Below are 72,089 nucleotides of genomic sequence, written 5' to 3'. Positions count from 1 at the left end.
TTTTTGCTAGAGAAGATTAACATGGCCTCAGATACATGTTGTAGAGCCAGCAATTTCTAGATCAGAAAAGAGGATCACAAACGTTCACCTTTATGTGACACAGGAAATAATTCCAGCACCCCCCACCACCCAGGGCTGTGTTAGTGCTTTCTCAAAATAGTGTCCAAAGAGATTTGGACTTTCTGTTTATCTCATAGATGATTGTATTGGCCCACTGCATTGATGACATTATGCTAAATGAGCCAGGTGAGCAAGAACTAGCTAACATCTGCTCGAGCAGTATGAGATAAATCTTATGAAGATTCAGGAGCTTAACACATGAGGAAAAATGCGAAATATCTGATAGTCAAAGGCATGCTAGTATATTCCATCCAAAATGAAAGACAAATTGTTACATCTTAAATATCCCACTAGGAAGAAGGAAGCCCAATGCCTCATAGATTTCTTTGGGTTCTGGAGGCAAAATATTCCACACTTGGGAATACTGCTGCAACATATGCAGTGGTTGTCTTGGAAGGCTGCCACCTCTGAGAGACACCCAGTGCAGGAAAGAATTCTGTAGCAGTTACAGCTTGTGGTGGAAGCAGCCTTGCTACTTGGGGGCCATAGGACCCATAAGACCCTGCGATATTTGAGAATCAGTTGTGAGAAAAGCTATCATGTGTAGTTTACACCATCTCCCAGGGGAAGAATCACTATGCAGATCCCAGGCTTCTGAAATGAAGGATTATTTGCCTTTTGAAAAACCAATGTACCCCTGTGCCTATGAAACACCAAGGATGATGGTTAATTTATGTGGTAACTTGCTTAGGCTATGGTGCTGGTCAAACACCAGTCTAAATGTTGCTGTAAAGGTACTTTTAGATGTGATTAACATTTAAATCAGTAGACTTTGAGTAAAGCAGATTACCCTCCATAAAAGGGTGGGCCTCATCCGATCAGTTGAAGGCCTTAAGGGGAAAGACTGAAGTACTTTAAAGAGAAATTCTGCCTCCAGACAGCTTTGGATTGCAACACTGACTTTATCTGGTATTTCCAGCTGACTGGCCTGCACCACAAAGATTTTGTTTTTCAAATTTTTAAAAATTTTTTTGACCAAGTCACCCAGCATGTGGGATCTTAGGTCCCTGACAGTGGATAAAACCCACATCCCCTGCAGTGGAAGCATAAGAGTTTTAACAACTGGACCACCAGGGAATTCCCTGCACTGCAGGTTTTGGACTTGCCAGCCCTCACAATCATGTGAGCCAATTCCTTAAATAAATCTCTCTCCATCTTCAAATGTATGTGTGTATATATGTATGTGTGTGCATGTATACATCTGTGTGTGAATGTGTGTGTATAAATAAATAAATAAATATATATATATATATACACACACACACACGTATGTTCTGTTGGTTCTCTGTCTTTGGAGAATCCTAATACTCCAAGTGACCATAATCCATAACATCCAACATCATCATGAGCTAGGTTTTGTCAGACCTACCACGTCATCACTTAGGTGGATCCACAATTCCTAAGATGGCAGTGGTCCCCTTGGAATCAAGCATGAGTTGGGCCAGAGGTCACAAAGCAGTTACAATAGCAGAGAGCTCAGGATTTTACCCATTTGCTGTTGCACAAGCACTTCTTTATTTCATACGACTGGTCACATGGTGAGTTCCTTAATCAGCTGACAGAGGAGGAAAAGCCTGGGCTTGATTTATGGGTGGTTAACTCAGCATGTGCTTACAAGCCAGAAACTTGCCACAAACTAAACTATATCCCCACCCAGGGGTGATCTAGAAAAACAGTAGTGAGGCAAAATGCTTCCAGGGAGGTGAGTGTCAGGCGATGAATCTGGTCACCCACCTTGCATGGACCAAAGAAGTGGCTCAAGGTTAAAATATACATAGACTCACTGGCAATGGCAAATGACCAGGCTGGCTGCTCATGTGTCTGGAAGCAGAAAGATTGGAAAACTGGGATTGAATTGGTCTGAGGTAGAATCATGAGTAGAGACCTATGACAACAGCACAAAGTATGAAGCTCTTTGAATCATATGTTGATGCCAACCGCAGAGCATGTACTGTAGAACTGGCATGAGACAATGAAGTGGACAGGCTGACTCAGTCAGTACATGCCATCCAGCCTCTAAGTCTCTCTGATAGCACCTCCCACAAGTCATCTGATTAATTATTTCAGACTAAACAAACCTGCAGTAGATCACATCCGTCATAACTAAGGACAGCCACCAACTCTGGCACTCACAGCCAAGTTTTACTGTAATATTTGAGGACTTATAGAACCAGGAGCCAACCAAGAGTCAGATCTGGAGGCCCTGATAGGATGACTATTCATGGCTATGAGCTCATTGTTCTTCCATGCCTGGACTGGACCTGGCATTAAGTCTCCTTGGGCACTCAACACAAAGATGCATTTATCCATTGAGTGTAGTGTTATCCTTAAATGACTACCAGTGGCCTCTACCAGCAATCTTTCTCCATCCATGTCTACTTAGAAAGGACTCCACCCAGTAGCTGCCTTGGGGTCCCCCCAAAGGAGCCCAAACCCACATCATTGAAAGGAACAAGCTTCTATTCTCCTCTGCAGAAAGTCTATAATCCACTACGGTAATACAGCTGCCTCCAATGGTAAACCATGAGAGAATCCAACTGATGTGACTGCCCCAGAAAATTGTTAAAACCCTCAATGATTCCACCAAACTCTTACTGCCATTTCACAGCAACTGCAGGAAACGGCCGAAAATATTCAGTAGGTAGCTGGAGATATGCATCTGAACATCGGGAAAGACAGTATCTGAGAATTTTCAGCAGATCAGTGAATTCTTACATCCATTCATCCATTCATTTATTCAATAGTATTTACTGAACATTTACTGTGTGTCAAGCACTCTGCAGTATGCTCAACATTTCCAGTGAATAAGACAGATCTGGCCTCTATTATACCTATATGTAGACTCTGATGGGATCCTGAAAGTATTCATTGAAGCCATGAGTATAGATGATCCTCCCAAGGGTGTGGAGAAATAGTTGACGACAGGGCACATTCTAGAGCATAAAAGAGAAAAGAGAAGCTAGCAAAGGAAATAGAAAAAGAGGAAGTAGATAGAAAACCAGAAGAGCATAGCATTTTGTTTAAGATATGAGGATGGCAAAGGGAGAGAAAAGGTCAAATATCTCCTGCTAAAAAAGTGTAGATGGCATTTAAAACATGGACTCTAGTCTCAAAATATGTAACTTTGAGTCCTACCTCCACCATGTATTGGTGATATGACTTTGATTGGGAGATATGAGATCAGTTATAATGAGTGTCAAGTATACTACTTAACAAACAGAAGTTTGGTTTTTTATTTTGCTTTTGGGGGGGGCACCTTTGAATTTCACAATAAGAAGAATTGGTGCATTCTAGGAAATTTGCCCAAAGTCCTTAAACTTCAAAATTCAGTACGCTCTCCCTCATAAACCCTTCCAGTGTCTATGTACTTCAGAGCATGAAGCTTCCACTATGGGCCCTTTTGATCAGACATAGGAAGAAGAGCAATAAAGAGGATACTTGTAATAACTATTTAGGGCCCCCATTCAGTGCTCAGATGCTTTTAACTTTGGGGATGTGCTCACACCACTGGAAATTTAAGCAAAGTATACCTCACAACTCAGAACTTGTGGCTGAATTGGACTCTTATAGTCAGTGTAGCATATGAATAAATCTAGCATCAGACTCACCTCAATTTAGAAGGCTGCAAGACATTCTTCTTTTGCCCTTACTTGGACATTGGAAGCAGGGATAGTAACAGGGAATCAAAAAGAGAAATATCAGAGGCAAGTGTAGAAAGCACCAACAAACTGGGATCCAAAAGAGGAGATGGCCAAGCTTGGGGAAAACTGAGAAATAGAAGGCAGATGTCAGAGGATCAAGGAGAAGACCTTGGAAGCAGGCGTAGACCATTAATTGGAGAAGTTTGGTGGTGAAAAGACAGAGACGGAGAATTCTGGTTGTGCTGCTGTCAAATGCAACCTGAACTTAGGTCAACTACTTAAACCAAGTTCTGTTTGATGAGTTGGCTTCTCAAGCAAGCAATCTGTCTGTTTCCCAGGGCTTGGCTTTCTCATGTTCCAGAAACAGAGAGGATCATAATCTCTGCTGAGATGTCAGTGGAAAAACTCTACTTTCTAGTATGCCCAGCCTGCAGATAATGATCTTGACTAGAAGATTACAAGGCAGTTAAAAGTAGTTAAAATGCCAGGTCAGAGTGTCCTCATCCCAACTGGGGAAAGATCATTCTTTTGATGTATTAGCTTAGGCAAATAAACAGTCAGTAAAAGTCTCTGCAGTGGCACCAGATGTCATGTCAGGTCCTACTTTGGGATGCAGGTACAGCAGCATCTAGGTCATTGGTGTGGATTTGGCTCCTAAATCACTGACAGGCTGTGGATTAACTCTAGGATAAGATCATTTTCTTGAGGAAGGGAGAGTCAGTAATGGAGGATAAAGACTGTGGTTTGGCTCCCACCCCAAATCTATTCCAGAGCATCTTCCACTACCCAGAAATTGGTCCTAACTCTGACTTTAATGAACTGGCAGAGAATGGACGTTCCATTTCTGCTCCTCTCACTTCCAGCTCCTGCCCTTTTTTTGCTGGAGTGGCTACCAGCCTATGTCTCCATGGCCGGATTTACCAAAGGGTCTGCCTTTGACCTGCTGTGTGTGCATGTGTGCCAGTCAGGGTGGTGACAGGAGCTGCCAGAATATTCGCCCCGGTGCTCAGAAAGCATGGTGACCAAATGTTTATGATGCTGTCTGGCTGATGGGCTTTAAAACCCTTTAAAGCTTGAGATCCAAATTTTAATCTACACACTAGCCTCATGGCCATACAAAGAAACTTCAAGGGGTGTCCTTTCCAAGGCTGCCTTCTGAGTATATTGATTCCTGACATAGGTCATTGGCTGGCATGGGAAAAAGGAGCCTCTCAAAGGTATAAGGTAGGATCCTCCTACAGATTTCCACTGTTGGATTTAATTTTTTTGCAGATTATTAAGATAATGTTTTATTTTATGGATAGTATTTTCTGCTCTGTATACAAACATGTAGGGAAAGTATGTCTTTCAGAATTCACCAGTTTTGGTTTTTTGTTTGCTTGTTTTTTATTTTTAATTGGAGGATAATTGCTTTACAATATTGCATTGATTTCTGCCAAACAGCATTGCAAATCAGCCATAGTATATATATGTGTGTGTATATATATATATATATATATATTAGTATATATATCCCCTTCCTCTCGATGCCCCCCTACTCCCTGCCCCCCATCCTGCCTCTCTAGGTCATCACAGAGTGCCAGGCTGGGCTCCGCATGTTACACGGCGCCTTCCTTCCAGCTCTCTGTTTTACACGTGGTGGTGTATGTATGTCAATGCTACTTTCTCCATTCGTCCCACCCTCTCCTTCCCCTTCTGTGTCCACAAGTCTGTTCCCGATGTCTGTGTCTCCATTCCTTTCCTACAAATAGGTTCATCTGTATTGTTTTCCATTTTCTAGATTCCATACATATACTTTAATATATTATATTTGTTGTTCCCTTTCTGACTGACTTCACTCTGTGTAACAGTCTCTAGGTTCATCCACCTCACTACGACTGACTCAACTCCATTCATTTTTATGGCTGAATAATATAACATGGTATGCATATACTTCAATTTGTTGGATTAAATTTAAGTAAAACCATTCTAACATTAGGTTGTTGGATGATGAGGACAGGAATTAAAACAAAGCAGTATGGCTTTATTTTTGTTTACTCATTTTTCAATGTGTATTTGTTGAGAACTTTCTATGTGCTGGGCACTGTACTAAATGCTGGAGGTGCAGAATGAGCAAAACCAGTGAGGTTCCTACCCGCATGGAGCTGGAAGGAATTAGTTAGATCATAGCACCAGGAGACAGAAGAGTACAGTGCTTCTAAAGAGGGCTATGGTCTGTGAGAATACACGATAAAGAAGCTTGATCTGGTTTGGTGGCCATGATGGTAGAGGGAAGGAAGATCTTAAAATTTAAATGCCAAGAAAGAATACAGAGACCATTAATAGCTCATCACATGTGGTAGCCTTGGCCGAGTCTTAGGTATGAGGATTTTCCTCTCTTCAAGGTGTTTCATGTTTCTTTCTGGATAGAAAAGAAAAACTAGAAAATATCCACATAGGTTTAGGTGATGCCATTAGACAAAGAAGTAAATTCAATAAGAGAACATGATTTCTTGATGTATTAAATTCAAGGCAGACTAGGCTAGTTGCTACTTCCTAAATGAAAAGCCATCAAGTAGAATCTTAATAAGTTGACTAAATTCAGTCTTTTCTAACTATAAAAGCAGGAAATTTATATGAACTGGGCTAACTATATAGAGATTTCAGATAAGGAACTTCAATGTGCAACACTGAGGAACACACTGCCTTTAAACCACACAATGAGGAACTGTGCCCATACATTATTTTTGTAGGACAAGAATCAGGAAACCTCTGTGAAAACAAAAAGATATGAAAGAAAGACCCCTAGGCTGAGTGTCACCAGACTTTGATTTTAACACCAGCAAGGCCATTGACATTTCTTCTGTGACTTGGTATACATTGCTTTCTGTCTCTGAAGCAATTGTTCCTCATTTGTGAAAGTGTGGTGTTTGACCTGTGATATTTAAGGTCCCATCCCTTTAAGACTCTTCTTATTCCTTGCTCCTGTAAGATGGCCAAACTCAGAATAACAAATTTCTATATTCCCCAGCTCAGCATACAGTTGTCTCCCATTTCTGATCCCTGTCTGCCCATTGCATGTGTTAGGTTCCATGTGGACCCAGACCAGAAGAGACTTACCTGTTTTTGTCACATGATTTGTGAGTTAAGAGCTCAGATCTGGATCTCAGTTAATTAGCACTAACCATTTACTACCCCTGTGACCTGGATAACTTATTTCAACTTTCTGAGACTCTATTTGCCCATCTGTAATATGGGGATGACAATCATCCCCTCTCAGAGTTGTCATGTGCCTGGCATAAAATAAATGGTGGTAGATAACTTTGTGGTTATGTGCTAAAATGCTAAACTCAGGACTTCAGGGTTCTAATTACACATCCACCACTTTCCAGCCTTGAGCACTTGCTCAGGTTACTTAACTGTCCCTGTATTTCACTTTCCAATCTATAAAATAGATTTAATAATCACAGTAGTGAGCATCAAACCAATAATCCAAGTATGCACATGGAACAGTACATGACTCTTAGAACTCAATACGAGTTAGCAATTATTATTAAGTGGTAGCTAATACTTTTTCTACTAGAGTGCATACTATATATCAAAAATGCAAACATCCAGCAGGAAATCATAAAACTGAGAGCATTACCCAAATAATCAGAAAAATAATTGACATCTCTACTAATTAACCCAAACACAAATTAATTACTGTGCATTTTGTTTTAACCCTTGATGAAAGTAGAGATAGTATGGCTTAGTCCTTAAACACTGAATCCAAAGGAATCAGAAAGGAAATGCTTTCTGAAGTCCACCTTGGCTGCTGGCACACCATCTCTGCCCCACTGATCAGCATGACCAAGAGCCAGAAGCCAAAGCCTCACAGCACTCAGTGGCTGGGCAAGTGATAACTACACAGGATTTATGCCTGTTGAGAGTGAGGTCGTGATTCAGGGGTTTGACTCTGTCAAACGGTGCTGACAAAGATACGCTGTTTTCCCTGAGAGTATAGAATCAGATTACTGCACATACAAGTGTTCCACACCTGGAAAAGATGAAATTACACTGAGCTTAATCCTCCGAAACCAGATCAACAAGAAGTCGCTTAAACATTTAGGAGATCAGTTGTCTCCTGGCAAAGAAAATAATGCAAGGCAGTTGGGCAGTCTTCACTAATTAGAAGGGCCTGGCCTTGTCAGTTGAAAAACCTCTCTGATCCTTTATTCTCTTTATTAATTATACCTTGAGACGTCTGAACACAGTCTCTGGGCACTTAGGTCTTGTGTACTCATTCGAGTTTGCTGAGGAAATCAGTCCTTTGGTGAGGTTACATAAGTGAAACAAAGCAGACTGATATCAGATACTTCACTAAAAATAGACAAATAAATTCATCCCTTTCAGCAAAAGTAAGCTTTGCTCCAATTAAGGTCAGTGAAGATTATATCCATGCCCAATGTGTCAGTGAACACATACCCAGGGTTGTAACCAAAACTGAAGCCAGACAGGAGTTTCATAACCTTTGTCTCTGGGTTTAACTAACCAGAAAGCCAGGGTTTGGAAAGGTGTTTAAACCGAAGACTCCTAGTGAATTCCGGTGCACACCATCCCCCTCAACACCTCTAAACACCTGGGCTCTCCCTGTGGCCCCACCTGCAGGGCAGCTCTGTCCTCGCACCAAGTGGACAGAAAACAGCCACCTCCCCACGCTATCTTCAACCTGCAGCCCCACCTTACTGCAGCCAATTTCTCCCCTCTGTTCCCTCCCGCAAGGAGACAACGTAGTTTGGAGTTTTAATGAAAATTAAACTACGGAACATATATCTCAATCTATTGTCCTACATTATGCAAAACAATGCAATGAGGAAGGATGAGAGTTGATCAACCAAAATTTTAAAATTTCATTTTAAAAACCAGATAATATATGCAAAAAACCCCACTGAAAACAAGAAACATATAACCAAAAAAATGCCAAAGACACTACAATTATACAAAAAAAGCAGGTGTTCATCTTTCCTCTCTCCCCAGCTACAGTTTCCTCTGGTGTTTTAGAATTGCTTTCAATTCTTCTGTAAGTATTTAATACATATTCAAGTCATATATATAGTCATATATATAGTAGGTACATATATATATAAAACCTTCAACATGCATGCACATACAAATGGTAAAAAACCTAACCCACTCCTCTGTACCTTATTTTGTTTTGTTTTTGTTTTATGCTGTATGTTGGAGATTCACATCAATACATACAGGACAGCCTCACTCTTTTTAAAGACATAAAAGAATTCTATGGTATGGATGCATCATAATGGACTTAACCAGTTCCTTAGTGAAGGATATTTAGGTTTTTTCCTCCCAATCTTTTGCTTTTATAGACAATATGGTAAGATATGTGCCTTGTATGCACAACATCATATCCATGTGTAAATATACCTGCAGAAGAAATTCCTTGGAGTAGAACAGTCAGGTGAAAAAACACACACGTGTAATTTGGGTAGATGCTGACCAATTATCATCATAGAAGTTGAGAAATTGTGCCAATTTATCTTCCTACCAACAATGAATAAGACAGGCTATTTCCCCAAAACCTGGAAGGGCCATGTGTTAACAAATTTTTTGATTTTTGCCAAATCAAAGTGACGATTATATCTTACTCAACTTCATTTGCCTTTTTCTTATTACTGGACAGAGCACCTTTACAAATGTTTAGATGTCTTTTCCTGAAACTGTCTAGGCATGTCCTTGTCTCTTGGGGCGTTGGTCTCTTTTTTCCTTATTTTTTTTCATTGAGGTATAATTGACACATAACATTATATTAGTTTCAGGTGTACAACATCATGACTCGATATTTGTGTATATTGCAAAATGATCACCACAATAAGTCTGGTTAACATCCATCACCACACATAGTTCCCTGATTCGTAAACACACTTAGTACATTAAAGAAAATTGGGCTATGCAGTACAAATATTTTATTCTAGTTTGTTGTTTGATTTTTTTACTTTGTGTCATCTTTTTCCCAAGCATATTTATTTTTTCTTCTTTTGCATAATTGAATTTATCAAGTTTTTCTTTCATTTTGAATGGGTGGAAGTGAGGAGAGGCCATCAATATTTAACTGACCAAAGTCAAAACTGACCAAAAGCCAGACTCCTCCAATAGCCTACACATCTGTGTTATCTTTACTTCCTTCTCAAGCCCCATCTCTATCGACTCTCCCCACACACATAAAGTTCCAGCCAAATAAGCTAATTGCATTTCCCAAAACAAGTCTTCACATTTGTTTGGTTTATATATATATATATACACACATATAGATGATGAATAGGTTCTTCTTTCTATTTGGAAAGCGTTTCTCAATCCTGTATTCCAAATTTATCTGATGGGCAAATTCCTGTTTCATACAAAGCAATTCAGATATCATCTCCTTTGTGAAGAATTCCCTGCCTGTTTCATCTTTCCTGTGTGTGATTAGTTATGTAGCATTTTCTACAAACCACTCTGGTACTGATCATACGGTTCGGTTCATATCCTAGACAGTTAACGTGGGCTCTGGAACCAGGCTGTCTGGGTTGGGATACTGGTTTGGCTACTTATTTGATGTTTGCAACTGACCTTGAGCAAATTATTTCACTTCTCTGTGCTCTAATGTCTTCATCTGTAAAGTGGGGATAACAAAAATGCATCATAGAATTGCTTTAAGAATTAAAAAGTGCAGCATTTGTTTAAGTGTTAAACAGACCTGCGTTGAGAACAGTATCTGACACAAAGAAAATGATTATTATATAAATGAAAACGTACTGAACCCAGTCCCAGTCTAAGCAACAGAGAGAAAACCTCCAGGAAGCCATTGTGCTATCATTTATCTGTTTCCCTGTCTTCTTTCCGGAGAAGGCAATGGCACCCCACTCCAGTACTCTTGCCTGGAAAATCCCATGGAAGGAGGAGCCTGGAAGGCTGCAGTCCATGGGGTCGCTGAGGGTCGGACACAACTGAGCGACTTCACTTTGACTTTTCACTTTCATGCATTGGAGAAGGAAATGGCAACCCACTCCAGTGTTCTTGCCTGGAGAATCCCAGGGACGGGGGAGCCTGGTGGGCTGCCGTCTATGGGGTCGCACAAAGTCGGACACGACTGAAGTGACTTAGCAGCAGCGGCAGTCTTCTTTCCTAGACTGATGCCTTGAAGGAAAGGGCCAGATATTGTTCTTTACACAAATTTGTCTCCCAAGCACCCAATATATGGTGGCTTCATTGAATGAATAACTGAATGAATACATATTTTCCTGTCCAAGTTTCTCACTTTAGTTGAAATATAACATCAATATGTAAAATAAATTTAAGAAAGCCCTCAAAATAAAAATAAAGATATAGAAGTTGTCTATAACACAAGTAAGTACAAAGTCCTTATACCTGTAATTGTTAAAGAAATAGTCAAAGAGACCAGTGGAGCTGAACAACAACAAAAAAATTCTTGAGGGTATCTTCTTTAAAGATTTAAATTTGAGAAAGAACAAGGATTGTTGAGACAATTGAAGGTATCCCACGCAGGGGAAATGACCCCTATACAGGGCCTCTTAAGGATCCTCTTAAGTCCTAGGCAGCTCCACACATATCTTATCAAACCTTCAAAGAGACCTATGTCTACCATAACTTGGGGGAAAAAAATTGAAAGATATTTTCCAATTTGGCTTTTGAAATTTGCTGTGAGTAGCTCCTTTGAGTCCCACTTGGTTGTGATTTCTCAGTCATCATTGGGTACCCATGAGAAATTTTAAGTCGTAAAATCAAATCCATATATTATTTTTCATTGTAATGGGATATTCATGAATATCAAATTTAATTATCGAAGCTGATATATAATTTTCAGTAATGTCACTAAACATTTTAAAATTTTGATTTCACAATTTCCATATTTTGGAAGCAAAACATTTCTTTCTTTCTTTTTTTTTCTCCTGGTCTCAGGTATTTTAATCAGCTCTTGAAATGTTCTTGGGCCCCAGCCTAGGCTCTATGCCTATGGTGCCCAATGGGCAAAACGGCCCAGCTTGTTCAAAGGCCTGGAGGCAAGCGCAATCAAGTTTTATGCTGAATATGACAAACTTATTTTCTCTGTTGAAGCCAAGTATTTATATGGAGGATTAGTTAGATACATACTTCCTAAGGGAACCAGCTGTTTTTGTAAGTAAAGACCTGTTGCAAAAAGAACAGAAAACGTCTTTCGGCTGGGGGCGGGCGGTAAGCGGGACACATTGCTTTTCTCATCATCTGCCAAGAACACCGTGCCCTCATTTCATGTCAAAGTCTATTAACACTCAGTACCAGATACAAGATCTGGAATTGAAATTATTATCTTCCATCACAGAGTCGATTCTTATGCCTTTTCCAGGACAAATTCCCATAGCTTTTTCAGGTTCTTTGGAGCAGTTTAGACCCTTTTCTTTTTTTTTTCATCCCCCTTGTGGCAGATGTTGTGTATCACATCCCTCAGTTTGGAGAAGAGGTCCCGTCTTTGAACGATGCACAGAAAAAGGTGAAAAATAGACTGAGGCTAAAAGCTTCCTTGAACCTGAACCAGGCTGTGGGGAAAGAACACTGGGATGGAATATCCAGCTGGAATGAACATCATTTTTACAGGTGGTGGTATGAATGACTCCATTATAAAGGAATCAGGGTTGGCATTTTGCACAACTCTAGGGGCAACTTGCACGTAGGGTCACAGTGTCCCCCCTGGAGTTGGGAGACTTTGTGGGTCTGAAAGCAATGGGTCATAGGCCTTTAATTTCCAGAGAAACAAGAAGCAAAATGGCCCAGGAGAAGAGAGAATATTCTACCAAGTTGCATGTATGTTTCAAACATTCCAGAGCTGCAGTTGATTTCATGCCCAACTCTTGCTACACCTAAGATTTGCATACAGTACTGGGGAGGTTTAGGGGGAAAACCAGGATTCCACCACTGAACCCAAGCCAAACCTTCAATGACTGGAACCTGGGAAAACTGCTCTTTTCAATTTTAATCTAGTTTCCCTTTCCCAATAGTATTTAAAGGACAAATGTGTTCTGTTCTGCAGCCCTGGAACTTACTATTCATGGTTAAGTCATTACCTGTGAGGACTTTTTAAGGGTTATTGGAAGTTTAGCTTTACAGTAAATGTACTATAATTTACACAGTAAAATGCAGTCCCTTGCTTAATTACTTACTTCACTGATTGGGAGTTTTTCTCATTTCTTAGGTCAAGGTTTTTACTGAGGGCCATAACTACAGAGTTGACATTGCTATGAAACACTTTTGAAACCCTCAGAATAAGACTTCTTGACAACACCTAAGAGCAACTCGCCAAAAACAATGAATGGTGTTTCACAATCTGAGTGGGTGTACTTCATCTACCTAATATGTAAATAAAGGAGTGGTGAGTTAACAGCTCAGTACTGGAGGGACTTCTCGAGAAAGCTCAGCTACTAGAAATCAAGGGCAACTTGACTCAGATCCTGTGACCCTATGGAATTCGGGCTCTGCAAGTTCAGTGGGCCTAGACTAAGGAGAGGATAAGAGGCCTCTTTCTATCTCTGGGGTTCACCCATGTCCATAGAGATGAGACACCAGGAGGTGGGCTCCACAGCTGATTCTGAATTGTCTGTTGTTTCTATTCACCGGGACCAGTGATAAACTTCTGTCATGTCCTGTGGTTCACATCAGAGTGAAAGCCCCATAGACCAGCATGACCCAAAGGAGTAGAAGCCCCCAGGCCCAGCCAGACAAAGGAAAACAGGGACCATGGAAGAGGAAAAATAGTATTTGTAAGTACTGATGGAATCACTGTAGCAATTACAATTCAATCATCAGTAGCTAGCACTTGTCCACTCTTATTCAAACACGGAAACCCAGATTCAGGCAAATTCTGCCCACCTTTTAAGCTCTTCTGGAAGCCCCCAGGGGATGTTCCCTAGGCATCTGCACACAGTTCTTGCTTTCCTTCCAGTCTCTCTGTTGATGTCCAGTTCCTAAGATTCCCTCCATAGGCTCCATGCAAACCTGACATCTGGGCCAACCTTGTATCTCATGGCACTGCCAGAGTTGCTAACCTTAAAAGGGGCCAAATTGTTAGTATCTTTTTACCTGGGCAGCAAAGCATCCAAGGTGTCACATAGTCCCTGTGAAAACAGTTCCTTCTTGCCTCTTTCTGGGAGGGTTCAGATAAGAGACCCAAGGGATCAGACTGGTTCACTTGGGAACTGATACCTGAAACAGATGTACTTTTTTTCTCTCCACCTTTTCCTACCCTTTATCCGCTCCCCCAGCCCTCCCTCCCTCACACTATTTCAGGGTATCATAATGAACCCCAATAATCTACAATTTAATGAGTCCCCATGGAGGCCAGATTCCACCTTCTGAGAAGCAACACCGTGTTTATTAAAAGGCTGTATAGCCTGGTGGCTGAAGCCATGAGTCACACTTAGATCTGAATACAGGCTCTACCACTTACTATGTCCTTAAACAAGTGGCTTAATGGTCTTTATGGCCCAGTCTCCTCAATTACTAAGTGGAGATAATAATAAGACTTAGCTCATAGGGTTGTGGTTAGAATTCCACGAGATCATTCATTTATATCTTCCTTGTATAAATACTTTATTGAGGGACTATAATTTTTGAAGCAGTTTTAGATGTTGGAGATACAGCGGAGAACAAAATATCCAATCCTTTATTCTTATGGAGCTTAAATTCCATCTGGGGAAATAAACAATAAGCACAAATAATATAATGCTGGGCAGAGATAAATTCTATAAAGCATAAAGCCTGATTAAGGTATGGACAGTGACAGGGAAACTATTTGATATGGGACAGTCAGGAAAGGCTTCTCTGAGGAGGTGGCATATGAGTGAAGACCTAATTATAAATTATTTAGCATAACTCAAGCATAGAGTGTTCCATAAATGGAACCTTTAATAATATTACTTTCCAGGTTCTTATCTTCAAGCTCTTCATAGAATATATGCCTGAAAATGCAGTAGATACTTCATTTTATTTTTAAAAAATACATCTATGCAACAACATTAAAAAAAAAACTCATTTCACAAACAAAACCACACATTTTAATTATTGTATCTCATTCATTCTTAGTCTCTCATCCCTGGTTACCTTTCTACTGGGTACCAGAGCAAAGTCCAGAACTGAGTGCTTTGACCACTGGTACATTACCCATCAGGGCTTCCCAGGTGGTACAATGGTAAATAATCCACCTGCCAATGCAGGAGATGCTGGTTCAATCCCTGGGTCGGGAAGATGCCCTGGATTAGGAAATGGCAACCCACTCCAGTATTCTTGCCTGGAAAGTTGAACAGAGAAGCCTGGTGGGTTATAGTCCATGGGGTCACAAAGAGTCAGACATGACTTGCAACTGAGCACTCACGCACATTACCCCACAGATGTCTGTCAGTACCTGAGAGGAAAAGCAATACACTTTCTAGGATGGATCCACTGTTAGCTCTATGGAATCTGGACTACAGATGAGGAAGGAAGTATGGAAGGGGAGTGAAGCACATTTAGTAGACAACACTGTACATTACTCAAGAGTATCATTCTATTGATGGTGTGTAAGCCAGCATGAAAGGTATCCCTGGAAAATTATCTCGGACTACTTGGAAGCCATTGAAACCTGGTTTGGCTGTAGAACAGACTTTTTCAAAATGTGTTTCTGGAAACATCTGTTCTATGGAGTTTCATGTTCAAAATCTTTGGGAAACACTGCAAACCAAATTTCGCTCCTGGAGATTCACAAGATATATTAACAGATTAGATTAAAGCTCTTGTGGGGTTCTTCAGTAAAGATATCTTATTATCTCTAGTTGACCCAAAGTTCTCTGATCACAGAACCCCTTTCTCTCTTAATACTTATTAATTTTCACTTTTTAATACTTATTTTGGGCTTCCCTGATAGCTCAGTTGGTGAAAAATCCACCTGCAATGCAGGAGACCCTGGTTCAATTCCTGGGTTGGGAAGATCTACTGGAGAAGGAGGGATAGGCTACTCACTCCAATATTGTTAGGCGGCTCAGCTGGTAAAGAATTTGCCTATAACACAGGAGACCTGGGTTCGATCTCTGGGTTGGGGAGATCCCCTGGAGAAGGGAACAGTTACCCACTCCAGTATTCTGGCCTGGAGAATTCTATGGACTGTAGAGCCCGTGGGGTCACAAAGAGTCAGACACGACTGAGCAACTTTCACTTGGGCGTCCCTCATAGCTCAGTTGGTAAAGAATCTGCCTGCAATGCAGGAGACCCAGGTTTGATTCCTAGGTTGGGAAGGTGCCCTGGAGTAGGAACTAGCAACCCACTCCAGTATTCTTGCCTGGAGAATCCCATGGGCAGAGGAGCCTGGCGGGCTATGGTCCATGGGGTTGTAAGAGTCGGACGTGACTTAGCGACTAAACCACCAATACTTATCAATCTGCACTTTTTGAAATGTTACTCCAAAGGCTAAATTTTAATCAGCTTATCACAGCTCAGACTTCCAGACTCTTAGAAATGGCACAGGAGTAAGCAATTGGTAAATATGGAGTGTGACTCCATATAGGTGTCACAATAGGTGAAGCTACTATCAAATGTACGTTCAACTTATAGTCAAATTTTTATGTACAAATGAGTGCTCTTACTTCAAGTATCAGAGAGGCTGCAATGTATTAATAGAAAGGTTTTGGAACTCTAGGTTTTTTTGGACTCATTTTCAGAATCTAAAAGTTTGGGGGTGGAAAATAATCTTTCCCTGCATTCCAATTTGGATTATTGAATGAGAGAGGGATGGAGTTACACAGTCAGCTTGCTGGGAATTGCACATAACCTGCAGCTTCTTTTATGGGTGCTGAGGGGCACACCCTTGAGAGTGTGTCATGCATGTAAATATTTTCTGTCAAGTCTGTTATCTGATGAAATAAGATGAAGAAATCCTGAACCAACATAAATCCCATATTTTACGTATGAGAACATGGAGGCCTGAGGGGCAAAATAACATGCCTGGATCACTCAGCTAGAAGAAAACTCAGTAGAACTAAGACCCAAGTGTCTTGTTTTCTGGCTCTGAACAGGTTGGCCTTATTTGAAGCATCTGTCTCATGTCATGTTCCCTGGAAGCAGAGCCTGAGATGGGAATTCTAGTAAAGAGATTCATTGGAAGAATGTTATAGACCCCACTCGATCAAGGATCCTTCTATGTCAACCAATAAACAGACCAATTTTGGGGTAGAATATGCTTTCTCCTAAACCCAAAAAGGCCTATTCTTAATTGCATAAAACACAAAGTACAAACATTTGACTTTGATTTTAGATAGGATAATCCAGAATGCCCAGATCACTGGATCCCTAAAAACTTCACCATAGTAGCGAGTCACTGAATCTTTGTAGTGTTTATCTCTTACTTCCTTCTCCTTGAAGCACATGAATGTTGCCAAGGCATCCAGAGAATATGCCACCTCTCATCACTGATACGGGCTTCCCAGGTGGCGCAGTGGTAAAGAATCTGCCTGCCAATGCAGGAGACTCAGGTTCAATCCCTGGATCACGGAGATCCTCTGGAGGAGGAAAGAGCAACCCACTCCAGTATTCTTGCCTGGAGAATCCCATGGACAGAGGAGCCTGGCAGGCTACAGTCCATGGAGTCACAAAAGTGTTGGACACGACTGAAGGACTAACACTTTCACTTTCATCACTGACAAAATGATATCATACGGTGGATCAAGTCCCAGTGTTGTTCTGCATAATTGTCAGATCGTTTCAGTCTCTTTGGACTCCACTCAATAGAGAGGAGGGACATAGACATAGCCCTGCATCTATAAATTCCTGCTGTCCTTGCCATTAGGTTCTGTGCTTGCCCTTCAGCTCTCTTTGCCTTCTGGCTGCAAAGAAGTACTGTCTCTAAGTGTCATCAAAGAGGACCTCAGCTTTAAGTCACTGATTAACACGTATGAGCCTTGCATTTTCTCTCTTCACTGAATCTACAGCACTTAGCAGCAGCCTCCCAAGTGCACAGTGTTTGATTTAGCTCCATACTCTCAAATGCCTGGGGCATTATTTCCTATACCCCCTGCTCACCAAAAGTGCAATTCTCAGCCACTGCACTGCTGTGGCAAGCCAGAAACTATCAATACCCCACCTACTGACAGGAGGGATCCTCGTTGCCCTGCGGTCTGTGATCAATACCCCACCTACTGACAGGAGGGATCCTCGTTGCCCTGCGGTCTGTGACTTATACACCTCCAAATTCTTAGAGTCTATTTCCCACGGCTGTGATTGGCATCATCTTAGGTAGAATTCCCTAAAAGCGGAGCCTGAGGTGGGGATTTTTTCATTGAAAAAGTGCTCACAGGAGAAGGGAAGTGAGGGAAGCAGAGTGGGGCAAGAGGACAAAAGAGAAGTAAGGATATGTTCTCAGATGAAAACTAGCATCAGTCTGGCCCCACAGAAAGCTCTGAAGTAGGAATTCTACCACATTTTAAAGGTGATAATAATGCTCTATACAAAGAATTTCCTGTTTTCCTTTGTGCTTTATAAACTACTCTGCATTCAAGGTCCATAAAGGACTCCAAATACTTTATATCAAGTGGTATTATCATTAGAGTAAGAGTCTAAGTGACCACTCTGATGTTGACAGCACTTACTTGGAGGCATAAACACAAGAATGTGTGAACGAAAATCAGGTTACTCTCATTATATAAAAATAGATTATGAAATGGACAATTTACACTAGAAGAAATACATATGGCCAAAAAAATATTTTAAATGCCATTTGGCTTCCCTAGAGATTAAAAACACATCTAGTAAATCAAAGAGTTATCGTTCCTTTGCCTATCATGTGAGGATGAAGTGAGATAAATACTCAAGTCTCTAGGGTGGAAGTGTGAATGAGCACAGGCTTTTTGGAAGATAATTTGACAATATGTATCAAAATTCTGGAAAAAAATATTGATATCTCCCTCCCCCAACCTAATAATTCCATGTCGAAGAACTGATTACAAGGAAATAATCAGTGAACTAAAATAAACTATGTTCAAAGACATTCAAATGGTATTGTTCTATGTTAGTGAAAAATTGAAAACAATTGAAAACTTAAATGTCCAAAAATTATGGAATAAGTACACACATTCTGGAACATTTAGATGATGAACTATTGTATATCAGGATTGCCTGAGTTTGAATTCCAGTTCTTTCTTTTCCTAGCTCTATAACCCTGGGAGAGTTAATTAACATTAATTACTTTTCTTAAAAGGGAGATTATAACAGGTCCTATCTCAAAGGGTTGCTATGTGAAGTGCTTAAAACAGTGCCTGACTCACAGAAGAGCTATTATTATTGTTTAGGAGGTACAACATAAAGGTATATTGATGTCTTGTGTAAATATTTATATATTAGATAAGTGAAAAAGTGGGATACAAAGTACATATAATATGGTGCCAGCTTTTTTATGATTAGATATTCATAGGTCAAAGCCTGGAAAAAAAATAAACCATTAAACCACAAACATTTTGCTCTCAGGTCTCCTTTATCCTTTTGAAAATGATCACAAAGAACTTTTGCTTGCGTGAGTTATATCTATGGATAGTTACTACATTCAAAAATTAAAATGTGAAAATTTAAAAACATAGGTATGCAGCTGCACATAAGCTTTTAGGGTGATGATGCACTCACATGTCCTGTAACTTCAGGAAAGCTCCACCGTACACCCAAGAGACAATAAGAGTAAACCACACTAACAAAGGCTTGGTATTAGTAATAAAAGAATTCTGGCTCTGTGGACCCCCTAAAAGAATTTCAGGGGAACTCAGAGGGTCTTTGGACCATGCTTTGAGAACATTGCATTAAATCAATGTTAGTACAAATCATTTTATACATTTTTCTTTGTCTTCTGCATTTTTCAGCCTTTCTAACATGAGCGTATATGATATTATAATCATAAAATGCAAGAATAATTTTTAAATGTATTTAGTTATGGTTATGCCAGGTGAATATACATTCAGTTAGATCAGAGATTCTTCTGCCTAAATGATCATCCTGCATTTTCCTGAATTCCAAGAAGCGTGTTCCTCAATTTTACAAGACACCCAAGAACACAGGAATCAGTGGTTCTACCCAATTGAACTTATTTAGGATGCTTTTCTTAAATCCCAAATCTATTTAATAAAATGTTGAAACTCTCAGGAGGAAGCCAGGTCAGACTGGGAGAGTGACTGATGGCAAACCTTCTGCTTATGCACAGAATAGGGGTACTACCCCTTAGAAGCAGTTTAGCCACAGAGGCAAAGATGCCTGTTCCCAGTGTCTTCATGCATTGTGATCATGTGATCACAATTGATGGTCACTTTATCATATTCACTCTTGTGTCCTCAGGGCCTAGTATAGCATCTGATGCACAGCAGGCATTCAACATTTGTTAAATGAATCAATGTATGAGCAAAAGCTGCCAAGAAGCTGGCAAGAGGTGCTATAATAATGGTTTCCATGCCAAGCACTTTGCATATATGTTCTCATCTCAACCACCTATATCTTACTGATGCAGAACTTTTATCATCCCTGCTTTCCAGACAAGAATACAGAAGCTTACAGAGTTTTAGTCACTTGTTTGAGAATACCCATCCAGGAAACAGCAGAGCACAGGTTGGAACTCAGGTTTGTCTGAGGGCAGAGCCCATGTTCCTGACTCTATAGAGTACCACCTTTTTAACAGGCTGCTATGATTTCTGGGGTTTCTGAGGACTGTAGCCCACCAGGCTCCTCTGTCCATGGAATTCTTCAGGCAAGACTACTGGAGTGAGTAGCCATTACCTTCTCCAGGAGATCTTTTCAACCCAGGGATCGAACCATTGAACCTGGGTCTCCTGCATTGCAGGCAGATTCTTTACCATCTGAGCCACCAGGGAAGCCCTCTGAGAAGACCACTGGCCCAGAAAATGCTTGGAAAGATCACCTGTAACTCTGATAGTAAAATCCCACCCTTAGAAATTCCTGTTTCTACTGAAGCCTGCAACACTTAATTTTCTGAGTATAGGTTACAAGGTGTGTGGGGATGGGGAAGGCAGGAGGAGGGAGAGGAGACTGGAGTAAGTTGAGAAGGGGAACTGGAGAAGTTCAGAGGTGTGGAGAAGCCGTAGCAACACGAAGCTGGAGGGACTGAAGACACAAATAACTCTCTCTCCCTCCCAGGTGTCCTGGCAACTGAAATTGGGGGACCAATAGAAGGCAAATCTCTGTTAATGAGCTAAGCTGACACCAGAGCTCCCTGGAAACCATGTTTGAGAAGGATGGAGGAAGCAGATGGGCTCAGTCTTTCTAAAATCGGTCAAAGTCCCTGAAAAACCCTGCTCACTTAAGATGGCTGCTTTCATTCACCCAACATCTCAGCAGAAGCCCCCACTGTACAACATCCATTCAGCTTCCAAGGAGTGAAAACAAGACAGAGTCTCAGGAACATGACAAAAAATGTCTGCTGGTGAAAAGAAACATTTTCCATAAAGATCTAGGGAGGTGGGGAGGAGGTGAAAATATGAGCCAGGACAACAGCTGAAAAAGATAAGAAGAACCTGACCAACAAATCAACAGAGATTGGAAAGTTTTTTTCAGGTACTGCAGGAGGAAAATGGGTTTATCTGCTGCACAGTGTTTACTAAGTGTATATTAGATTGCTACACTAGAGCCAATACCTATAGGGCATATGCCTGGAATGTTATGTTGGCCCTACAGCCTGACCTTTGCATGTCCTATGCCCTCTGCCTGGAAAGCCTTTCCACTCTTCACCTGGCTACATCAAATTCACCATATGCTCAACTCTCAGCTGGAGTCCTCAGTGGTCACTGAAGTTGGGTGTGGGGAACCTGTTCCAGGACAGAGCTGAGGTGGGAGCTTCTCCTTCTGAGGTGGGCACACAGCAGGAAGGCTAATGAGAGGGGACTTCTGTCAAAAGGACCTACAGGTGGATAAGAGACTGTGGCAACCTTGAATAACAACAGGAGTGGCTGTAGGAGGCAGTCCCCGGGGTCAGGTTTACCTCCCCACTATCCTAAGTCCTCTCCCTCTCCAGCCTGGGAGAAAAACACAACACAACACTGGAAGTCAGCTTACAGGCCATGGAAGGGAAAAGCTGGGATGAGGAGGACAGCAGAAGGAGTTAGGGATCCAGGGGCCCATGGGTGTGGGGCTTCTGTGTGATTAGAAAGGGGTCCCAAAGAGAGAGGCTCCCTGTAGGGCAAGGAGAGGAGACACCCTTCAATTGGTGACTCAGTCAGAATCTATTCCTGGGCTCTGAGGGATCACAGTGGTCAACTTCAGATCAAAGGAAAGAGTACTTCTGTGTGTCCTGGACTCACCATTAATTATAAGTGAAATGTTGAAGTTAATGGTCTGCGCCTACTCCCCTTCCAATGTTAACAGCAAAATTGGGACATTTGGCAGAGACTCCGATATCTATTCTCTCCTTCTTCCTAAGCAGAAGACCGCTCTCCATATTTTAGCTGAACATGCAGCTACCCAGAACAAGACTATGTTTCCCAGACTCCCTTGCAGCTAAGGCTGGCCATGAAGTTAAGTTCTGGCCCATAGGATAGATGCAAAAGTCAATGTACAACTTCCATGAAACGTTCTTAAAAGTAGGGGGTGTGCCCTTCTCCTTGGCTTGGAATGTAGATGTGATGGTTGAGGCTGGAGCAGCCATATGGACTATGAGGTAAGAGCTTCATGTTGAAGATAAACGAGCAACAGCTAGAAGAATTCTAGGCCTGCAAACTCTGTAGTTGCCATACTAGGTGACAATGCATATCTTAAGGGGGAAATTAAAAAAAAAAAATTCTACCTCTTACTTTGGTTTTTTTGTCACAGTTGAGCTTAACTTTAACTGATACAAGGGCCTCCTCAATAGTTTCAAAAGCCAAAATCTTCCATTTCCCTGGGAAAAAATACCATGCAGGTTAACGATATTGAGTAACATCTGTTGAGGGTTTACTATGTTTAGACTTTATCCTAAACACTTTGAGTGCCTTAGTTCATTTAATCCTCATAATAATCCCATGAAGTAAGTGCTTTGTTATTCTTGCTTTGTAGATGAGGAAACAGGAATGAGGCAAGTTAACTGACTTACTCAAGTTCACAGAGCAAGCAGAAGAACTGGTATCTGAACCCAGATACTGGGCTCAAATGCAGACTCTTAACCATTGTAGTAGCTAAAATTTAATCATCAGATCAGATCAGTCGCTCAGTCGTGTCCGACTCTTTGTGACCCATATCAGAGTCCAAATCAGCGTGCTTTTGGGGTTCCCTTTCTTGGTTTCTATCACCCAGAGTTCTTTCTGTCTTTCATTACTTTCAAAATGGAGAAATACATGCATTACCTCACACAGTAGTTTGGGAGGAGCTTTCTTGAAACATGGGCTTCCCTGGTAGCTCAGATGGTAAAGAGTTTGCCTGCAGTGTTGGAGACCTGGCTTTGATCCCTGGGTCAGGAAGATCCCCTGAAGAAGGAAATGGCAACCCAGTCCAGTATTCTTGCCTGGAAAATCCCTTAGACAGAGGAGCCTGGCGGGCTACAGTCCATGAGGTCACAAAGAGTCGGACACGACTGAGCGACTTCACTCACTTCTTGAAACATAGGACCCGTAACAGAAATGGAAGTGTAGAGGGAAACTGATAAAGATGGGTCATTTTGTCGACTGGGTACCTCTACTCTAAAGTGGTGGTGTTCAAACTTTCTGAGTGGTGTAACCCTATCAGTATAACACACAGTCTGGGGACACAGAATCCCTTAAGCATGAGTATATGTGTGTCTGTATGAAACTCACATGCCCTGCTGTATGATCAGATTCCTATAGTGGGTACTGGGGTGATCTGCCCAGAACCCCTCTTTAGAGCTTATTCCTCCAGCTTCTAGAAGTTCCTAGAAGAAGGCAGATCAGTTGCTGAAGGCTTACAGCTGCATTCCTCTCTGGAAACTGCCCTTGGCTGAAGGAAACTGCTCATCCAAGGTCATGCCCTTCCAGGGTGCAGCTGGCAGCCAGTGACTGAGAGGGTTGCAAAAACGCAACTCCTTTGCCTTAATTCAGAACCCCTCTGAGGGTCTCCCCAGCTCCAGAGCTCCCTGTACCATGGCTGCAGCCTCTGTCACACGTGCACTCAAGTCAGTTCCCCGGGGTGTATCACCTGAGACCACTCCCCAACAAACTTGCACACAGCTTTATATTTCATAGTCTATTTCCAGAGACTCAATCAAAGACAATTAAGCACATTATCAGATAGACTTTCAAATTAAAACTCAAGCAAGGGTGAAGTGAAAGTAAATACAAAAAGCTGTAACATCTATTTACCCCCAGCAGTTGTCTTGTGCTATGTCTACACACTTTAGAGATAGTTTCCAAAGTTTATAATTTAACATATTATTCACATTAATCCCAGCCCAGGGATAGGAATAGAGGTCTGATAGGAAGACTGGGAGAAGATGGAAGAAGAAAAGGGAATCCTTCCCTCATTCTTCCCACCCAGTTCAGATTCTCCTGGCACAGATACTCATAGCCCCATTTTCTGCTCCTTTGGGATATTCATCACACTTGTGGAAACTTGTTTAACAGCTGTCTTCTCAGAAGACTAATGATCCACGAGGTCACGTTCTGTGTGTGTCTTGTTCATTGCTGTATATGTAATACCTAATAGTTCCTGATATTCATAGATGCTCAATAAATACTTGTCTATTGGGAGGGAAAAGGCAAGAGAAAAAGGGAGAGGCAGAATAAGAGAGGGGGTCAGGCACAGGGAGAGGCTTAATCAGGATCTGTTCACCCCTCATTCTCAGCGATCAGTGCTACATACAGGCTTTCCCAGCTGTTTCAGTGCACAGGTCCTAAGGACTGCCTTGCACTTGAAGGGCCCTTCACTGGGAATATGGAAGGAGTATGTATCCATTAGTTCATCCAATAGATCTCATTAGAACCTACTGTGTATCAGGTCACCTGCTCTGCTTTGGGGATGAAAAGGTGAGTGAGCCTAGACAAGGTGTCTGAGCTTGTGCAGCTTGGAGCCTGAGAGCAGACATTAATCAAACAAAAGCACAAAAATTCACTGACAAATTAGGGTAAGTACTCTAGAAGAAAGAAGAGGTACGCCCTAAATATGGCACGGTCAGATGTACATTTTGGGGGGTGGGGTTGGAGGTGGGGTGAAGATGGCAGGGAAATTTGGTCAAACATGGCTTTTTTGTTGGAGGAGATGATGCTTGACCTATAGCTGATCAGTCTGGTTAGCTGGGCTGTGTTTCTCAACCTCAGGACTGTTGACATAGGGGCCAGATAATCATTTCTTTCTGGGGGCGGGGGCTGGCTGTCCTGTGCACCTCACAACCTTTAGCAGTAATGACCTCTATTCACTAGATGTTAGTAGCACCAGCCCCAACATGTTGGCTGTGATAATCTCAGTATCTCTGGACATTGCCAAATGTCCTCAGGAGGACAAAATCACTTCCAGCTGAGAACCACTGAACAACCGGAATAGTCCAGGTGTTTGGGGAAGGGAGAGGGCAGAAAGGGGAAAGGCAAGTCAGGTGGAAGGAGCCACACCTCCAAAGACCCCAGGGTGAGAAAGCATTGTGGTTGGAGGGACTGGCAGATGGGGCCAGACCCTGAAACCTGAGAAAGAAAACATAAAATTGGTAAAGAAAGAAAACATAAAACCCTTGGTAAAGAAAACATAAAATTGCAGAGAAAGAGAAGGTGAGAGCCTGCCAGGCTACTCACAGGATCTCATGACTGTAATCACTGGGGTCCAAATATTAAGAATAAGCCTCTGTAAATCCAGAACCCTGAGACAATGGTAATTGAGCTGGGTTAGCACATGCAGCCCATGAGCCCAGCTCGCAGGGTTGACGAGGGGATGACTGATGAACTGAGTGGGGCAAGAGGACCATGCCAAGGGCTCCATTAAATAAATCAGCTGACACTCCCTGGCATTTGCATTGCTAATTGTGGTTCCTAAACCCCAGGTGTTGCTGCAGAAACTTGTCCGATGTTGCCTCCCCACCTGTAACTCCCAAGGGAGTTGGCAAGGGGTACAGGGTTCTGGGTGGTGCGATCTGAAACACATTTTAAAATCAGCCTGGAGCTGGTGGACAACATGTCCAAAAGATCTGGCCACACACGTGTAGGCATGGTGTCCGACCGAGCACCTCAAAGCTGGGGTCACAGGGTTCCTGAGGTAGCACTGCCCTGGAATGAGGCATCAGATGCCCCTTCTCCGGCTACTGAGCTCCCAGGCACTCCACCATGAATTCGTTTGCTAACCAGCGAGGACCTCCAATAAGTGAAAGTTAACCACTTTGGATCTCCGCTTCTTCTAGTCAATGCTGAAAATTTTCTTTTCTCTGTTTTTTTGGGAATGGAGGGTGGGACATGGGACACTGAATATCAGGGTCATGTAAGGAGTTTTTTTCAATGTGTATCCCATGCTCCATTAGCCCTAAGACTCCCATATGCACTCAGGGAGGTGTGTCCTTCAGGATCAGAGTCGCCAGTTTTCCTCTTGCCTCAAACTCCAATATAATTTGATATGACATTGTCCCCTATCTTGTTTTCTTTTTAAATTTTGGAATTTTTTCCTTGTGGATTTTTGGGCATTGTTTGTTTGTTTAAAATACTGCATTAGGAGATTTCCCTGAATGTCCAGCGGTTAGGGCTCTGTACTTCCAATGCAGGTGTCATGGGTTCTATCCCTGGTCAGGGAACTAAGAGCCCACAGGCTGCACACATGCCCTCGTCCCAAATTAAATTAAAAATTTAAAAAGAAAAGATACTAGAAAATAAAAAATATTGCATTAGAATATTATTTATCTTGATGACTGAAAATTTTAGGGCTCCTTAATTTTTTAAATTTTATTTTATATTTAATTGTAGTAAAACAAATCTAACATAAAATTAATGATCATAACTGTATTTTAGTGTGCTGCTGCTGCTGCTGCTAAGTCTCTTCAGTCATGTCCAACTCTGTGCGACCCCATAGACGGCAGCCCACCAGGCTCCCCCGTCCCTGAGATTCTCCAGGCAAGAACACTGGAGTGGGTTGCCATTTCCTTCTCTAATGCATGAAAGTGAAAAGTGAAAGTGAAGCCGCTCAGTCGTGTCTGACTCTTAGCGACCTCATGGACTGCAGCCCACCAGGCTCCTCCGTCCATGGGATTTTCTAGGCAAGAGTACTGGAGTGGGGTGCCACTGCCTTCTCCATTTTAGTGTGAAGTACAGTGGTATTAAGTACCCTCACTTTGTTGTGGATCCACCACCACATTTCATCGTCCCAAACTGAAACACTATAGCCACTAAACAGTAACTCCCCGTTCCCTCCTCCCCCAGCCCCTGACCACCACCAATATACTTTCCTTCTCTACAAATTTGCAACTCTAGATGCTTCATGTCAGTGGAATCTTACAACATTTACCGTTTGGTGACTAGCTTATTTCACTTAACATAATGTCCTCAAGCTTTGTCTATATTGTGGCATGTATAAGAATTTCCATCCTTTTTAAGATTGAGTAATATTTCATTGTATGTATATTCTGCATTTTGCTTATCCATTCATCCATCCATGGATACTTGAGTTTCTTCCATCTTTTAGTTATTGGGAATGTTGCTGTTCAGTCACTAAGCTGTGTCCTCCTCTTTGCAACCCCATGGACTGTAGCAAGCCAGGCTTTCCTGTCCTTCACTATCTCCCTGAGTTTGCTCAAATTCATGTCCTTTGAATCAGTGATGCTATCTAACCTAACCATTTCATCCTCTGCTATCCCCTTTTCTTTTTGTCTTCAGTCTTTCCCATCAGGGTCTTTTCCAGGGAGCTAGCTCCAGGTGGCCAAAGTATTGGAGCCTCAGCTTTTGCATCAGACCTTCCAATGGATATTCAGGACTGATTTCCTTTAGGACTGACTACTATAAACATGGCTGTGCAAGCATCTATTTGAGATCCTGCTTTCCATTCTTTTCAACACCTAGAAGTGGAATTGCTGAATCCTTGATAATTTTATTTTTAGTTTCCTGAGGGAATGTCATATTGATTTCCATAGTGCCTACACCATTTTACATTCCTGTCAACAGAGCACAAGGGGTCCAATTTCTCATCCTTGCCAACAAATTTTTTCCTTTTCTCATTTTGTTTCATTCTGTTCCTTCCCTTTCCCTTTCCTTTTCTTTTGGTAGCAGCTATCCTAATGATTTGAGGTGGGTGTGAGGTGGTGCATGCAGGCATGCTAAGTCGTTTCAGTCATGTCCGACTCTTTGTGACCCCATGGACTGTAGCCCTTCAGGCTTCCCTGTCCATCACCAACCCCCAGAGCTTGCTCAAACTCATGTCCATCTAGTCGGTGATGCCATCCAACCATCTCAGTCTTTGTTGTCCCCTTCTCCTCCTGCCTGGAATATTTCCCAGCATCAGGGTCTTTTCTAAAAAGTCAGTTCTTCTCATCAGGTGGCCAAAGTATTGGAGCTTCAGCTTCAACATCAGTCCTTCCAATGAATATTCAGGACTGATTTCCTTTAGGATTGACTGCTTTGATCTCCTTGAAGTCCAAGGAACTCTCAAGAGTCTTCTCCAACACCACAGTTCAAAAACATCAATTCTTTGGCTCTCAGCTTTCTTTATAGTCCAACTCTCACATCCATACATGACTATTGGAAAAACCATAGCTTTGACTCTACGGACCAAGGATATCATGTTGCATTTAGGGTGTAGCTGTTTTTCTTTGTTTTTATTTCTGCTGTTTTGCCTGAAGAATGTTTTTAAGAGGGAAATTTGGAAGCCTTTAGATAGGAATGATTCTACCTTCTGCCACTATCTTTCACCACTCCCTATTGCCTAGTGCCAGCTTCAGACATCTGTAATTACTTCCTGCCCCTGGAGACATGTGAATCTGTAAACCTTTGCCTGGGTGTCAGGTTAATCCTTCCCCCTCCAGGAAGCCTTATTTCAGTGATTAATTCTTTGGGGTCTGCAGAAATCCTCTATTAAAATTCAAATACCATCAGCTATGAAATCTATTCACAGTTAAATATCTTAAAGAAGTTAATTGATAGGGAGGAAAGCCTTACTGGTTTGTTGTTAGTGAAAAAGTGCCAGGAGATGAGAAGGCGGTAGGGAGATAGGCCGGCACCTCTATGGGAAGGCTGGCCAGGCTTTGACACTGGATTCATCCATCCCATGTCGTGGGCTGGGCCCTGCCTGAGCTAGGCCCTGATTCTTACTGCTCAGTTACTTGACAGCTCCTGTCCGCCACCTCTGGGCTTCCTGACAGTGTGGGTCTGTGACCCCCTAGAACCCATTATGTTGCTGACTTGGGCCATTCTGCTGACTCTACCTCATTCCTTTCCAGAATGTGGGTAACTCAGGTCCTTGGTGGAAACCTGATGGGAAACAGAGGCTGAAAGAAACTCTGCCACTAATTTACTGAGGAGTTTTCTGCCTGGAGCAATGCAAAGTGCTAAACTGGTATTTGAAAGTGAAGAGCTGACATTTAAACACAGCAGGGGCAGTATTTTCAACCTATTCTTTTACTCAAAAATAGACCACAGGCTATGAGCAATCAACCAGCTTATTTTCTTCCCCACATTTTTACGTATCTGAATGTGCATATACAAAATTTCATATAGGGACTTCCCTGGTGGTCCAGTAGTTAAGAATCTGCCTGTCAATGCCGGGGACACAGGTTCGATCCCTTCTCCAGGAAGATTCCACATACTGCAGAACAACTAAGCCCATTCGTCACAACTACTGAGCCCTACCAGCTAGAGTCTGTGCTCTGCAACAAGAGAAGCCACCACAGTGAGAAGCCACGCATCACGCCTAGAAAGCAGCCCCTTCTCACCGCCCCTAGAGAAAGTCTGTGTGCAGCAATGAAGAGCCCATGTGCAGCAATGAAGACCCAGTGCAGCCAAAAATGTATGAATAAATAAACAAATAATAAATAACTTAAAAGACCGCTCTTACGGACGGCTGACACTGTGGGGACTTTAGTCAATTTTAACAACCACCTGCTTGTTATTTCGGACAAGAATCATAATTTTCTCCCCTTGCCAAATAAGAAAAGTAGAAAGTTTAGCTCGGAGAGTCCAAATGATGCAGCAGCTATGACATAACAACAACAACAACAAAAGATGTAAAACTGGCCTTGAAATCGTGGAATGGAGTGTTTAAGAGCATGAACCCTGAAAGTGTGTACATTTTGACCACTTTTGCCCATTGTCTCACCCCTGCACATCCCACCTCTGGCAACAACCAATTGCTCTCTGTTTTCTATGAGTTCATTTATTTGAGATTCCACATATAAGTGAGATCATACAGTATTTGCCTTTCTCTGCCTGACCTATTTCATGTACCATAATGCCCTCAAGAATCATCCATGTTGTCCTGTATGTCAAGAGTTCCTTCTTTGTATGGCTGAATAATAGTCCACTGTATATACATACCTTATTTTCTTATCCATTCATTCATCAGTGGACACTTAGGTCGCTTCCATATCTTGGCTCTTGTGAATAATGCTTCAATAAACATGAGGAGTGCAGATAATTCTTCAATGTACAGCATGCGGACTACAGCTAACAATGCTATATTGTATATTTGAACTATTAAACTTTTAGTTACACACAAAATTGTAACTATGTGAGGTAATGGATGCGTTAACCAACCTTACTGTGGCAATCATTTCACAATATATACATATACCAAATCATCACCTCGTATACCTTAGATGAAATACATTGTTAAATATCGATTATCTCTCAACAAAGCTGAAAAAAAAAAGTGTTACCTGGTGTTCAAATCCTGCCTGCCTGCACCTTGGAATAGTTATGTGATGTGGGGGTCTGTTAAATTCTGCATCTCAGTTACCTTCTACATGAGGATAATAATAGTACCTTATTGTGATACTATAAAGACTAAAGGGGAGGGAGCACATCATCCCTTGTAGTCTTTATAAATATGTGGGAGATAAAACCTTGGAAACACAGACTCTCTGAGTCTGAATCTCTAGCTCTTTGGACACAGAACTGACTGAAAGAAGCATACTTCCTCTAGACTCATTTTACAGATAAGAAAACTAAGGCCATGGAAATGGAAGGTTTTTTGGTTTCCATTTAGGAAATTAAATTAGGAAAAATAAAATTTAAGAGGTCAAAGGAAAGCATCTGAAATAAAAACACAGAGACAATAACAGCAGGGCCAGACTAAATAGAAGCTAGACAGAGCATCCATGAAAATGGGAAGGTTGAGAAGGTTAACAAAACAGTGAACTCATTTCTGACAGGTAACCGGAAAGAACAAGCCGTGTTGTCATACTCCTCAGAGGCTGGCTGGGAAGCTGCCAATGTGCCAACAGCTGCTGCTGCTGCTGCTCAGTCGCTTCGGTCCTGTCCGACCCTGTGCGACCCCATAGACGGCAGCCCACCAGGCTCCCCTGTCCCTGAGATTTTCCAGGCAACAATACTGGAGTGGGTTGCCATTTCCTTCTCCAACGCATGAAAGTGAAAAGTGAAAGTGAAGTTGCTCAGTCGTGTCGGACTCTTAGCGACTCTATGGACTGCAGCCTGCCAGGCTCCTCCATCCATGGGATTTTCCAGGCAAGAGTACTGGAGCGGGGTGCCATTGCCTTCTCCGATGCCAACAGCAGTCCCCCATATTGCCCCTCCCTGAGCACTGCCGCGAGGCTCCACACTCCTAACCCTGCTCAGCCATGTTTGAGGGTTGTTCCCATCAAGCCCTTTGAGAAGATTCACTCTGTGCTCCCTTTTTTCCAATTGGCTCCCTGTTGGCTGCAGTTGGCCTCAGCCACACCTTCCTCTGCCGAGGGATGAAGTGTTCAGAAAGCACTGTCTACAAAGCGAACCCCTCTCCTGAAAGCTGAAGGCTGGGCAATCAGCATATGCTGTAGCACATCCTGGATCCTTCCAGAAACATGGTTCCTCTTCTCCAGTCATCCCTGAACACCTTGACTTAGGTTACACACACACATGTGCATGCACAAGCGTGTGCACACACACACACACTTGCACACAGCAAAAGAGAAAGGAACAAAAATTTCCTGCCTCCACTACTCATCAAGCAATTCCATCTGAACTGACCAAGTTCACTCAGGGACCTGCAGGATGGCTCAGAGTCAGATGGTGGCAGAATAAGACAGATAAGAAAGCAGAGGGGTGGACTGGGGGAGGGCTCCAAGGTTTGTTATCTCTGGCCCCTTTGAACATTTTTCCTCTGTTATGAAGCAACGTCTGTATTATCTAACCCCCACCCCCATCCCAACTCAAATGAAGTGGGTGGAGCAGGTCCATCCACCCATTCTCCTCCCGCGAAGATGAAGTCACCTCCTGAGTTCTTTCCTGTGTGTCTGAGTATAGCTGGCAGTCGGTTTGATCTCCTGTCTCCCTCTCCTGCAGGTGTCCTCTGCGTGGCTCCAGGTGAGATGCCACAGGCTTGTGGGTAAAATGTTCAGCTCCTACCTGTTGGGAGGGGAGCCCAGCTCCAGCTAACCTCCGCAGGTCCCAAACCAGATCGTCCCAGCTGGCCCTCCCTTTGTATTTCTTCATCCTACTCAAGACAGGCAATTTATTAAATGTGCCATTTGATGAGATGGAACCTTCATGCTTTGGAGGCGTGTTGCTTTAGATTTACTCACATGGCAGAAAAATAGCTTTTTCTGTGAAAGTGTGAGCTACTTGGGGTTCTGGGAAATAATCCCTTACCTTTACAGATGGCTGGAACATGCGGTATAGTCAGGACAGCACAGTAGATTGGGAAGAGCAATAATCATTTGAAGGAAAATTGAGGAGATATACCTTGTTTTTTGAGTTTAAAATTTATCTCACATGGGATAAATTGCACCCTTTTTAGGGTATAGTTTTATGAGTTTTGACAAATGTATACATACATGGACCCACCACCTCGATTAAGATCTAGAACAGAGACTTCCCAGGTGGTCCAGTGGTTAAGACTTCATCTCCCAATGCAGAGGGTGTGAGTTCGATCCCTGATTGGGAAGCTAAGATCCCACATGTCTTGCAGCCAAAAATGCAAAATATAAAATAGAAGCAATATTGTAACAACTGCAACAAAAGCTTTAAAAATAGTCCACATTAAATATATATATAACAGTTCTATAGACCCTGGAAGTTTCCTTGTGCCCCTTTTTTTGGGTTTGAATTGTGTTCCTGCTGAATTCATATGGTGAACTCGTAACTCTCAGTACCTCAGAATAGGGGCTTATTTAGAGGTAGAGTCTTCACAAAAGAAATCAAGTCAAAATGAGGTCCATTAGAGTGGGCCCTAATCCAATATGACTGGTGTGAAAAGGAGCTATTTGGACACATGTGTATGCACGCACAGGATGCCATGTGAACACGAAGGTGTCCGCCTACGAATCAAGGAGACGGGCCTGGACCAGGTCCTTTCCTCCGAGCCCTCAGCAGGAGTCCACGTTGCCAACAGTTTGATTTCGGACTTTGAGAAACACTAGATAATTTTTATCCCGTAAACCATTCAGTTTGAAGCACTTTGTTATGGCAACCCTTTGTATTAGTTTGTTATCAGCAAACTAATACAGCCCCTTTACAGTCTACCACCTGCCCCCACCTTGGCCCCTGGCAGGCACTGATCTGATTTTTGTGTCGATAGTTTTGCTTTTTTTCAGAATGTTGTGTAAGTGGGATTATATAGTATGTAGCCTTTGGAGTCTATTTCCATTCTGTACAGTGCTTTTAAGATTCATCCACATTCCCTTTTTTTTTTTTCCATTCTTTTTAATTGCCGAGGAGGATAGGATTCCATTTTATGGATGTACCATAGTTTTATTTATCCATTCACCAGTTGAAGCATATTTAGGTTATTTCAAGGTTTAAGGTATTGTGACTAAATTGTCCATTAATATTCACATATAGCACTTTTTTTTGCATGTGGACCATTTCTCTTGGATAAATACCTAACAGTGGGATTCCTGAGTCACATGATAAGCTTAGGTTTACATTTGCATGAAGTTACCAAATTTTGTTTTCAAAGTGGCTGTTCTATCTTTGTATTCTTGCCAGCAATATATGAATATTTTAAGTGGTGTTTCACATCTTTCCCACTGTACTTGGCGTGTTTTTGTTTTTGCCAATAGTATCTATTTATAGATAGTTCATTGTGGTTTTACTTCCATTTTCCTAATGACTAAATATGTTCAACATCTTTTTTGTGGTCATTTGCCATCTATATAACTTTTTTCTGTGAAGTAGCTAATCAAATATTTCCCCATTTTTAATTGTTTTTTTAAAATATTTGAATTTGAGAGGATAAAAGTCCTTTATCAAATAAATATTTGCAAATATTACTTTGCTTTGCAAATATTTTCTTCTAGACTATGACATGTCTTTTTATTTTCTTAACAGTATCTTTTGTAGAGCAGCAATTTTGAGTTTGGATGTAGTCCAATTTATCCAAAAAAATGTAATGGATCATGCTTTTGATATCATATTTAAGAAATCTTTACTTAAGGTCACAAAGTTCAGAATACCAGCTTTTCATGTTGACTGAGCAGCTGATTCTCATCTTAGATGGGTCACTCATCCTTTCTCAGCCTTAGTTTATCTCTCTCTGAAATGTGGAGACTGAAATGATAGTATTTTTTCAAACTAATAGACGGCAAGGGGAACCCACTTTTAACAGATCATACATGGTACCCCAGCATATAAAATAGAAGTATTCTTGGGGTCTTGTCTTCCTGAGGTCTTGTAAGCCATGTTTTCTACCTTTCATGTGTACACACACCAGTCGACGGCCCTATGCAAATGCAGAAGCTGATTTGAGGTCTGGAATAAAGATGAGGCTCCGCAGTTCTAACAAATTCCAGGGGATGGCTGATGCTGGTCCAGCGACCTCACTTTGAGTGGCAAAGCTCCAGAGTTCTCTCAAGGACAAAATGTGAAGTCTACTTTTGTCAACATGAGACTTTGAATTTCTGCAGTGGATTTCTTTCAAAGAGAGAAGAATTTTCCCACTTCAATAATTCTCTTTCCCTCCTGTGAACCTCATTATTACCCCCAGTTAGCTGATGGGTACACCGAGGCCCAGGTTTGAGCCAAGTTCTCTGGAATTTGGCAGGATCAGTAGAGAAGAATGCTGCCAGCAGCTGAGGACATGCACCATCATGAACTGTATAGCAGAATGAGTGTAACACTGAAATTTGTTCTGTTTTATCAGAAACTCCAGCTGGCTTAAGGAAGAGGGGGATGCTTTTTGGCCCATGTAACTAAAATGTCTGCGGTTATGCTGGCTGCAGATACAGTTGGATCTAGAGGTTTGAATGCTATCATACAAATAATGGCTCTGAAAATTTTAGTTCTGTGCTCCTCTGAATTGGTTTCACTCCCAGGCAGGTTCTTCACATGCCACGATAAGAAGACCACTGGGTGGTCTAGGCCCACATTTGATCAGCTGAGAACCACGAGCAGACAGGCAAGTCCCCTTTTCCAATAGTTTTACCAAAAATTTTACATTTGAACTTCACTGGCTCAGCTCAGGCCACGGGCCTGCCTATCTATGTAATAATGACTGTGACCAACGAGCCTGTGGGATGCTGTGAGCTGATGGGCCAGGCCTAAACGATGCTCATAGCCTGGGGGTGAAGTCAGCGTCACCCGAACCACGTAAAGTCCAGAAAGAAATTTCCCAAAATAAAGGGTGATATTGTTTGCTTAATGGGCAAACAACAGTGCCTGCTACAGTCATTATGAATTCATATATGTGAAAACCTATGTTTTTGGTTTTGTATCTGTGAAAGATACATGATACAAAATCTGTAACTCTGGCCACTCAGGAAACCTCCTCATGTGTCTTAGATCCCTCAGCTCGTCTTTGGCACTCAATCTGTTTCAAGCTCCCTGGACTCCCTTTCTCCAATTTCACTGCACCCCTCAACTTCCAACACTTATGATTTTCATGCTGTCTTTTCCAGTCTGACAAATGTATTTCAAGGCTAAACATTTGTATTCCTATTATCTCAAAGTTCCTTGGACTTGAAGTGAGAATTTCAAGAGAGGACAATACTTGATACAAAATAATTGTATATTAAAGGTGCAATTTCAGGCAGTGGGGGATTTCCCACCCGCCCAGGACCAAAGGATCTTCTTTGTCCTGCCAAATCATCCATCTGGTTTTACTGACCTACAAAACTGGCCAAGGTCACAGCCTTCTAGCCCTAAAGGAATCCTCTCTTTCTGTAGGTGGCAGTAGAAACAGGTAGAGTCAGGGCTGAGCTGATTCAAGGCAATGTCAGGACTCTCTTGGGAGGAACCCTTAAATAGGAGTGCAGTGTGAAAAGCCTGTAAATTGAGACCTCAGGAGGGGAACATTCTTGCTTTCTCTCTGGCAGACAGAAGAGGCTGGTTGGGGCCTGGCAGTCATCAACTTCCGTCATTCAGGTGGTGAGAAACACCCCTCAACTGTCAGTCTGCAGGCAGGTCCACACGGCTCCCCAGCAGGAGGATGATGGCTCTGGCTACAAAAGAGCCAGTTCTGGCCAAAGATGGGAACTTTTGGGGTTTTTTTTTTGTGTGTGTAGGATCGAGTTGATGTCATGTAATGTCGGGTTAGTCTGATCGGGCATTTTATTGAATGACACAAATTCCAGTTTCAGTAACAGTACCCCAGTGTCAACAGTGGGTGTAAATAGATTGTCTTATAAAATGAGACCATATGTGCACGGTGTCCCAACCTCCCCCTCCCGCGTGTGTGAGCTATGAGACCACACTTGGCACCCATAGGCACCCCTCCCTCCCCACCCAGCACACACAATGACCCCCTTTATGCACTGCCCGCTGGCTTCCATGGGAAGGGCGCTCAGTGTGTGCAGTCTGACTACAGTACCACTGTACCTGGTAATCATTAACCCGAAATGGCATTTATGATGGTGAGAGGTGGTGTGTGCTGTGCTCCCTTCATCCCTCCAGCAAACAGAATGTACTGACTCTAAACAGGTAGGACCAGTTGCTGCTAGGCCCTCGGAGACACTGTGTTCTGCGGTGGAATTAGCCATGCATAATAGGCCCATTCAAGCTGGCGGCAGGAGCTTTCCTCTCCGGGCCGCACAAATCCAGGAGCTGGGCCTGGACCCCAGGGGCTGGAGGGCAGGTTTAGGTTTCTAAATGGGCTTTGTTCACTCACTGGAAGAGAAAGCTCCAAAGCCAAGCCCTGGGAACCGGGCTTTAAGCTTCAAACAGATTCCCTCAGGAGTCGGGCTGAATAATCCCTTTGAGCTGCTTCAGATCTGATACAAGTTTCGATCACCTTAGGGCCTTTTCATGTAATGATTGGTAAGGGGAGGGAAAGCCATGCTTGAAGAGCACCTGGGGTTGGGGTGAGGAAAAAGACCCAGAGGAGTTTTATCCTGCCAAATCACCCATCTGGTTTTACTGGACCTACAAAATGGTCAGGTTAGTCAACTACCTAACCAGAGGAGTTAGGTAGTTGACTCAAAACACACAGGAGCTTGGCCCAGAACTGGAGGCACAGGTGCAGGCCTCCCAATTCTTGCTTTGGCCTCTTTGAGGGCGACTCTGTTCCCATCCAAGGCTCCTCACACAAGGAGGCGGGCGTCACCCTCTCCTCGGGCCCTTGCTGCTAATTTTATTTGGGTGGAAGAGGAGAAGCAGGGGTGTGGCAAACTTAGAGCAGGCAGGTTCCCGTCTGGGTTCTGGGCACAGTAGTTGTGTGATGGTCGGTCCATCCCTTCATGTCTTTGGACCTTGGTTTCCTCACCTGCAAAGAGAAAGCCAGGACAGATGACCTCCAGAGTCACCCATAGCACTGATGTTCAGTAGAGAACATTCAGCCGTGGACAGGGGCACCTGGGGAAGCCTCGGGCATGGGAATGGTCCTGTGGGATGAAGTTGCTGAAAGGGAAAAGGAGAACTTAAAAATGACATCAATTAGAAACTTTTATCTTTCTCTCATTGATTCACTCGAGTTCTCTTAGAAAATGATTAAGTGCTAATTAGAATCTTAGAGCCCTGGGACTTCTCTGGTGGTCCAGTGGCTAACACTCCAAGCTCCCAATGCACGGGGGCCTATATTCAATCCCTGGTCAGGGAGTTAGATCTCGAACCCACCTGCAATGCAGGAGACAAAAGAGACATGGGTTTGATCCCTAGGTGGGAAAGATCCCCTGGAGTAGGAAATGGCAACCCACTCTAGTATTCTTGCCTGGAAAATTCCATGCACAGAGGAGCCTGGTGGGCAACAGTCCATGTGGTCGCAAAGAGTCAGACACAACAGCACACACGTGCACTTCAGCAACTAGAGCTTGCATGGACAACTACAGGTCCCACGTGCTGCAATCAAGATTGAGGATTCCCCTTACTGCAACTAAGATCCAGTGCAACCTTATTAAAAAAAAAAAAAATTAGAGTCCTTTTTCTTTCATTCTTCTCCTTATCAAATGTAGTGTCTTGGCCAAGGTTACAGGGAGACTTGGTAACAGATCCCCCGCTTCCGGTCTGGAAAGCTTTCCAGTGACCATGTGACCACCTGGGTTCGGTAGCTAGTGACTAGACCATCCCTCAGCAACTGTGGCAACAGCAGGAAGCATGACATCAGTGATGGAGCTCAGACCGTGTGCTATACACATTACCTACATCGCTTCATTTCTTTCTTTAAATTAAAAACCTAAAACAAACAAACCTATGTCTCATTTAAATGCTTTCTTCTTTGCAATCATTCTCTGTGCTTTTGCAGTCTTTTAACCTTCTTGAGGCTAAGTCCAAGATTTCTCTTGGTAAATGTCACATTGAACTTGAAAATATATGGGTTATTTTCAAGTATCTCTTGATATTGATTTCTAGCATAATTCCACAGTGATACGAGAACAGACTTTGTATGATTTCAATACCTTTAGACCATGAAATTTTTGCACCATGTTTTACATGCCTGGATATGTTCCAGTATCTCCTGGTTTATAGTCTATGGGAACTTGACTAGAATTTGTACCCTGCTGGTGGGTGAAAATTGTATATATCTTAATTATGTTGAATTGGTTCATAGTGTTTTTCAGGTCTACTATATCCTTCTACCTTTCTATTTATTCTATTAATTTTTGAGATTTCGATACTGAAAATCCAACTAAAAATCTTAATTTATTGACTTTAAAATAATTGTAATATATAGTGGAACTATATATAACTTTGTTCTGTGTTTTACAAGTCTCCTATAAATGTGTTATCATGCTTTCATAATTTAAAAACTAAAAACTTTTTAAAAAACCTACAATAGGTATACTTGAACCTAATATAATGGTATATGTCAGTTATATCTCAATTAAAAAATCAACAACCTATGGTAGGTGTGCTCTTACCAGTTTCATATAAAGATATGGAAAGTAAAGCTTAGAGGACGATTTGTCTGAAGTCACAAGGTCTAAAATTCGAACCCAAGCAGTCTGGCTGCTGAATCTGCTTACCTAGTCATGACACCATGCTGCCTTGATATGGGCTTTTATGCAGAATTATGGAAATATTCCATAAAGATGGATTTTAAAGTGCTCTCAGCGTTCCTGACTAGAAAACCAGTTGGTGAATCGGGCACTCTCTTTATGTGCTGTGTGCCTTCCTTGGCACACTGGGACAAGGGCCTGGGGACAGATCCAGTTGTTCTCCTCTTAGGCTCTCCAGCTCCTGAAAAAGGGTTTGTTTTCCATGTACAGTGTTGCCAGGCTTGCTAACACCCTAGACCTGGCCAGTGGGTGATCTCAAAGGGAGTCAGTTTGCCTAGAATCCTCCAAAAAGGAAGAAAACATTGTAATCATTTTCTTTCTCCTGCTACTAAAGTCAACATCAGTCCCAAGGTCCTGGAAACTTTAGCTCCATAAACATCCTGTTTCAGTGGCTTCATGTGATGGTTGGGTGGGGAGAGGGGGTTGGATGGAGCAACTGGAGTAATCAGTCACTTTCAAAATGAACAGAGCCTCTTGACATGCTTTTCTCTTCTCTTGTCCTGGAGAAATTCATTTCTGATATAATCCTCAAAATAGAAAATGGGCAGTGTGGCTTTTCCCCAAATGGACAGGCCAAATCTGGCCTGAAGAGGCTCAGCAATTGGCATTCTGTCCCAGACCCCTGGGTGGAGGCAGAGAGAGACTGAGGTACCCAGTGTGTTGCCAGAGGCCTCCTTCGCTCTGGGGTATCATGACATCAGGTCACAGAATATGCCTTCTGATGACATTCAGTTCTAGGAAAAATGTTTGGCTTTATCAAACTAGAACTGGCTGACCTCAGGAGAGAATGTCCCCGGGACTGCTTGGCCCTTGCAGCAGGCCTGAACTGGACTCACTTCAGTCTCACAAGCAGCTGACTCTAAAGGTGACTGGGCTTGTGGGGTCAAAGCTCACAAAACACAGCCTATAAGGTTTCCAATTTGTCTTAGACTGTGGGATTCCCTGGTGGCAGAGTGGTAAAGTATCCGCCTGTCAATGCGGGAGACACAAGAGATGTGGGTTCAATCCCTGGGTCCTGGAGTAGGAATGGCAACCTGTTCCAGTATTCTTGCCTGGAAAATCCCATGGACAGAGAAGCCTATTGGGCTGCAGTTCACAGGGTGGAGTGCATGTGTGCTAAGTCTCTTCACTAGAGTGGGTTGCCATATCCGCCTCCAGGGGATCTTCCCAATTCAGTGATCAAACCTGAGTCTCTTATGTCTCTTGCATTGGCGGGCAGGTTTTTTTTTTGTTTTGTTTTGTTTTGTTTTTTAATCATTAGTGACACCTGGGAAGCCCTATAGGGTGAAGCAGGAAATCTGCTCCGGTGTTCTTGCCTATAAAATTCCACGGACAGAGAAGCCTAGCAGGCAGACTCTGTCCTCACCGGGCACCACAGTAAAAATGCCTCTTCTCTTTTTTTCTTGGCCACGTCATACAGCATGTGGGCTCTTAGTTCCCCACCCAGGGATTGAACCCACACTGCTTGTGTTGGAAGCACAGAGTCTTAATCACTGAACTACCAGGGAAGTCCTGCCCCTTCTCCAGGGAAGTTCTTCCATTACCCTCAGTGTGGGTTACGTCCCCTGTGATTCTCCACGGTAGCGCTTATAATTCCCTGTACAATTATACATTTAATACAAGTCCCTTTGCCAAAGCTGTCAGCTCCACAGGGAAGATGAGTGTCTGATGGATCCAGCAGTACTCAGAGATAGTGCATGTTCAGGTCCCGACCACCGCAATAAAGCAGGTATCACAAAAAGCTAGCCACATGAGAGTTCCGGTTTCCCAGTGCAAATACAAGTTCTGTTTATACTATATTGCGCTCTATTAAATGTGCAATGTAGCCTTATGTCTAAGAAAAGCTCTGTACCTACATTAATTTAAAAATAATTTATTGCCCCAAAAGGCTAACCATTGTCTGAGCCTTCAGCGAATTATAGTAGTAACGTTAAAAATCACTGATCACAGATCACCATAATAAATATGATAATAATGAAAAAGTTTTAAATTCTGAGAGAATTACCAAAATGTGACCCAGGGACATGAAGTGAGCAAATGGTGTTGGAAAAATGGTACTGATAGACTTGCTCAATTCAGAATTGTCATAAACCTTCAATTTGTAATAAAACATAATATCTGCAAAGTACAATAAAGTGAAGTACAATAAAGCAAGGCATGCCTATTCAGTGCTGGCACTTAGTAAGCATTCATTAAATATTTGTCAAATAAAGGAAGCAGGGGATATTACATCAAAAATCGATAAGAAAATACTGGAACTAGAAATGATCTTACCTGTTTATTTCAACCCTGGAAAGGGAGGCTCGAGCTGATAAAGTGACTTGTTCAAGGTCACAGGGCTGGGTGATGAGAGCGCTAAAATAGAATCCAAGACTCTCTGCTTCAGTTCACTCCTTAAGGGGGTTACTTTTCATGTCTGCTCCTAACAAAAGCTCTACTGTGGAGTGTTCCCATCCCTCTGCTCCAGATACAGCTGTCATCTATTCACTTCTCTGCATCTCTGTGACCATATTCTAGGCCAACCCACCATCATCTCTTGCCTGGAATTTCAGGAGCTTCCTAAGAAGTCTCTCAGTTGCTCCCCTCCCCTCTTCACTCCCTCGACACACAGTAACTTCAGTGATGTTTTTGTTTTTAACGTATGCATCACAACATGTCATTCCTCTGCTTCAGTCCCCTCAGTGATGTCCCAAATGTAACCACACTAGCTCCTTACCTAGGCCTCTGAGCCCTGCATCCTCCGGTCCTTGCCTCCCTCTCCTCTCCTCATCACTCGTCCTTTCACGGGCCCCTTTCTACCCCTGCTGGCCTCTTTCTTCTGTTGCTCAAATACTTCAGGTTTGCAGTTTCTCCTGCCTGGAATACTTTCTGCATATCTACTCATCCATCATTTCACACAGTCTCACCTCGGACCATCCTAGGTAAAGTAACTTCTGCACTTCCACAGCATGCTCTATCACATTTGCTACCTTTGCAACATAAATCACTCTCTGAAATCATCTAAAAAAAAATGATTTGTTTTCTTGTATACTATCTGCCAAATCATACCCTGATGTAACCCCCATGAGAGCAAGAACTGTCTTATATCACTGTTATGTCTGGCACCTCAATCAACATCCATATATGTTCAGTGAATTTGTTGCATGAATTAGTACTTACAACCACTTCTATTTCATTGGAGTTACTTTCATGGATTTGTTCCTGAAGGTGGTGACAAAGAATTAACTCATCCAACACCCTAGAGTGTTTATGGAGAAAAGGAAGACACTCGGATAAGCCAAACATTTCCAAAACAACATCAGAATCGCCAGAAGGGCTGGTAAAAATAGAGCTTGTTGGGAGCCATTCAGCATCCAGGGCTGAGTCAGGAAGTTGCTGGGCTTCCCAGGTGGTGCTAGTGGTAAAGAACCCACCAGCCAATGCAGAAGTTCGATCCCTGGTTAGGAAGATCCCCTGGAAGAGGGCATGGCAATCCACTCCAGTATTCTTGCCTGGAAAATCCCATGGACAGAGGAGCCTGGCAGGCTACAGTCCACAGGGTTGCAAAGAATCAGCCACAACTGAAGTGACTTAGCACACAAGCACACAGGAAGTTGCTGGCTACTGAGAGAAAGTGGGCCAGTTTGGAAAACCACTGTGTGATGGGATCCAGAGCCAAGTACATGTTCTCATCTTTGACCTTGTATCTACACTTCTGGGAAATAATCCTGACCACAGAAAAACTTTGTGTTCAAAGATATTTATCACACCTTGCTTATAAATGTGCAAATTTAAAAACAAGAGAAATGTTCCAAAGTAGGAGAAATGATTAAGCAAACTATGATATGGTCACTTGGTGGACATTAAACTTACAAATGTTTCTACATGAAAAGTATTTTGACTTTGTCATAGTCTGAGTACTCATGACTGTTGGTTCACAACCTCAGAAGTTTCCTGAATGAAATTTGAAACTGGCCTCCATACATGAAGTACGAGGAGAGAAGGAAGACGGAGGCAGACCACTTTAGATGGGCAGGTGGCAGGTTTAATAAGCAAGGAGACTTAAGTGCATGGCTTGGTTTGAGGTGCTGCAAGACGAGTAGATCTTCATACCCGCCTGCCAGAATCTTAAAAGGTTATGCAGAGGACTTGATGGGGTGGAGGGAAGACTGGAAGGAATTATACTAAAAAGCTCACAGCAATTATGCTAAGCTTGTTAGGTATGAGTGATTTTGCCTTTCTCCATTCTCCATGAAGTGATTCTGTTGTCTCTATAACTTACCAAGCACACATGCTCAGTTGCTCAGGTTGTGGTTTAGAATGAAGAGCAAAACTGGAGGACTCACATTTCAACACTTAACTATTAAACTATAATAATTAAAGCAATTTCTTCTGGGTGTAAAGATAAACATATGGATACAAATACAGAAATAGACTCATGTATTTAAGGAAAATTAATTTTTGGCAAAGATGCCAAGGTAATTTGTGGGGAAAGAATAGCGTTTTCAGTCAATGGTGCAGAAACTATTGGACATCCATATGCAAAAATGTGGAACTTTTTTTTAGTCATATACACAAAATTAATTTTGAGTGAATCAGAGACATAAATTTCAGTTGAAACAATAAAAATTTTAGAATAAAATGTAAAAGATCTTGGAGATACTGAGTTACACAAAGATTTTCTAGATAGGATATAAAAAACAAAAACTGTTTGTAATCAAATTTAATTTAATTAAAAGTTTTTTCTCTTTGAAAGAGAATGCTAATAAAAATGCAGGCCATGGACTAGAGGAAATATTTGCAAAGAACTGCAAGTGTAAATGTTTGTGTAGGCTTTCTTCATAATCACCAAAAATAAGAAACAATTCAAATATCTATTTACTGGTTAATGGATAAACAAATTTTGGTACATGCACACACTTAAATACTACTCAGCAATGTAAATGAACACATTAAAGACAAATGTGATAAGTCTCAAAAACATTGTGCTAGAAGAAATGTCCCAGGTAGGGGGCTTCCCAGGTGGTGCTAGTGGTAAAGAACCCACCTGCCAATGCGGGAGACATAAGAGACAGGGCTTTGATCCCTGGGTAGGGAAGATTCCCTAGAGGAGGACATTGCAATCTACTCTGGTGTTCTTGCCTGGAGAATCCCATGGACAGAGAAGCCTGGGGGGCTAGAGTCCATCGGGTCACAAATAGCTGGACATGACTGAAGCTACTTAGCACACAAGAGAAACGTACCACATGCATAAAATTGTAGGACTGTAGGAATCCATTTATTTGACGTGCTGGAAAAGTGAAAATATAGGGACAAATATCAGAACAGTGGTCACTAAGGATGCGGATGGGGAGAAGGTGTTGAATGTGAAGGAGAACAAGGGAACTTTTTGAAGTAATGGATACTTTATGTATTTTAGATTGTAATGGTGGCTACGTGACTATTTATTACATTCGTTGAAACTCATGGAAATGTGTACTTCAAAAGGGTGAATTTTACAGTATGTAAATTATATTTCAATATACTTGAGCAAAGGAAAAATAAAGAGAATAGTAAGAGAGGAATTGTAGACATCAAAAAAGAGGCAAGTCTCTCAAGGAATTGTGCTGAAAATGAGAGATGAAATGGGACATTTGCTGGCAGGGGAAGTAAAGTCAATGTGAAGCTTTAACATTTTATTTTACAATCATTTTTTGACAAGGGAACAAGAGCACTGAGTTTGTTCATTGACGAGAATAGTCCAATAGTGAGAGAAGAGAATTAAAGGAGCAGAGTCCCTGAATTGTTGAGCCCAGGTGGACGAACTGGTTTCAGAAAGGAGCATGGGCAATATTCTTTACAGTGGGAAAGTAAAAGTGAAAGTGTTAGTCACTTGTCGTGTCCGACTTTGTGACCCCATGGACTGTAGCTGGCCAGGCTCCTCTGTCCATGGAATTCTCCAGGCAAGAATGCAGGAGTTGGTAGCCATTCCCTTCTCCAGGGGATCTTCCCTACCCAGGGATTGAACCTGGGTCTCCTGCATTGCAGGCAGATTCTTTACCCTCTGTGCCACCGGGGAAGCCCTTATAACAGCAGGGAGGGCCCAATATGTGGGTCTCAATGCCAGCAGTTGGTAGATGCTGTGGTGGGCATCTGGGCATTTTCTTCTGATTGCTTTTGTTTTCTCTGTGAGTAGAAATCAAGGTCAACAGCTGAGAGAGCTTTCACTATTAATGACTACCAGCTCACCTAAATCGCTATTTCTTCTCATCTTCACTAAACTACAAGCAGCAATGCACTGTGCCTTGCATTTGACTATCACCAAGTGATACTCCCGGAGAAGGCAAAGGCACCCCACTCCAGTACTCTTGCCTGGAAAATCCATGGATGGAGGAGCGTGGTAAGCTGTAGTCCATGGGGTCGCTAAGAGTCAGACACGACTGAGCAACTTTACTTTCACTTTTTACTTTCATGCATTGGAGAAGAAAATGGCAACCCACTCCAGTGTTCTTGCCTGGAGAATCCCAGGGATGGGGAAGTCTGATGGGCTGCTGTCTGTGGGGTCGCTCCGAGTCGTACACAACTGAAGCGACTTAGCAGCAGCAGCAGCAGCAAGTAATACTCCAAGTGCTGCCAATAGATCAGCTAATTGGACCACATAGTGTTAAGCAATTCCATTTTTTGTTGTTGTTCTTGTTGATTTGCTTTTTATTTGAACTGACCAGAAACTTTGGGGCCAGATATTCCCAGCTGGAGCTCATCTTCAGCTTCAGTTTTATAGCTCTTGTCCGTCTGTCTTTCTTCCCTGTCCTTTATTTGGGCATCATTTGCTCAACTAAATAAAGTACACACTGTCAACAGAAGTCCAACCCAGAGACCTCTGGCCCTTGAATCCATCCAGCATCCCGTCTCTTTAGATGCCATTTGTTACACTAATGCCTTTCTCAGTATCTCAGTATCTAAATTAAACTTGATTTTGCTCTCCTCTAAAATACTTTTTTTTCTTTTTATCCAGTATTCCCACCTCAGTAAGTGCCACAATCATTGGAATTCTCTTTCTTTCTTCCCTTTATCTCCATCCCCTGTTGCTTCCATCTTCGGGCTATCAGCAAGTTCTCTTTGTCCTTTCTTCAAGACATCTCAAGGAACTGACTACTTCTTTTCATCTCTGCTTCCTCAATCTAGACCATGACTAACATCTTTTACTTGGACTACTGAAATGACTTCCTTAATTTTCTCTGCTTAAGCCCCTGCATGCATGGAATCTATTATTCATCATGGCATACAAAGTTTTATCTGACCTGAATCTTGCCTATTTCTCAAGCCTCATTTCATGTACTCTCCACTTGCTTACTCTTGTCTGGCTGCACTGATCTTTCATTTCTTTGAATATCACATGCTCTTTTTGGCTCAGACTATTTTCTCTGCCCCTTTGCCTGGAAGCTCCTCCATCTGTTCCTCAAATGCCTGGCTCTCTCTGACCTTTAAGATCTCTGCAAGTTGCTACCACCTCAGTAATGCCTTCCCTAACTACTTTATTTAAAAGTCATTCCCTAATTCCTTATGTAAGTCATTGATTTTGTAAGTCTAATCTCTTGTTTTGCTTCTTTTCCTAAAACCTTTTTTAGTTTATTTCTCTACTAGACTGAATGTACAAATGGACAATAGCCACACCATGTATAAAAATAGAACTTTGACTCACACCTACAGCAAACTGCCCACTAACCAATCCCTTTATCTGTAATAAACAACCCAGGAAGCCAGCCTGCTTTAAGTCAGGCTTGCAGGAAGCCAGATTTCTATCTCCAACGACAATCTAGAGAACTAAACAATATTTCTGTGATGCCAAGAGTTGATTAATAACTCTAATTTTTAGGTTCCTTCCAATTTAGGACTAAATCAAAGGAAGTCAATTATGCATCCCTAATCGATTATATAGGATGCCCTGCTTCTAGTTTGGATGCCTATAGCTTCCCTATGCTAACAGCCTCCAATCAGGCCATAATGAAGTCTTTCTTTCTTTCCACTGTAAAGCTTTCCCACTCCCCTATTAGCCTTTGAGTTTCTGCCAAAATGCATCTGCCTGCCCACCTACCTGCCTGCTAAGCTTCTTCAGTCATGTCCCAACTCTGTGCAACACTGTGGACCATAGCCCGCCAGGCTCCTCTGTCCATGGGATTCTCCAGGTAAGAATACTAGAGTGGGTTGCCTTGCCCTCCTCCAGAGGATCTTCCCGACCCAGGGATTGAATCTGCGTCTCTTGTATCTCCTGAATTGACAGGCAGGTTTTTACCACTGGCACCCCCTGAAGTGAAGTGAAAGTCGCTCAATCGTGTCCCACTCTTTGCCACCCCAAGGACTGTACAGTTCTTGGAACTCTCCAGGCCAGAATTCTCATTTAGTTGAATTGGAGTGGGTAAGCTTTCTCTTCCCCAGGGATTTTCCCAACCCAGGATTCAACCCCAGGTCTCCCACATCACAGGCAGATTCTTTACCAGCTGAGCCACCAGGGCCACCTGCGAAGTCCAAAATGTAGCTGACTCCCTTGCTATGGCAAGCTCAGAATAAATAGCCTTTGCTTTTTTCATTTTATCTATAAAAAGAAATGGACTGTGCCTTGCGTACGATTGTATCATCAAGGCAACAATGTCTGCTCAATAAATACTTGGTGAATAAGTGAATGAATTAACAAATGGAAATCTAAAATCATTAGTTGGATAGTCAATCTTTCCCCATTCTGGCTTCAAACATTCCTTGCCATATCCACTCTTACACCCTCCAAGCCTAATTTCTCAACCAAATCACATACATTCTTTTCTATAACAAAATTGAAGTTTCTTCTTCTCCATGAAATCTTTTTTTTTTGATTACCCAAGCCTTTGTTTACTCTCCTTTCTCTGAATTAAAACAGCACAAACCAGCCCATTTGGTTTTTAATTTCTTTTAGTTCAGAAGATGTCTTTTCTTCTGAGATTGATGGTTGAATTTTCTGGTACCATTCATGATGTCTAGAACAAGCCATAATACAAAAAATAATGATAGTAACAGTTTAATCTTGTAACAATGCTGAGGGTTATATACTGCTACTATCCTCATTTTACATATGAGGAAACTGAGGCACAGAGATTCTCTTGCCTAAACTAATAAATTAGTAAAAGGTAGAGCTGAGGTTTGAATTCAGTTCTGCCTAAATTATACTGAATATATGTCAGAGCTACATACTACATGAACTACTTTTCATATACTGTACACATACTAGGTCCTCAATAAATGTTTCTGAAATTGATGAAATAACCAAATTGAAAAGTTCCATAAACAAAATAGAAAAGGGAACAGAACTCTTTAGGATGTCCAAAAGGTTAAATGCAGCAAAAGTCACGGTGACTGGATGAGATGAAGTAGTGACCCTGAGTCCTGCATTCTAACCCTAGCCTCCTGCTGTGATTCTAAGACAAGTTCTTTCTTCTCCAGGGTTTCTTCACCCATCTCATACTACGTTGGCACTTCTACCTCCCTTGAAACTGTTTCCCAAGATGGAACCAAACAAGATGGACTGTAGGATATTTGGTGATAGCATTAACCATTCTTTTCCTTCGTGAGCACGTTAAGATCAATTCAACCATCCTTTCTGAGGAATGGTGCTGGATGCTAAGGAGAATGCTGTCAGCAAGCAGGCAAATTGCACGTGCCTTCTAGCAGTTTGTGATAAGGAAACATGGAATTCAATTCAGTGAGTTCATAGACCTTCCCCCACCTGCTACATCGAAGTTGGAATGAATTGCTATTTCATATGATACAGATTTATGAGTAATTTTGAATGTAAATTGAGTAGAAGAATTGGAAAGATCAATCTTTTTGACTGGCTAGACACAAGGTGTTATAATACTACTGTACCTGCAAAATCATCAAGAACCTATTTGAGAAAAGATTTGAAAACATTTGCATTTCCCAGGTAGCTCAGTGGGTAAAAAACCCACCTGCAATGTAGGAGATGCAGGAGATGTGTGTTCGATCCCTGGGTCAGGAAGCTCTTCCTGGAGGAAGGCATGGCAACTCACTCCAATATTCTTGCCTGGAGAATCCCATGGACAGAGGAGCCTGGCAGGCTACAGTCCACAAGGTCACAACGAGTGGAACATGACTGAAGCCACTGAGCATGCATGCATTCAAAAGTAGTCCTGGATTAAGCAGATAGAAATGTAGTCTTTGTTTAGGGACGTTTCTTTGAAGGAGTCTGGGTTACATCACACCTCTCCTGGAAGCATGGAAAATTATGATGTGTGATAAGTATAATCAATGGAATGCAAAGCACCTGGGACAAGAAAAGTCCCCAGGGACAGCTGACTCTGGACAATGGTCCTCACTCTCTTAGCCTTAACATGTCCGCAGCAGCCTTGCTTTATATGTTTTGAAGAAATGGGTGGATGTGTCATCACCGAATCACTGAGAACTATAGCCTCAGCATGATCTTAACTATGCAAATACAGGTAAATATACTGCATATACAGGTATTTGCATACACATACCGAAATAAGGAAAAATATCCCCGAATTCTAGCATACGTAATACATATATATATTCTTTTCAGATTATTTTCTATTATAGGTTATTATAAGACATTAATATAGCTCCCTGTTCTATACAGTAAATCCTTATTGTTTATCTATTTTATATATAGTGGTATGTACCTATTAATTCCATACTGTGAAAGTGAAGTGACGTGAAGTCTCTCAGTCGTGTCCGACTCTTTGTGACCCCATGGACTGTAGCCTACCAGTTTTCTCCATCCATGGGATTTCCCAGGCAAGAGTACTGGAGTGGGTTGCCATTTCCTTCTCCAGGGGATCTTTCCGACCCAGGGATCGAACCTGGGTCTCCCACACTGTAGGCAGGCACTTTAACCATCTGAGCCACCAGGGAAGTCAATTCTATACTGGGTACGTGTAATTTTAGTTTTCCTTCTTCAAACTGTTCTGTATTTTATGGCTTTTCTATAATGAGTATAAATTACTTTTAACATTAAAAAATGTGTTTAGTATATTTAAATGTTTTGCAACAGAAGGGACAATTTCCTTTTAAGAGTAGCTCCTAAGAAATATTCTGTTATTCATAAGGTTTTTAAATTGGTAGATTAAAAGCATATTCTATGAGACATCCAATATATTCGTTTCATTTAACACCTGACCAACAGCTCCCAGTTTAAGACATATTGAAAAGCTGATAGTAGATATTTATTAAAAAGGAGTAGAATTTACCATGTATGATTAAAAATGTTGTCACAGAGTTTTGCAGTGCAGAACAATTTCTCCTGTGTCTATTGATTTTTCCTCTTTCTCTGTCTCTCTCTGTCTCTCCTACAGCCCTGCAGTTGGGGGTAGGAGGAGCCAGCAAGGGCCTGAAACTCCTCTGCACACATTTCATTAACAGTCCATGAGTGAGAGCAGATAAAGGAATGATTGCTTACACAAAAAGACCTTACCTAGAAATTGTTAGAAACTGTCAGACATGGAGGGGGTGTCATGGGGAAGGACTTTTGATATTAAGCTGACCTGAAGTCCCAAAATTTTATCCCATTGTTATTACATAATAAAAGATGTGTTACCGAAAAAGAATTTTAATCAAAAAAGAATTTTAATCCTGGTATAAGTTCGGGATTAGTGTAAGTGACAGTTACTGATGGTAAAAGGCAGCAAGAGAAGCCCTAATTATAATTAAAATAGTCATTGAAATCTAGATTTTGAAAATAAACTTAGAAACCTTCCATCCCAAATCTTTTATTTACAGAAAAATAAAGTCAAATACACTTGGAACACAAGGAGATCAAATCAGTCAATCGTAAAGGAAATCAGTCCTGACTATTCGTTGGAAGGACTGATGCTGAAGCTGAACCTCCAATACTTTGGTCACCTAATGTGAAAAACTGACTCATTGGAAAAGACCCTGATGCTGGGAAAGATTGAAGGCAGGAGGAGAAGGGGATGACAGGGGATTAGATGGTTGGATGGCATCACCAACTCGATGGACATGAGTTTGAGCAAGCTCTGGGAGCTGGTGATGGACACGGAAGCCTGGTGTGCTGCAGTCCATGGGGTCACAAAGAGTTGGGCACAACTAAGCGACTGAACTGAACTGACTGAAAGGTCAAAGAAAATGCAGACAACTTGTGTTTTAGCTGAAGTCACGCTACTGATTTTTGCAGAGCTGGCTCTGCTACTGAGATTTTGAATATTCCAGTCTTCTAGACATTTAGCACTGCCTTCTATCCTAAAGTTAATATTTCTTATAAAAAGATTGGCATCACAGGTATAATTTTTAATTATTTTTTCTGCTGACATTTATTTATAGCCAATAATTGCTGTTTTACTTTAAAAAACATATAGTCTGTTGGGAAGGGGAGTGATGGAAAATTAATGGCTCTAATATGAATTTCACTTAATATATTCAATTCCCTATGTTGTTTAGATCATAACATCCCCATGGACCAAGGTACTCAATGTCATCTAGAAGCAGAACAATCAGTTTATCAAGTTTTGTTTCCACTGATTCATGAATTCAAATTCCACTTTAAATTCAAATTTACAAATTGTTAACCTCATCATCACAAACAGGTTTGTGTTTAGAGTTTGGGAAAAACAGTGACTGTTTTATTTGGCACGAGATTAAGAGAGCTGGGGAGAAGAGATTTGTTGTTTTCTTTGGTGGAATTTAAGAGTGTCCTTTTCCAGAGTTCAGTGATAATGAATGAAATTATTTGCTATGCTTTAGAACCTCATCTGAGGGAAATTCTAAGAGTTCTCAATTTTTACTTTTCTGAGATTAATATTGATATAACTCCATTGGCCAAACTTAGGGAAGAAATGGAGCAACAGCAGAAGCAGCAGAGAGAGAGAGAGAGTGTGTGTGTGTATGTGTGTTACAGGGGCAGGGGTAATGGTTTCAGTTTTATTGCTTTCTCCTTTCAGCCATGTGCATTTTATTTGGCATTACCAGGTTTAGAAATTTTTCTTTTCTTTCTTTCTTTCTTTTTTTTTTTTTTGGTGGAGTGGAAACAGAAAAAGTCATTTCCTCTTGGTTTGGCTCTGAAAACAGTCCTGGTAGAGGCTTGGTACCATTCTTGGAATCCTGGGCTCTAAAATACCTATTTAACACCTTGGCCATGCTCTTGTGGTTGCTGATTAGGTTTAGAAGAGTGAAGCAGGTGAGGAAGAAGAACTTGATGGGAAAAACCTTGGCTACCTAACTAGTCTCATACCTCTTGGTCAAAGTGCCCATGTCCTCTGGCACCAAGTGGTATGTTGGGTTGCCAATGTTAAGAAAATGCTTTCACCTTTCTACTTGTTTGGACTCACGGGTATTCCTAGAACATCTTATGATGAGACAAATAAAAATAGCCACCACTGTAACCCAGTATAGGAAAAAAACAACACTTCTTTCTTACCAGCCAATGAGTTTATGTGCAGTTTTTCTAGCTTTAGATTTCTTTCCATATTTTTCTTCCTAGCTACTGGGGCACAGAAGTCTAGTTCTGTCAGTAATATACAAAGTTAATCCACATGGGTGGGGGTTTCCAGGGGACTAAATCATACTTACAAATCAAATCCAAGAATCATATTGATAACAGAAGTCTTGAGAGGGACCCAACAGTTGACTGACTCTAATGGGAAAAAATCAAACTGAGGCTGCTAGAGATAAATGGCCCACTTAAGGTCACATAATTTTTCAAGGCAAAGCAAGACTTCATCTTCTTTCCATGCTTCTTGTTTCATGCTATAATCACAATGTATAGATTTGGGGGAAATACTAATACCATTTCTGTAAAAACTCAGATATTTTGCTGACACTTCTGGGTTGACCAGAACCCTATATTGCTCTCCCAACTTGTTTGTTTGTCAATAACCTGGAAGCACTGATGCAGATCAGGGCAACTCAGGTGAACCAGTTTAATCTGAAGACCTTAAAAAAAAAAAATCATTCTGCAGAAGTAGAGACAGATCAAATGATTGAGCTTCCACCGCAAGTTCTAACACGTCAGGCTTATCTGTGTTTTCCCTGGTTGAAATGTCCTATCATCAGACTGCTTTCTCTTGGTTGGAGAGCTAATCAAGCCTGTTGAGCAGTGAGCAGTTAGGAAGAGATCATGTGGTCAACATCTCGGGGGCTGGGTTATGCATACCCCGGAAACCTCTCCCAGCAGGCATCTCAAGAGATTATGTGTGGATAACTGCTTTATGGGAAATTGTTAATCTCTTTCAGTTTCCTAATGTGCTGGTGCGAGCGTAGACAGGGAACAGATCTTTGATTGCAGTGTCCCCAGCAGTTGGCACAGCAGGCTTGCAGTAAACTTGTTGAAAGAATGAATAAGCTGCTGATTTCACCACTCTACACATACAGCAGTCAGGCAAAGAACGATAGAGGTGAGGGGACAGAACACTTTTAAAAAGAAAATAATCTCTTCTGATTCAGAATGAAGGGACACTGAAAATGGCTACTCACAGAATAAGCAGAGATTCTAGTCCCTTGTTTAGATATTCAGGTGGGCTTCCCTCTAAGTCCTTCCTTAGATTTCATTGATGATTCCTCTGAATCTTGGTGTCTTCATCTGAAAAGTGGGATTGATACAGCACCTACGTCCTGGGGTTGCTGTAAGAATTCATTAGGGGAATCTATATAAAGCACTCCGACTATCTTGGATTTATAGTAAATACTAACTAAACATTATTATATAAACTTTCTGTCCTAACAATCTTGTATATAAACTAGGAATAGTTCCTACCTCATAGTTTTAATGTACAAAGTACTGAAAACAGAAGCCAATATTTGAGTGCCTTCTATAAACATTATTTAACACACTTTCATTAATTACTAATTCATTATAACAACCTGATGAATCATATGCTGTTATTATCCGCATTCTGCAGATTAGAAAATTGAAGTTCAGATGAGATAACCACCTGTTCAAACACAGCCAGAAAATAGTGGAGCCAGGATTGGATCCCAAGTAATTAATTCAAGAATATCAGTCATAGAGCTTTGCTGCTTCTCACAAACACAGGTAAAGCATTTAGCAGCATCTAACTGAATGACTTCACTTTGAGTTTTCACTTTCATGCATTGGAGAAGGAAATGGCAACCCACTCCAGTGTTCTTGCCTGGAAAATCCCAGGGATGGGGGAGCCTGGTGGGCTGCCGTCTCTGGGGTCGCATAGAGTCAGACACAACTGAAGCGACTTAGCAGCAGCAGCAGCAGCATGTATTATAGTACATACTGATTTATTCAGTTCAGTTCAGTTCAGTTCAGTCGTTCAGTCATGTCCGACTCTTTGCAACCCCATGAATTGCAGCACGCCAGGCCTCCCTGTCTATCACCAACTCCCGGAGTTCACTCAGACTCACGTCCATCGAGTCAGTGATGCCACCCGGCCATCTCATCCTCTGTCGTCCCCTTCTCCTCCTGCCCCCAATCCCTCCCAGCATCAGAGTCTCTTCCAATGAGTCAACTCTTCGCAGGAGGTGGCCAAAGTACTGGAGTTTCATTACATCTCAATAAATGTTGCTTAATAAATGCTGATGGATATAGCTGTTTGTAGTTAGCTGAATAGACTTAATGTGCTTATTTACATTTTAATTGTAAAATGGTATGACTATGGCAGCATTGAACTTCCCAGGTGGCGCTACTGGTAAAAGAATCTGCCTGCTAATGCAGGAAACAGAAGACACACGAGTTCGATTCCTTTCGATCCTTGGGTCGGGAAGATCCCCTGGAGGAGGAAATGGCACCTCACTCCAGTATTATTTCCAGGAGAATTCCACTGACAGAGGAGCCTGGCAGGCTACAGTCCATGAGGTTGCAAAGGGTCAGACATGACTAAGCATCTGAGACACAATGGTAGCATCAGGAAATACTATAGCTATTGTCTCTGGGGCTTCCCCCATGGCTCAGTGGTAAAGAACCCACCTGCAATGCAGGAGACGCAGGAGATGTGGTTTGATCCTTGGGTTGGGAAGATCTCCTGGAGGAGGGCATGACAACCCACTCAAGTATTCTTACCTGGAAAATCCCATGGACAGAGGAGCTTCTTGGGCTACAGCCCATAGAGTCACAGAGTCGGACACTACTGAAGTGACTGAGCATACATTGTCTCTAGTTTTGGAGAGAAAAGCACTAGTTTTGCAAAGCAAAACAAAAAAAAACCCTCACTCTTGATGATTATGGTAGAATCACATTATGTGTGATTTAACCCATAAGAATTCAACTATTCATACTGACAAAAATATTAAAATACTGTGTGACATTGCAGAAGGAAATTTTGCATATAAAATATTTATTATGTACTGTAAGATGCTAAATGCATTATACATTTATATGTAAATATTAATTTACAGAATCATAAGTACAAAACCAAGTACATGGTGAAAGTGAAAGAAAGTGAAGTCGCTCAGTCATGTCTGACTCTTTGCGACCCCATGGACTGTAGCCTACTAGGCTCCTCTGTCCATGGGATTTTCCAGGCAAGAGTACTGGAGTGGGTTGCCATTTCTTCTCCAGGGAATCTTCCCGACCCAGGGATTGAATCCAGGTCTCCCGCATTATAGGCAGACACTTTACTGTCTGAGCCACCAGGGAGATAGTACTTTGGGGGAACTGGAAAGTATTTTCAAGGGGAATTTTGAATACTTGTGACTTTCAACTTGCATATTACCTTTGAAAAATGACTTCTGTGCAGGGTGAGGATTCTTTTAATCCACACATGCCTAGTATCAATCATGAGTAAAAGTGAATGGAGAGTGAGGAGACCAGCAGCAGCTCTTCCCACTAGTAACAATAGTTGAGTCGCTGATAACATTTAGTTCCCTCTGTGTGCCAGGACCTGTGTTAAGCACTGAACTTGGATAATCTCATTCAATGCTCACAAAGATCCTATAAGGTAGATACAAGCGAGATCATCCTTCTTTGATAGATGAGGTACAGAGGTAATGAAAGGTACCATTATGGGAAGCCTATTACACAGCATACCTTATCTCTAATTTTCATCATAACCTTGCAACGTAGGTAATTATCCTCCTTTTATAGGCAAGAAAATAGAGGCTCATGGGGTTAGGTAAATTGCCCAAGGTCACACAGCTGGTAAGTGACTGAGGGCGGATTGGAGCCCAAAGCTTGTGTTCATTGCACCACACAGTGCTCCCTAGGGAGGAAGCAGCTCTCTTTGAGAAGATGCATCCTCAACTGCTATCAGTTATCCAGGGAGCACAGCGAAGCACTGGCTTTACCAGCAATAATGATGATAACTTGATCTCCTTCAGTTTGTCTCTTTGCCTATCTCTTCGTTGGTGCCACATGGGATTTTAAGATTATCTTAAAAGTTTGTAGATTGCTTTGATCTCTTTGAAAACAAGACACCATGTGAACTCCTCATTGACCATGGCTTTGACCCTAGTGCAAGACATTGTTTATTTGCCTGAAGTTCTGAAAGTTACTACACAATGAAAAGATGGTTTGTATTTTGCTATTCTTCTAGGTTAGCTTGCTTTCTGCTCAAAAAGCCCGGAAGTAGACAGAGAAAGAGCTTCCCAGGTATATGAGCTGGTAAAGAATCTGCCAGAGATGCAGGAGAGCCTGGTTCAATTCCTGGGAATGGGAAGTTCCCCTGGCGAAGGGATAGGCTACCCACTCCACTTTTCTTGGGCTTCCCTGGTGGGTCAGATGGTAAAGAATCTGCCTGCAGTGTGGGAGACCTGGGTTCAATCCCTGGGTTGGAAAGATCCCCTGTAGAAGGAAATGACAACCCAATCCAATATCATTGCCTGGAGAATCCCCATGGGCAGAGGAGCCTGATGGTTCCTCTTTTCTTTCTCAATAGCAGTTTCTACCAACTGGTTAAAAAAGCCAGAATGTGTCTATTTCCCCCACTATCCCTTTTGTCCTGTTCCTCAACAAAAGTCTTCTGTCTCTAGATCATGCATGTCCTTCCACTTAGTGTCATCCTATGATTCAGGACATCATCATGGCTTACCTGGAGGGTGACTAATTTTTCTTGGTTTGCCTGAGACTTTTCAGGTTTTAGTGCTGCAAGTTCCACCCCCATGGAATCCCTCTGCTCCAGGCAAACCAGGATGGTTGATCGCTCCTTTATCCCAGTCTTCTCCAGGAGTCTCCTAACAAGTCTCCCACGTCCCTTGTTTGCTGGTCTGTATGTAATTCTTTCACCACCCAGTAGCCAGCAGCAATCCCTTGACATCACATGTTATTGGGTCATCCTCTCTACTTAAAGATCTACCTTCTGAAGAAAATTCAAACTCCTTACCTTGACTTACAAAACACTGCATGATTTGGTCCTTTGCTATTTCTCCAACCTCTTCCTCCTTCACTGTGATGTTGCTGTCATTTCCTCAATTATGCCAAACTCTTCTGCTTCCCAGCTGTTTCCTTTGCCTGGAATGTCCTTTCTCCAACTCTCTGTGTCCACAATTTGTCATTATGTAGATGTGTGATGATTTGATTAATGTCTTCCTCTGAGAATGAAAGATCCTTGACTCCCCAGTTTCTAACTTAATCCTCAGTGCCTAGTACCAAGGCTGACACCTAATAAAGTCACACAGAGTATTCACAGAATGAATTAGTGAATGAACCAAAGAATAGATGAATGAATATAGGTTTGTTAATGGGCTGTGCTACTGAGATTCCGTGATCTGAAAGGCCAGGGTTTCCAGGATGTGATAAGTTTGGAAACAGAGGCCAGAGCATGAAGAGGTTCATAGGCTGTGCCAAGGAGTTGGGACATTGTCCCAAGTACAATGGAGGAACTTCTGAGGGGTTTAGAGCCAGGAAATGACATAATCCCATACACATTTAGAAAAACTCAGGGTTGGACAGGTAAGTAGGGGACCACTCAACACAAAGCCCTTTAATCCTGGATCAGTTTAGTTCAGTTGCTCAGTTGTGTCTGACTCTTTGTGATCCTATGGACTGAGGCGCGCCAGCCTTCCCTGTCCATCACCAACTCCCAGAGCTTACTCAAACTCATGTTCATCGAATCGGCAATGCCATCCAATCATCTCATCCTCTGTCATCCCCTTCTCATCCTGCCTTCTGTCTTTCCAAGCATCAGGGTCTTTGCCAATGAGTCAGTTCTTTCATATCAGGTGGCCAAAGTATCAGAGTTTCAGCTTCAGCATCAGTCCTTCCAAAGAATATTCAGGACTGATTTCCTTTAGGATGGACTGGTTGGATCTCCTTGAAGTCCATGGGACTCTCAAGAGTTTTCTCCAACACCACGGTTAAAAAGCATCAATTCTTCCACTCTCAGCTTTCTTTATAGTCCATCTCTCACATCCATGCATGACTACTGGGAAAAGCCATAGCTTTGACTAGATAGACCTTTGTTGACAAAGTAATGTCTCTGCTTTTTAATATGCTTTCTAGGTTTGTCATAGCTTTTCTTTCAAGGAGCAAGCGTCTTTTAATTTCATGGCTCAGTCACCATCTGCAGTGATTTATTTGGAAGCCCCCCAAAATAAACTCTGTCACTGTTTCCATCGTTTCCCCATCTATTTGCCATGAAGTGATGGGATCGGATGCCATGATCTTCGTTTTCTGAATGTTGAGTTTTAAACCAACTTTTTCACTTTCCTGTTTCACTTTCATCAAGAAGTTCTTTAATTCCTCTTCGCTTTCTGCCATAAGGGTGGTGTCATCTGCATATCTGAGGTTATTGATATTTCTCCTGGCAATCTTGATTCCAGCTTGATAGCTGCAGAGATTAGGGCGTGTGTTTGCAAGGGGGCTTGTAGAGCCAACTGAGTATTACTGTTTCCTTGCTCAATTTTATGGAAACAAAGAGCAAATTATGCATCAAAGACTTCTATAGCACTGGCCCATAACTAATTGTGTTTTTAAAATGTGTGTAATCACAAATCAGAGATTATGTAAAGGGCCTAATTGATGCGGAGATTGCCTTCCTATAGCAAGTTACTGGTGCCATTTTTCTAAGGTTGACTTTCATATGTATTGCATTGGGCTCACACTACCGGCGGCAGTGGCCTCTGTCCACTCTGAGGACCTTGCAGCCAGAGTTCATTACGTCAAAAGGGGGTGGAAAAGCAGTCTCAGGGAATGAGCAAGTGTTTCCAATGACAGTAAATATGGAAGAGTTGGAGGCGTGTCACAGAAATAGCACTGAATTAAAGACAAAGAAGCCTAGCTCATGATGCCTGAGTTGGAATCAAACAGCTCAGAATTCTAAGAAATCCACTGAAATTGTTTAAAAGCTATGCAATCTTAACGAGGTGATGAGTTTTCCCAAACTTGCTTTCCTTCTCTGTTAAAAGTACGTGGTCTATTCTGTGAACTCCTAGTCATAAGTTATTTTCCCCTCCTTTGCTTTATTTTAAAATGTATGTAGTAAGTTACCACTTTTTCTTTTTACATAATAAACAGGGTGCTCATGGCAGATCACCATCCTCCTTCTTTTCCATTTTCCATCTCCATCTGCTCATCAGCATTTCAGAACCGATGTATCTCACAATGGACTTCCCCGATGGCTCAGCAGATAAAGAATCTGCCTGCAACGCAGGAGACACAGGAAATTCAGGTTCAACCACCCCTTTGTCGGGAAGATCCCCTGGAGGAGAAAATGGCAACCCATTCCCGTATTCTTGCCTGGAGAATTCCATGGACAGAGGAGCCTGGAGGGTTGTAGTCCATGAGGTTGCAGAGTCAGACACAATTGACTTCTCTCTGGGTCCAGTGGGGGGTTGCATGGACACTACTGAGCATGCACATATCTCACACTGGACCTACCTACCACCCTCCCTCTGAAACCTGTTCCTCACTTCGTTAAAGATACTGCCACTGAACCATCATTTTCAACACTCACCTCTGAAAACTGCCCCATGCGTCCAGGTAGTTGCCAAGATGCTTTGAATCCACCTCTACAATATATTTCATCCTCTTCCCCACTGAGAGGAGGATCTAAGCCCCTTATTTACTTTCAATACTTCATTATGGAAAGTCTCAAATAGCTACAAAATAAACAGAATGAAAGTCTATGTAACTATCACTCGGTTTCCACAGTTACCAATATTATGCCATCTTCTATTCCTTGATCAATTATTATTTTATAATTATTTTCTAAGTAAAGCAAATTTTACACAGTCCAAATCTTTGCTGTACAGATTTGTCGAATGGAGACATCTATTTAACACAGGCTTCTATTATGATCCAGAATATTTTTATCTCCCAGTTTCTTTGTCTCTGCTCAATCTCTCCCCTCTCCCAAAGTCAACACTGTTGTGATTTAATGTTCTTAGATTAGTTTGGCTGTTTTAGAAATGTATATAAATGGAATCATACACTCTGTACTCATTTGTGGCAGCTTTTTCCGCTGAGGATAATGTCTGTAAGATTCTTCCACTTACTTTCATTCATCAGTAGTCCATTTTTAAATAGCGATGAGTAGCAGTCCGTTGGATGAATAAATGTGCTTATCCGTTCTACTATTGTGGATATTTATTTGGGTTGTTTCTATTTTAGGCCACTGTGAATAAAACTACTGTGAACATTTTTGTACAACCTTTTGATGGACCTATGTTTTTGTTTCTATTTGATAATCCTAAATGTAAAATTTCTGAGTCTTCACATTAGTTTTTCTCTGGATGGCTGCAGAATTCTCCTAGCTACCATGCCTGCCACCTGCTGTCAGCCCTCATTTTCTGGCATGAAGCCATATATATACCTTTTCCCAAAGTGGAACTCTCCATTGTCAAAATCTACTCAGGAAGTCTCCCGTTGTCTTCAGAGGGAAGTCAAGCCTGCCTGGGCAGACATTTGAGACCCCTCGCAATTCAGTCTCAGATTTCTTTCCTCATGTTTGTTTCCTGTGTCTTCCTGATGCTCTCTGGGAGCTGACAATGCAGTTTCATTGATCTTAGGGTCCTGTGGGACCGCTGCCTCGACAGCAGCGCCTTGCTTAACTCACGGCAGTCCTGGATGTCAGTGGCCTGGAGCATGTTTGCCAGATGGAGCTCATACCTCTAACTGCAGGCCCAGGAGCCTCCTTTCAACGTCGCTGCCTCTCTCACTTCAGCTTGATAGAAGGCAGGACATCAAGGTGAAATTTCCCTGAACGCTAAGATTCTGGGAATCTTACCAAACCTGCCAGATACAGAAATTCCACGCAACTCATGCCATTGATCTACCAACAGTAGGAGGCTGAGTGGGGTAATGGCAGGAGCTCAGGAATCAGACTTGGTTGTCTCAGGTTCTGGTCTTCCTTCTACCATTCACTGTGTATCCTTCTGTAGGTTCATCACCTGAGCCCCCATTGCCCCGTGGGGACACTAGGATGAGGGGTGAGAGGTGACCTTGATGATCACTAACATCAAACTTAAAGTCACTATGTTCGACTTTAAGTAATAAACTAGTTTTGCCATTTCCTTTTGGTTGGCAGGCCCTTTTGCCTTTTTGTGTTCTCTTCCCTGTGCATTCAGTGCATCCTAAGCACAACCCTACATTACTCCTTGTCCTAAGCTATCAGTGCCAGCAGCCAGGGCACAGTTGTAATGCCAAGTTCCTGCCAGCAAGACCTCACCCGATGGTGCTAAGAGTTGGTGTCCAGCTCCATATTTGCCTGAAGCAGGGATATCTGTTGCTATAAGGGCCCTCTATGGAGTGTAGAATAGCCACCTAACACAAATAGTTACAAAACTGACAAGAGTCAGACTGCATTTTTCCACAGGGAAATAAAATCTTTATCTCCATCTCTGAGATACTATTCACTTTCTAGCTCTATGACTTAATTTTTCTCTGCCTCTATTTGCTCATCTGTAAGATGAGAATAATAAAATGTCTATCTTGATTTTTCAAAAAAATTAAAAAATGTAAAACACTTTGAATTGTGTCAAGCAATAGCAAAATCTCAGTAAATATTAGATAATGTCATTATCAACATTAATGTCATTAACAGCATCTTACAGGTTGCAGATAACTTTGAGAAATGTGGATTCGGCACTACAGTCTTCAAGGCTTAAGGTGTTTACCAAGTTCACTAAATTATTTCCTTTTCTACCCCTTAAACACAGACTCAAAATGGAAACAGTGTTTCTAAGTGCAAGCAGCCTTTGTTCTCTTTTTTCTTGGAAATGAAATTTTTTTTTAAACTGGAAAGCTCATTTCTTTGAGTCTCCCATCCCCTAGGTCCCATCCATTGGTGTCTTCCATGGTGACAGCGGAGGTGGGCAGTGGACTCCTGGTACCATCTTGGGAAGCAAGGAAGGGACCTGACAAAGTCTTGAATGGCAGAAGCCTACCTCTCATGCCTGTGCCCTTCACCATAAGTGAAGAAAGGAACGAAGAGAAGAACAAGGTGGCCATAAACAAAAGCTGGGATTGTTTGAGAAATGGACCCTTTTCAGAACCTTTCAAAGCCACCCTTTCACAAAGCCTGGCAGGGATACAGTATCGAGCCTGGGTGTCAGCCAAGCATGGCCTTAATTTATTATTGCCAAACTGTTTGTTGTGTCTATTTGCCAAGACTTACTAATTGAACTTTTGTTGGTCTGGCTGCCCTTCTAGAGAACTGGAGCTTTTGTTATCTGCTGCAAGAGTCCTTCCATGGAATGTGCCAAAAACTTGACTGAGTGATGGCTGGTTTCCTTCTTCTGTTCAGGGTGCTTTTTCTCTTTTTTTAAGGAAAGTTGTTGTTATTTGTTTTTGCTGTGTTATGCATTGTTTGTTCAGTTCCAACCCAAAGTAGGTGTTTGGACTGAACTAGAAGGAAGGTCACTGAGCCATGGTGAGATCAGAGAGGTTCCCAAAAAGACCTGCATGGAGACTTCCTTCCTGGGTTTTCCCATCATGCACCCTCTCTGAGCTTCTGCCACACAGGGAAGGAAAGTTTTAGACCAATGGATCTCCAAGTATGGTCCCAAGAGCAGCATCGGTCACCTCTAGAAATGTCAGAATGGAAATTCTCAGATCCTACTCCAGAGCTACCAAATCAGGAAACTGTATTTTCACAAGCTTTTGTGATTCTGGTGTACACTAAAGCGTGAAGCCAATGCTACCATTGTTGACAATTTGGGCTCAATGATCCTATAAAGGGGCTGTCCAGTGTGGGGTAGGATGTTTAACAGCACCCCTGGCCTCCAACCACTAGATTCCAGAAGCTTCCGTTCTCACCCAACAATTGTTGGGATGACCAACAACAATGTCTCCAGTCCTTGCCAAGTATCCTGGGGTCAAGAAGGTAATATCATCCCTAGTTGAGATGACAAGCAAACTGCTTGCTGTTTCTCTGTACTGTACTGACAAACAGCTGCAGCCTTGTCTGGGAGGCTATTAACACACCGCAGTGATGAGCACCAAAAGACAGAACCACCTAACAGCAGATCTTGTTTTTCAGTCCTGATAAATCTTTCCTTTGAAACCACCCTCAGGCAAGAGCATGTGACTCTGACTTTCTGAGCTAGTTCTCTTGCTCAGCTGCTTGGTATATTCAAGGCAAAACAAAACAAAAAACCTTCAGAATTTAGGCTCTTCTCATCCTCTAATTTGTTTGTTACCCTAAAACAGAAGAGACAGAGGGACTGGATTCAGAGGTTCCATGATATACCTACCATTCAGAGTGACAAGAATGGTACTAATCTTCCTGAATGTCCATCTCACCTTCAAAATAGAAGATTTCCTCGTGCATTTCATTTCCCAGTTCTTTCTATAGGGCTTCTATCATTGGATTCTTAATGTTGTTGTATTGGTGACTTGCATTTGAAGGATACCCAAATCAGGGAATTTGCTATAGGCTTTGTTCCCACCACTGTCATTTCAGAGTTTGGATAATGTTTCCACTTGAGGAAGCTGGACTTGGCCAAAATCAGCTTGAACTGACTCAGCTAAAACTAAAGTCAACAGCTCATACAAACGCAAAATAAAGTCACAATTTGTTGGCTCCTTAGGTTGAGTTCTATCAAGCACCTGCTAGATACCAACACTGTGCTAGTGCGAGATCCTCGGAATGTGGCGAGAGAAACTCAGCACCTCTGCCTGGAGGGAGCTCATTGTTGGACAAAAGTAGAAGCCATTTCAAACAGAATGCAGAGTTCTTGACGTCAGAGGGATACACACAGCATCCTGGCAGCCTGCTTCACTATTGAATCCTCAGTGTCTGACACATCAGATGAGATCAGTCGCTCAGCTGTGTCTGACTCTTTGTGTCTGACTCTTTGCGACCCCATGAATCGCAGCACGCCAGGCCTCCCTGTCCATCACCAACTCCCGGGGTTCACTCAGACTCACGTCCATCGAGTCAGTGATGCCATCCAGCCATCTCATCCTCTGTCGTCCCCTTCTCCTTCTGCCCCCAATTCCTCCCAGCATCAGAGTCTTTTCCAATGAGTCAACTCTTCACATGAGGTGGCCAAAGTATTGGAGTTTCAGCTTTAGCATCAGACCAGAAGGCTAAAAAGTAAGTCTAGTTGAAGAAAGTGCTACTTAGGTTTTCAAGGAAAAAGCAAGAGTGAGCCATGCAGAGAGGAGAGGGAAGGGTCTTTCAGACAGAGAATGGAGCAGGTTCAAGGACAGTGAATGGGAGTATGAATCAAAGTCTTGAGTGGACTTCATAAAGGTCTGAATGAATCGTCTGAAGAAGTAATTTTCCAGCTGTGCATTGCTACATAACAAATTACCCCCAAATTTAGAGGCTTAAGACAATCATTTGCTTTCACTGTAATTTTATAAGCAAAGGGTATGGAATGGCTTGGCTGGATGGTAAGTCTCTCGTTCATTTGGCATCAGCTGGGGCATCTGGGGCTGATGGTCCACCTCCAAGATGGCTTCTTCATCGACATCTTGGTGCCTTGTTTTTCTCAGCTTCTCTCCTTCTCCACATGGCATCTCATTTTCCACGGCCATTCCACATGATCTGGGCTGCTCATGACATGGCCAGCTCAGGATACTTGGGCTTCTACCATGGCAGTCAGCTTTCCCCAGAGCAAATATTCCAAGAGTGAATATTTCAAGAGGCCCAAATGAAAGCCAAATCTTCTTACAATCTGGCTCTGAATGTTCCAGAACATACTTTCACTGTATTTTAATGAGCAAGCAAGTCACTATAGCAAACTACAGAGCGATTATCCTGAGCTCTGTGAGAAGCCATGGGAAGGCTGAAGCAGTGGCATGGAGGTAAGACTGTGGAATGATGGATTTCATTTTGGTATCATCCACCTCTTACAGCTATGAAGAACAGGGCGGAGTGGGATGGGATGGGAGGCAGGGAGGTGAAGTGAGCTATGATCAGAACTCTAGACTTAAAGAGCAAAAGTGATCTGGGGGTGGAGGGATAAAGGCTGGGCATTGGACACCGGTGTCATATGGCGAGACTTTGAGGAAACTTCAAGTTCTCTGAGGGCTTCTGACACCCTTCCCCACACAACCAAAAATATCTCCTTTCAAAATGAGAGGAGAAAGGCATCGTTTTCCATTCCAGGAACTGAATGGGGGGTAAATGGCAGCTGGCAACTGAGCTTGTCCTGAGAGGCTTAATGGTCACACTTTTTTCAGGTTGGGTACGAGCTGCCACTGAGGAAAGCAAACAGAATTGGTGTGAAAACTATTAGAAAAAGTCCTCAGAACAAAGGCTCCATTTGGCAGCTGTTGCTCAGAGCTGAGTGAAATAAACAAAAGAGTTTGTTGAGCAAACATGAAAGCAGCCTAATTGATGCAATTAAGGTGAAATTAAATAAAGGAAGGTTTTAGCCCAAAGTTCAAGGAAAATTTTTCACAAGGTTGTCACTGGAATAGTCATTTGGGGCTTTTAAATAAAGGGAAGCACAGGATGTGGGAAATTGGCCCATTTGACCCTTAGGGGAAGACCAAACTGAGTGTGCCAGTGTGGACTCCACGTGTCAGCCCCAAGATTGGCCCTGGCTGGCCAATCTTGGGATGGGTGAGGTGGGAGGTTGGGGTTAGGTAGGATCAGGGAAGGAGGGGACAGAGGCAGAAACAAAGGAACAATTCAGCAAGACCAGAATTATGCTGGTCACCACATTACTCCGTTTTGTTCGCTTCTTGACACTAATATCTGAGGTCATCTTGTTCATCGCACATGACTTGTTTACTCTCTGTCCTCTCCCACCAAATATACACATTCGCACACACGCACACACGTATGAACACACACTATGGAATTCTGGGTCTCCTTGGAATGTGGCTCTAGAGATGCCTATCTGGCTGGGTTAAAAGCCCCCCCAAACACTGAAACTCAAAAGCAAAGCTCTATACCTGACACGTGTGCCAGAGCCCCACCCGACACCTCAGCACTGTCCCACAGGAAACATACCTGAAACCAACTCACACTAGAACATTTATTTAGCAAACAATTACATAGCCCTTACTATAGGCCAGGTACAATTGCAAGTGTTTTACAAGTATTAATCCAATCCCCATAAAGATCCTATGAGGTAAGGATACTCTTATCTTCATTTCAGAGAGGAGGAACGGCAACAGAAAGGTCGAGGAGCTTGTCTGAGCCAGGATAAGGGGAGTGAAGGTCCCAAATCCCTAGCAGCCATCCTCTACCCCTTCACTAGGCCCCTCTGAGGGAGCTAGATGGTGAAATACTGATTGCTAAGTACTAAGCTCATCCTTCTGCCTAAATAGTGGAAAACTTGAGAGACGCCTAGAAAGGCTGAAAGCACATACTAATCAACAGTGTATTGACAATGATTAAATGTGGGCTTCTCAGAGTACAGGATGAATGCACTGAAAGGAAGTCCCAGTCCTTTCTTTACAAGTAAATGTATGAAATTAAAAAATTTTGATCAGAGGAAAATTAGGAGCTTAAAAAAACAGGTAAAATATATGGGTAAAAGGAAAAGACACAACTTCATGAAATTAAAAAACAATTTTAGAAATAATTCTAGTTCAATCCCTCCATTTCACAAATGATGAAAGACCTAGGTCAAGAGTTGTTCAAATTTAATGTTCATTAAAAATGCCCAAGGAGCTTGTTAAAAATGTAAATACTGGATATTATTCCTAAACCCCTACCAGAGATCACAAATCAGTTAATACATGATTCATGAATTCTGGCATGAAATTCTGGAATCTGTCTTTTGCTGGCAGATTTAAAGACAGGAGTTGGTCTTTAGATGACTCAGATGCAGGTGGTCCAGGGGTCACACTTTGAAATACACCTAAAAGTAGACCAACCAAGAGATGAAGGACTTCATTCAAGCCTCATACCTACTCAGTGGCAGGTTGCTGCAACTTTGCACAGGTAGTCTATATAACAAGTTATCTTTTAAACATTTTTTTACAGATCCAAAGTCATTTCATTAGTCTTGAACATCATCTATATTATGTATAATTTGGTTAGCACATCATTTTTAATTCTCTTTTCCCTATTTATGATTTAAAAGTAAGCTCAAAACATAAGGTATTGAACTTCAAGGAAACTTCCCTTATTTTTTGCCTCTTAAAGATAAGCGGTAAAAAGGTGAGAGAGAAATTATTAACACACATCTCAAAGACTTTTTCTCTGACCTATCTCTTCTCTCATAGAATTAGTATGATAGAGAATACATTTATTCTCAGAAGTGGAGCAAACAGAAAATAATAGCCCTGAACTCAAGTATTATAATTTGCTTTTAGGATTTAATTGGGCTTCCCTGATAACTCAGTTGGTAAAGAATCTGCCTGCAATGTGGGAGGCCTGGGTTCGATCCCTGGGTTGGAAAGATCCCCTGGAGAAGGGAAAGGCTACCCACTCCAGTATTCTGGCCTGGAGAATATCATGGACTGTATAGTCCATGGGGTCGCAAAGAGTCAGACACGACTGAGCGACTTACACTCAGGACTTAATTGAACCATTTAAAAATTTTAACACTTTTACTGAGGTACAATATATATATACCATAAAATGTATTTTCGTAAGTGAATGTTGCAATGTATTTCTGTAAATTCACAAAATTGTCTGCCATGATCCAGTTTAAAATATTTCAATCAGCCAAAAGTTCTCTTGTACTTATTTGCATTCAATCCTTGCTCCCAGCCACAGCTGCAAGTAACCACTGACCCTTGTGTCTCTATAACTTTTCCTTTTGTAGAAATTTCCTATTAATGGACTCATGTAGTCCTTGTATCTGGCTCCTTTCGCTTAGCGTAATATGTTTGAGATACATCCATGATGTTGCCTGTGTTGTACTTTTTTTCATTGCTAGTAGGATTCCACTGTATGAAAATACAACATAATTTATTTATCAACATACAAATGGATTTTTTTTTTGCTATTACAAAAAAATGATGCTTGATCTCACTTGTATGTGGAATCTAAAAAAGTAGAAAGCATGGAAGCAGCGAGTAGAATAAGGTTATCAGGGTTGGGGAGTTAGGGGAAATGGGGAGATGTTGGTCAAAAGGTACAAAATTAGTAGTTGTGTTGAACGAATAAGTCTAGAGATCTAATGTACATGATGACTATGGTTAAGAATACTGTGTAAATACTGGAAATTTTATGAGAGAGTAGATTTCAAGTGCTTTCATCTCACACACACGCAGAAAGTTTAACTGTGGGGAGATGATATATTAATTAGGTTGCTGTGGTAAATTAATATTTCACTCTGTTCTTGTCTATCAAATCATGTTGTACACCCTAAATATACACAATTTTTATTAAGAAAATACTCCTATAAACACCTGTGTGCAAGTCATTGTGTGGACATTTTTTTCCCATTTATCTTGAGCCAAATCCTAGGAGTGGAATTTCTGGATAATATGGTAAGTTTATGCTTAATTTTTTGAGAAATGGCTAAACTGTTTTCCACCGCAGCTGCACCATTTTGCATTGTCACCAGTGGTGTATGGAAGTTTCAGTCAATCCATTTCCTCATCAGCTCATAGTACTGTTGCTCTTTTAAATTTTTGTCATTCTGGATGTGCTTAGTTGCTCAGTCATGTCCAACTCTTTGCAACTCCATGGACTGTAGCCTGCCAGGCACCTCTGTGCATGGGGATTCTCCAGGCCAGAATACTGGAATGGGTTGCCATGCCCTCCTCCAGGGGACCCTCCCAACCCAGGGATCGAACCTAGGTCTCCCTCATTGCAGGCAGATTCTTAACCATCTGAGCCACCAGGGAAGCCCTTCATCATTCTGGTTTATAAGTAGTCATATCTTCTTGTGGTATTGTTTTTCCCTGATGAAATATGATGGTCAGCTTTTCCTGTGTTTATTGTAGTCCACATATCTTCTTCAGTAAAGTATCTCTTTCTAATCCATTACCCATTTTTAATTGGGTTGTTTGTCATCTTATTATTGAGTGTAGAAGTTTTCTATATATTCTAGACATATCTGCATTATAAGACATATCATTTGCAAAATTTTATTCCAGTCTATGGCTTGCCTTTTTACTTTCTTAGTGATGCATTTTTGAGATGTAAAAGTTTTTTTTTTTTTTTATGAAGTTCAATTAGCAAATGTTTTTAGTTGTTACAGATTGTAGTTTTGATGTCACATCTAAGAACTATTTGCCTAACCCAAGGTCACAAAAACCTTTTCCTATGTTTTCTTCTGGAAATTTTATCCTTTTAGCTCTAAAGTTTAGGTCTACACTCTATTTTTAATTAAAAGTTTATGTGTAAAGGGAGGCAGAATCTTAGTTCATTTTTTCACATGGATATCCAATTATTTCAGCTTCATTTTTTAAAAAAAACTATATCCGCCCCTTCCCATTGAATTATCTTGCTATCTTTGTTGAAAACCAATGGAACAAAATTATATGAATTTATTTCTAGATTCTCTATTCTGTTCCATAGCTTTATATGTCTACCCTTATGCCAATACTACACTGCCTTGAGTGTTTTAGGTTCACAGTCACTCAGTCTTCAAGTTAAGTAATAGAAATCTCCCAACATAGTCCTTTTTCAAAAGTCTCTTGGCTATTCTATGTCCTTTGTATTTTCATATCAATTTTGATACACTTCTCAATTTATTCATACAAGCCTTCAGGGATTTTGTATGATTCTGTGTTGAATCTAGAAATTAATTTGAGAAGAATTACTATTTTAACAATACTGAATCCTGTAATCTGTGAAAATGGCTTTTCTTTTATTTAGATCTCTAATTTCTCTCAGCAATATTTTGTTGGCTTGAGTATCTTTCACTGCTAATGTTAAAGTATTCCGAAGTATTTATTCTGTCTGATGCTATTATGAATTGAATTATTTTATTAATCATTTTTTTTGGAGTGTTCATTGCTAGTATTTTGATTTAGTATTTCTTCTTGAGTCAGTTTTGATCATTTATGTCTTTCTAAGAATTTGTCCATTTCTTCCAAGTTATTGAACTTATTGCCATAAAGTTCTTAATAATCTTCCTTATAACATTTTAATTTCTGTAGGTTTAATAATGATTATAGTATAGTGGTTTTATTCATGATTTTATTACTTTCTGTTGTCCCTTTTTCTTGATAAACCTATCTTAAAGTTTATTAATTTTATTAATCCTTACAAATTATTAACTTTTGGTGGATTAATTTTTGATTGTTTTTATTTTGATTTCCACTGTGATCTTTATTTTCCTTCTGTTTATTGTAAATTTTGTCTGTTCTCCTTCGTTTCTTGGGATAGAAGCTCAGATTACTGAATTTTAATTTTTTTTCTTTAGCATGTAAGTGTTTAAGGCACTACTGTAGCTGCATATACAAACTTTTATATGCTGTGTTTACATTTTCTTTCAGCTCAGATATTTCCCAATTTCCTTTGTGATTTCTTCTTGTACCATGGGATATTTATGAATGTATTAATTTCCAGATGGTTGGAAATTTCCAATATTTCTTTCTGTTGTTGATTTTAAATTTAGTTAAATTTTGGTCCAGAACACATAAATGCCATTATTTCAATTTTTATATATTTATTGGAACTTTTTAAAGATTTAGAATATGGTCTATCCATGTGGAATGTTTCATGGGTGCTTGAAAAGAATGTGTATTCCGCTGTTGAGTGGAATGCTCCATAAATGAGTATATGTTGAAGTGAAATCAGTTCAGTTCAGTTCAGTAGCTTAGTTGTGTCCAAATCTTTGTGACCCCATGGAATGCAGCACACCAGGCTTCCCTGTCCATCACCAACTCCCGGAGTTTATTCAAATTCATTTCCATTGAGTCAGTGATGCCATCCAACCATCTCATCCTCTGTCATCCCCTTTTCCTCCTGCCTTCAATCATTCCCAGCAACAGGTTCTTTTCAAATTGATCAGTTCTTTGCATTAAGTGGCCAAAGTATTGGAGTTTCAACATCAGTTCTTTCAATGAACACTCAGAACTGATTTCCTTTAGGATGGACCGGTTGAATCTCCTTACACTCCAAAGGACTCTCAAGAGTCTTCTCCAAAACCACAGTTAAAAAGCATCAATTCTTCAATGCTCAGCTTTCTTTATAGTCCAACTCTCACATCCATACATGATTATTGGAAAAACCATAGCTTTGACTAGATGACTTTTGTCAGCAAAATAATGAAGTGGTATAAAATAATGAATAAGGCATAATTTTGCCCTCTAAATGCTTAAATCTAGATGAACAGTAGTTCTTAACTTTGGGCAATTTTGTCCCTAAGGGGACATTTGGTAAAGGAAACCAGTCCTGGGTGTTCATTGGAAGGACTGATGCTAAAGCTGAAATGCCAATACTTTGGCCACCTCATGAGAAGAGTTGACTCATTGGAAAAGACCCTGATGCTGGGAGGGATTGGGGACAGAAGGGGACAACAGAGGATGAGATGGCTGGATGGCATCACTGACTCAATGGACGTGAGTTTGAGTGAACTCCGGGAATTGGTGATGGACAGGGAGGCCTGGCGTGCTGCGATTCATGGGGTCGCAAAGAGTCGGACACAACTGAGCA

General features: G+C 41.7%; 2 long non-coding RNA genes across 5 annotated transcripts; one reads left to right on the top strand and one right to left on the bottom strand.

Annotated features, from left to right (window-relative positions):
* Positions 1-37,252: 37,252 nt before the first annotated feature.
* Positions 37,253-43,380, bottom strand: LOC129628340 (uncharacterized). The gene is made up of 3 exons (XR_008702784.1): positions 42,400-43,380; positions 41,515-41,595; positions 37,253-37,511 (listed from the first exon to the last, which is right to left on the bottom strand). It is a non-coding gene; the product is annotated as an uncharacterized LOC129628340 (long non-coding RNA).
* A 2,016-nt stretch (positions 43,381-45,396) lies between these two features.
* Positions 45,397-51,455, top strand: LOC129629310 (uncharacterized). Of its 4 annotated transcripts, none has more exons than XR_008703138.1 (4): positions 45,397-46,763; positions 47,233-47,384; positions 47,480-47,614; positions 48,670-50,870. It is a non-coding gene; the product is annotated as an uncharacterized LOC129629310 (long non-coding RNA). The 4 variants fall into 4 exon arrangements; XR_008703137.1 differs by lacking the exon at positions 45,397-46,763 and adding an exon at positions 50,983-51,455 and having other exon boundaries at positions 47,162-47,384; positions 48,670-48,928; XR_008703136.1 differs by lacking the exon at positions 45,397-46,763 and adding an exon at positions 50,983-51,455 and having other exon boundaries at positions 47,162-47,384; positions 48,670-49,685.
* Positions 51,456-72,089: the final 20,634 nt, after the last annotated feature.

The sequence above is a fragment of the Bubalus kerabau genome, chromosome 15 (assembly GCF_029407905.1).
Source record: "Bubalus kerabau isolate K-KA32 ecotype Philippines breed swamp buffalo chromosome 15, PCC_UOA_SB_1v2, whole genome shotgun sequence".
NCBI lineage: Eukaryota > Metazoa > Chordata > Mammalia > Artiodactyla > Bovidae > Bubalus > Bubalus kerabau.
This window is presented reverse-complemented; position numbering and strand designations above follow the sequence as displayed.